The sequence below is a fragment of the Chiloscyllium punctatum genome, chromosome 13 (assembly GCF_047496795.1).
Source record: "Chiloscyllium punctatum isolate Juve2018m chromosome 13, sChiPun1.3, whole genome shotgun sequence".
Taxonomy (NCBI): Eukaryota; Metazoa; Chordata; class Chondrichthyes; order Orectolobiformes; family Hemiscylliidae; genus Chiloscyllium; species Chiloscyllium punctatum.
In genome coordinates, this window is record NC_092751.1 from 42647529 (window position 1) to 42719617 (window position 72089).

At 43.6% G+C, this 72089-nt stretch overlaps 2 non-coding genes across 2 annotated transcripts; one reads left to right on the forward strand and one right to left on the reverse strand.

Annotated features, from left to right (window-relative positions):
• Positions 1–7720: 7720 nt before the first annotated feature.
• trnas-gcu (transfer RNA serine (anticodon GCU)) lies at positions 7721–7802 on the forward strand. The gene has a single exon. It is a non-coding gene; the product is annotated as a tRNA-Ser (tRNA).
• A 40015-nt stretch (positions 7803–47817) lies between these two features.
• On the reverse strand, positions 47818–47899 carry trnas-gcu (transfer RNA serine (anticodon GCU)). Its single transcript has one exon. It is a non-coding gene; the product is annotated as a tRNA-Ser (tRNA).
• Between the last annotated feature and the right edge of the window lie 24190 nt (positions 47900–72089).

The window sequence follows — 72089 nt, forward strand, 5'->3', positions numbered from 1 at the left end:
TTGAAATTACAGCTGCAGCATTTCACACGATGTTAAGTGATGATGGATTGTTCCACGGGAGCAGCAGAGCGCCAACCTGTAACGTGCGCTATTCATACCTCTGGGACCTTCGAGCAACCTGTTCTACTTTTGTTGCAATCCTGAAATTAAAGTTAAGGCAGAGGAGGAGCAACTGACCTGTGACTATTGGAACACCAGGCTCAGGAAGGGGACAGAGAAAAATGTTTTGCAAATTAGACTTGATTGAAGGCTGCATTTCCGTGGGTCACTTCCCTGTTTACAGACAATGTTACATTATCACTGTCACAGGGCTTTGCATTCGGTTGGCTTCAGTTCGGCAGAGAATTTGATTCAAAGACACTTCACTAACTTCCTTCTGAAGTTTATACAGAAAACATGAAACATACTGCACTCATCATCAATCTTCACCATTCTTACATCCGAGGACGTTGCATAGTTTTCATGAATACTAAAAATATAAGAATGTTAAACATAAGTAAATTGTATTTCAGTTTAAATTGTAAAATGATAAGAATGCATAATAAGATACAAAATCACTTAAATTCATGTTTATTAATGTGGCCAGAACTCTAGCCCAGCAATCGGGAAATATGTCCCTGAATCCCCAATATCAAATGGGCAGCACAAAAATGCACTTACTGGAATTCTACTGAGGGAAGAGAGTCCACAGCCCATTTCTGTCTTTCCCACCAGCTCAGCACCTTTCTCTCTCTCTTAAATAAATGATATTTGGAGGAAGTTCACAATCAAAGTTGCTAAGTTCCAGCGGTGCTCTTGCACCTGTCTGTGCCCGTGAGAGGAAGCTTCAGAACATATCCGCACTTACATCCTCTCATAATGCCTGCAAGTGGAGGGAAATGGCTGAATACTCTGCCAATAGAGACAGCTCAGTCCCCAAGGAAGGGATAAACAGCACTGTCCCGCGTGGGGACATTCTGCAGATCAGACACAGTCCACTTTATCATTCAGATCATACCAGAGTGAGAACGCTCGAGAAGGCCAATCGGTCACTCGTACCTGTGTCAACTCGGGAGTTGCAAAAGATTGGTGAAAGTGGAAAGTGGATTTGTTCACGTTTCAAGTGTTTCCGTGAAGCAGGAAGCAGAAGAAGATACACAGTGAAGCGATTGAGATCTGACTAAAGGAGCAGCAAATAAGTTGTACAGCGCAGAGGAGAGCTTTGAAGTATTGAATTCTGGCTAATGGGACGATCATGGTTTTACTAGGCCACGCTGCTACAGAAGAAACTGTGTCAGTGTCTCTCAACATTGTGATGTCACAGGCAGATATCGCCGTTATACTGCAGGAAATTCCTTTTTTCAAACGTGAGAGCAGTCCATATGTAAAGGTGTAGCTTATATATCGAATCCTTTTACATATATAATTCCACTGCACCTCAGTGTGTTGTATTGTCTCCTTTCCACTTTACCTGTCATTGTGCCTGCACTGAAGTTGATTTTCTCTTTCTGCGTGTCTTTTACAGTCTGGGTGATGTGGGACAGTTGTACTGACCCATCTTCTGACAGAATGTTCCACTTCACTTCAGCCCGCCCTAACTTCGCTATCTTATACCATTACCGTTATTTAGACGTTAAGCTCTCGTCTCAGATCCAGCCTGCCCTCACCCAAAATAAATGGAAAACTCAGTCACACTGTGATCACTGCATCGAGGGATATATTCACTCTAAGGTCATTGATAATTCCAAGGATAAAGTTAGGACTGTAGATGCTGGAGATCAGAGTTGGTAGTGTGATGCTGGAAAAGCACAGCAGATCAGGTAGCATCCGAGGAGCAGAAGAATTCAGGTTTCAGGCTTAAGCCCTTCATTTGGAATAAAGCTTGTGAGTCGGGCTGAGAGATAAGTGGAAATGGTGTGGGGTTGAGGGAAAATAGATGGATGAATAGGAGGGAGAAGAAAATAGGTCAGAAATAGCAGTGATGGAATGGGTCGAGAGGGCGTTGGCGAGTTGAAGGCTTGTGCTTGGGGGAGGGGAAATGAGGTAACTGTTCAAATTCACATTTATCCCGTGTGGTGTTAGGGTCCCAAGCCGGAATGTGTGACGTCCCTCCTCCAAGCGTTGAATGCTAATGGTTTGGCAGTGGAAGAGGTCCAAGACCTGTATGTTTTTGTTGGGGTAGGAGGGGGAGTTGAAGTGTTCAACCACGGGATGGTGAAGTTGGTGGGTGCGGGTGTCCCAGAGATGTTCTCTGAAATGATCTGCATGAAGGTTTCCTGTCTCCCTGATGTAGAGGAGACCACACTGGGTGCAACGGATTCAGTAGATGACATTGGTAGCTGTACAGGTGAATTTCTACTGGAGGTGGAATGATCCATTCGGGCCTTGGCTGAGGTGAGGGGAGTGGTATGGGTGCTAGTTTCACCCGTCCTTTGATGGCAGTGAAAGGTGCCAGGAGAGGGTTATGGGCTGGTGGGGGGATGTGTGGACCTGAAGAGGAGGTCATGGAGGGAATGGTCTTTACAGAATGTTGGCAGGGCTGGGCAGCGAACTTTATCTCTGATGGTGGTGTCTGTTTGGAGGTGGCATCAGTGGCAGAATATGATGCGTTTATGTGGAGTTTGATGGGGTATAAGGTGAGCACCAGGTGGTTCTGTCCTTGTTGCGTTGAGAGGCGTGGCTTCAAGGGTGGTGGTATGTGAAATGGATGTGATGAACTCGAGGGCGCTGTCAACCACGTGGGAAAGCAAGTTGTGATCGTGGAAGAAGACCAACTGGCTCTTTCTGAGGTGTAATTGGTCATCCTGGGAACAGATGTGCTGGAGGTGGAGGAATTGGGAATAAGGAATGGCGTTCTTACACGAGATAGGGTTGGAGGAGATGTAGTCTAGATACATGTGGGAGTCGGTGGGCTTGTAGTCTATGTCTGTAAATAGTCAGTCGCCAGAGTCGGTGATGGAGAGGTCCAGGAAGGTGAGGGAAGTTGCCAAGATGATCCGGATAAATTTGAGGTCGAAGTGGAAGATGTTGGTAAAGTTGTTGAGTTATTCAACCACCTCGTTGGAGCACCAAGTGGCCCCAAACATTCATCAACGTAGCGGAGAAACAGGTGGAGGATGGTGCCTGTGTAATTGCGAAAGATGGACAGTTCCGTGTATCTGACAAACAGACAGGCATAGCTAGGTCCTATGCGGGTGCCCATGGCTACCAGTTTTGATGGAGGAAGTAGGGGAATTGGAAAGAGAAGTTGTTGATTGTGAGGGCCAGTTCAGCCAGGTGGATGAGGATGTCGGTGGAAAGGTACTGGTTGGGATGGTGTGAGATTAAGATATGGAAGGCTTGTAGACTTCTGTCATGGCAGATGGATTTGTACAGGGACTGGATGTCAATGGTGAAGATGATGCGTTGAGGGCCGGGAAAACGAAATTCTTGGAGGAGGTGAAGTGCATGGGGGTGTCACGAATGTAAGTGGGCATTTCCTGAACTAGGGAGAGAGGATTGTGGAGAGGTAGGAAGAGATGATTCGGATGGGACAGGCTCAGGATGAGACAATAGGTCGACTGGGGCAGTCAGGTTTGTGAATCTTAGGAAGGAGGTAGAATCGGGGAGTGCGCGGTTCACGGACAATGAGGTTGAAGGTTGTGGATGGGAGATGCCCAGAGGTGATGAGATTGTGGATGGTCTGGGAGATGATGGTGTGGTGAGGGGAGGAGAGTTTGTGATCGTGGTCTGTAGGAGGAGGTGCCTGCGAGTTGGCACCTGGCTTCAGCTTTGTTCCTCTGCCCGACTCACAAGCCTAATTCCTGATGAATGGCTTATGCCTAAATCGTCCATTCTCCTGCTCCTCAGATGTTGCCTAACCTGCTGTCCTTTTCCAGTACAACACTCTGCACTCATTCATTATTACTGTCTCATTTCACACTCCCAGGTCCATGCTGTCTGTTTGATTCTAATGAGCACTGTTCTCATGAACTGCGACAAAATCTGCCAATCTAAAACAAAAACAGAAATCTCTGTAAATTCACAGGTGTGCTGGCAGCATCTGTGCAGATGAATCACAGTTAACGTTTCACATCCATTGGGTCCGTCTGTCCACAGATGCTGCCAGACGTCCTGAAATATTCCAGAAACGACTGTTTTTGTTTGATTTTCTACATCAGCATTTTTTTCATTTTTGTTTTCTTATTTACTGCAAGTATTATTTGGCTAAAGATTACGTTAAATGTTTTAAATATGACTGTGATGGAACGGCCAGATTCCACCAGCCGGCTCCTTTTATGTGGTTCACGTGACCAATGCCTTTCCACTTGGTCACCGCGCCCTTCAGCTGCACTGCATATAAATTGACAACCTTGTGGCATTGGTAATCAGGAGCGAGATTGATTGAAATTATTGACAACTTAGGATAAACAGATAAAATACGGGATATAAAACGGGAAACTAAAAGGGAAAGAGAGAACAGCGCATGATAATTTCTTGACAAAACTGAAATATAATTGCTCAAGATAAAGAAAGTGCCTTCATCTGCAAACATACCATAATATGAAATGTAATTTTTGGGACAACCAATTCCAACAGATTGCAAAATCTTAGTTTTAAAGTCTTGCTGCAACTGTTTTGGTTTTAATGAATGCACACATGAGACTCAGTGCTGTAATGGTCTCCTAAAATGGAAAAGGAAATCCTTGCCTTCGAGGATACGTGGGGAATGTTCACTGATTCATCCCAGTAATGGCAGGACTGTCCTCAGGAAGCGTATGAGTAAAATCTTTCAATGTTCCATGGAGTTTCGAATGAGTGGTGAAGGGAATGTCTCCATTCACAAATTAATCATTCAGTAGAATTCATTACAGGGGCCCATGAAATGATGAACAAATTGAACAAGAACACGGACATACGACACACAATAGCTACGACCATTACTCTGTGAAAACTGTTGATTTCAGATCCACGGTGGCCTTTGGTGATGGCATTTCCTGTCCTGAACCAGTCTGCACAGGAATGACGGGAGGCACACTATGAAGTATTTGAACTTCAGTCGCCTTTAGAAATAGCTGAGACTGACTCCGGACACGGGGATTTAGAGATGTTGGCCTTACAAACCTTTCAGACATTCCGTGGAAGAATAAAGGAAGTGATAGAAAATTTTCGTCTCCATGGAGACGATGTTCATGAACTGGATGTTTAGTAATTTACCTTATTGGAGTTTATAAATAGAGGCGTCATATTTAAAAAGCAAAGAGTTCATAGTGTAACTGCAAAATCTTTTGGTCATACTCAGTGGGAACATTGTGTGCAATCCTTGTCCTCATTATCCACCAAAAACATGTCAAGAAGTTAGAAAGGGCACAGACACTGTTTCCTGGATGGCAAGATATTACAAAGCTAAGTGACGTTGTTTTCTGAGACATAAAATTATCAGAAAGGATATAAACGGGCTTAAAGAAAAAATGAAGGAGTTTATTCACGAGATTTGGAAATGCTGGAGCAGAAACACGCAAGTTTGATGTAAACAAATGAGATTTTCACATAAATTGGGGACATTCCCTCTTTCCAGTGAATCAATAACTTTCGTTAGAGCTTGAAAACCATTAGTGAATGATTGAGAAAAGTTTGGATGAGAGTTTCTTCCACTCAATAGAGTTATTTAAATCGTGAACGACTTTCCAGAAGTAAAACGTAGAAGCTGACTTCAGAGTGTTTTAAAAGATACACGAACAAACGAACAAGGAGAGAATTTATCATTGAGTGAAAGTCAGTGTGATTGCGTAGCAATTTCGAATTTGTTCACTTCAGATACAAAGACATTTGATGAACACGTACAACTGAATAAAGCTGAGTATAACAAGTTCATGGATTGGTAAGGTGTGGCGTATTATTCAATGTGAAACTCTGTAAATGGAGCTGATGTTGTAAAATAACTGCAGACAGAAGTGATATCCTAATGAGTAGGAATTGAATCGTCACTTGGAGACGCAACACCTACTTTAAAGATTTGACCACATTCACATGATGTTATGTATATTTGGTACATTCTAAACTCCACCCAAGAAATCCACCAAGAAGACTCTGTCCTTTTGTATTGTTAACCCTCTGTACTTCTCTGCAACACGCCATTTAAGATGAAATATGCTCAGATCAAAATTCAGTTCAATACAATATTCAAACGGTCCTATGTGATTTCTGTTTTTATTATTGCAATAACCTTTGTGAGTTTGCAAAAAAACTGTGTAACATGAAACCAGTTCAACATCTATTTTTTCCGGAATTTAACGCAGCGCACTTGGGAAACGTTATCCATCTGCTGAAAAATCACCTTCGGCTCTCTCTCCACACATGTCTGTTCACGTTTTAGGTACTTGCAGGATGTTTGTTGATCAAAAAGTCATTATCCAGAAAAGGTCGTTTCTTAATCCACAAATACGGGTTTTTTCCCATAAACTTGGATTTGCTCAATATCACCTTCTGTCTGTATCCCTCAACCCGACGATAAATTGAAGTTGCTCCATTTGAGGCTCAAAATTACAACTTCGGCACAGCACACCCCACTATACTGGAACAGAGTTACCGTTCATTGGTCACTTTCAGCACAGGAGCAACACATTAATGCTTACCTCCACATTCCTGGTTTTACCTTAACGTTTGGGAAACCGAGTTTCTCTGATTCCATGGCTAGCAACGGGGATTATATGATCATCTTCACCAGTGGTTCTGTCCCCGTGTGAGGAAAGTGGTGAGGTCCTCATTGTAAAGATGGGTAGATTGATGAAATGTACAATTTCATCTTTTGCATTAACTAACCCATGAGCTTTTTATATTGTTTTGCATCTGTAGAAATCTTAAAATCTTCATCTTGAACAGACTCAATGACAGATCTCCATTGTGTCTCTGGCATCGAATTTCATAGTGTAAACTCCCTCTGAATTCTTCCACCGCATTCCGCTGTTTGGGAAGTGTTCATGTTGTGGGATATGCACTTCCCCGTGTGTCACCTGCTGCTCCCATCATGCGCTCTGACACTGCACTCATTTTCCTTCTGACACTTGCTCACTGTGTTGCTGTGATCATACAGTGACTTGGTGTCGCACGGCCCAGGAAAATGATACAGATCAAGGTTTTTGCATTGTTGAGTTCAATTGTCAGTTTAGCCTTATTTTGGATTTTGAAATTGTCTGTCCTGTACACAAGTGCGTGTCAAAAACATCTGAGCGGAAGTTAGGTGTTCCGAATAATGACATTGGGCACTATGCACTCCTCCAGTCTGGAAAACAATTCCTCACAGGCAATTTAATAAACAATAGACAGCAGGTGCAGGAGTAGGCGATTCTGCCCTTCGAGCCAGCACCACCATTCATTATTATCATGGCTGAACATCCTCAATCTGTATCCTATTCCTGCCTTAGTCCTATAACCCTTGACTCCACGATCCTTCAGAGTTCTATTCAACTCTTTATTGAAAGAAAACCTCCTGCTGTCTCGGGTTCTTCATTCCGTTGACTTCAAATCTTCACAGAATTCAACAGACCTTGTTACATATTCATTTCCTCACATTTGTTCAGATCATTATGTGCATAGTGTGACAGTGGGAGTGCACTTGCCCCACAACCCAGGGGTCAGACCATAGTCTTGGAACCGTACTGTTTTATTTCTCAATTCACCAACACCAGGGAGAAATATCTGCTGCTCTGCATGATTAACGAAATTCAATTATTCATAAGGTCATAGCTTTGCGTGCATCTGTGACGAGGTGGCCGATAGGTTAAGGCGATGGACTGCTAATCCATTGTGCTCTGTACGCGTGGGTTCGAATCCCACTCTAGTCGCTGTCATCAACGGCTTTCAATGGTGTTGTTTTCAGATGATCACGGCTGTCGTATGGAAACTGGGATTCTAATAGTTTTATTTTTATCTGCATTGACGCTATGACAAAAATCTCAAAGAATAGTTTGAGCCTGTTGAATAAACTACATTGCAATGTCGGTTGCATTGGGATAATGAAAAGGAGCGCGATTTTCTTTTTCAAGTCAAGTTGCTGTGAACATTTTTTCGTATGAAAGACATCCAGGAAAATCAAATACTGAGAGCTGCGAAGTGCATGTCATGCAAAGGGATCTTAATGAATGTTTTGTCAGATGAAATCTGGAGGAGGTTGAGTAGAAGTAATTCATCCTGGTGAGAAGAGCACAGCGAGACAGCACAAAATAATGGAGATATTTCAAAATGGGCATGGCGTGTGTTTAGGGGCACTGAGAACTGGCTGTAAATGCACAGTGGAGAATTGCCGCTGTGGGTGCCGTGCATGGGCACGGAGAGACTTACACATTGGTCTCGCCCTCGCCCCTTGCTCTCGCCGTTAATGAAGGCTGGACATAAGGCACAGATAAACAAAAGTGTGAGAAGCAATCTCCCTCACGTTATACACACACTGGATGCATTACATTGAACTATGAACAACTGGAGAAATCAGCATGTTACCTTTCAGGAGTGAAACTAAACTGTGGATCAATAACCGCAGATTCATGCAACATAAACATGAAAAATGATTTAAAATGTAGGGTGTAGGTTTGCTCGCTGAGCTGTAGCTTTGATATCCAGACGTTTCTTTACTTGGCTAGGTAACATCATCATCAGTGGCGACCTCCAAGTGAAGCGAAGCTGTCGTCTCCGGCTTTCTATTTATATCTTTCTCCTCGATGGGGTTCCTGGGGTTTGTGGTGATGTCATTTCCTGTTCGTCTTCTGAGGGGTTGATAGATGGCATCTAGATCTAAGCGTTTGTTTGTGGCATTGTGGTTGGAGTGCCAGGCCTCTAGGAATCCTCTGGCGTGTCTTTGCTTAGCCTGTTCCAGGATAGATCTGTTGTCCCAGTCGAAATAGTGATATTTTTAATCCGTATGTAGGACTACGAAGGAGAGAAGGTCCTGTCTTTTTGTGGCTAGCTGGTGTTCGTGTATCCTGGTGGCTAACTTTCTTCCTGTTTGTCTTACGTAGTGTTGGTGGCAGTCCTTGCATGGAACTTTGTAGATGACGTTGTTTTTGTCCACGGGTTGAACTGTGTCTTTTAAGTTTGTTAGTTTTTGTTTGAGAGTGTTGATGGGTTTGTGTACTACTTGGATTCCGAGGGGTCTTAGTAGTCTGGCTGTCATTTCTGAAACTTCTTTGATGTATGGTAAGGTGGTTAGGGTTTCTGACTGTGTTTGGTCTGCTTGTCGTGGTTTGTTCTTGAGGAATCTGCGGACTGTATTTTTTGAGTATCTGTTCTTCTCGATTACGTTGTAGAGGTGGTTCTCCTCTGTTTTCCGAAATTCGTCTGTGCTGCACTGTGTGGTGGCTCGTTGGAATAGTGTTCTGACACAGCTTTGTTTGTATGTGTTGGGGTGGTTGCTGATGTAGTTAAGTATTTGGTCAGTGTTTGTCAGTTTTCTGTATACGCAGGTTTGTCGTTCTCCATTGTCCTTTCTTTCTACTGTGATGTCGAAGAATGCGAGGTTGTTTCCGGTTTCTTCCTCCTTGGTGAACTTTATGCCTGTGAGGGTGTTGTTGATGATGTTAAATGTCTTTACTATCTTGTTTTGTTTTGTGATGACAAAGGTCATCTACATAGCAGACCCAGATTTTTGGTTTGATTGTTGGTAGGGCTGTTTGTTCTCGTCTTTGCATTACCGCCTCTGCTATGAATCCTGATACCGGAGATCTAATGGGTGTGCCGTTGGTTCGTTTGTAGATATGTTGTTGAAAGTGAAGTCGGTGGTGAGGTACAGGTCCACGAGCTTCATTATGTTTTCGTTGGTAATGTGATTGATGGCTGTTGGTGTGTCTGTGATGGTCTCTTTAAAAGTGTGGTAAGTGTTTCGTTTGCCAGGCCGATGTTGATGGAGGTGAACAGTGCTGTTATGTCGAATGAGATCATTGCTTCTTCTTCCTGTATTTTGGTTTTTTTGATGATTTTTAGGAATTCCTGGGTGGAGTGGATGGAGTGCTGTGACTCTTCTATGAGGCATTTCAGTCTTGTGTATAGTTCTTTGGCCCGTCTGTAAGTTGGTGTTCTGGGTAAAGAGACTATGGGTCTGAGGGGGGCTCCTCGTTTATGGATTTTTGGTAGTCCGGTTCGACTTGGGCAACGCATTGATCCTGGGACAGTCTAAGCAAAGACATGCCAGAGAATTCCCAGAGGCCTGGCACTCCAACCACAACGCCATAAACAAACACATGGATCTAAATGCCATCAACCCCGCAGAAAACGAAAAGGAAATGACATCACCACAAACCTCAGGAACCCCATCCAGGAGAAAGATACAAATAGAAAGCAAGAGACAACAGCTTCGCTTCACTTGGAGGTCGCCACTGATGATGTTACGGAGCCAGATAATGAAACGTCTGGATATCAAACCTACAGCTCAGCGAGCAAACCTACACCCTAAACCTCAACCTGAGCTACAAATCTTCACAAATCTTGCGATTTAAAGTGTCTTTATACGCATATCATTAATAGACTTTTCGTTATAATAACCGTCTGGTTGAAAGAAGAAGACACCACATTTCAAGATGGATGACAACGTTACCAATTTTGTTTTGAAATTGAGATCTATTTGATCATTTTAAACAGTGAACAAGTTCATTTTAAATAATGCAAACCACATTCTCTCACCTGGAATAAAAGTGTGATTTCAATATAAACATTGTCCTTGCTAAGTCGCAGTTACTCAACATGAAAAATAGGATGTAATTTTTATTCAGCTTACATCAATTAGCACCATTATCTTACTTTGGCTTGACTGCAGTATGCACATGCTAAATAAGGTTTAAGAAAGAATGACTTTTCGAAATAATGATTCGGTGGTGACTAAAAATAATATTAGGTTCTCATGATCCGGATATTCCACCAATGGCTCCAGTCGTGGAAATGTTCAGTGGGCAGTATTTCTATGATGGTATAGAAGTATGTGAGCTGCCAGGGATGTGAGCTCCCACTTCATCTGGAGCAGCGTCTTTTGACGTGGACCAGGGAGCATTGTGACATCCGTCTGTGCGTTCCAACCACACCTGGAGCAGCTTCTGTTGACATGGAGCAGCATGGATCATTGGCACATCCGAATGCAAGATCCATCCTCATTTGGAGCAGCTTCAGTTAGCATGGAGCAGGGAGCTTTGCAAGAACCATATGTGAACTCCACTCTCACCTGGATCAGCTTTTAATGACATGTAGCATCAGGGAGCATTGGGACATCAGAGTGATAGATCCAACCTCAACTGGACTTCTTCTATTGACATGGAGGAGGGAACATTGGGATATCAGACTGGGAGCTCCAAGCTCACAAGGACCAGCGTTTAATGACATGTAGCAGCTGGGAGCATTGGGACATCAGAGTGGGAGCTCCAAATTCAAGTGGAGCCGCTTCTATTGACATGGAGCAGCAAGGAGCATTGGAACGTCAGGTTGGGAGCTCCAACATCACCTGGCAAAGCTTGTATTGACATGGAAGAGGAGGGAGGATTAGGACATTAGGCTGGGGGAAAAGTTATTCAACTGTTTTAATCTGAAGTAAAATATGTTTCAACACCTCAGATGTTAATTGATTTATGAAGATTCTTTCCCGGGAAAATAATTAATTCTTTAGATAGTAAAGACAAGTCCTGAAAATATTCAACTCAGGAAAACGCATTGGTACAGAGAGAAATGGGAGTGATGTTTCATGTCTTTGTCTTTTCTTTTCTGGCCGACTCTGCACTCGAATACATTACCGGAAGGACATTTTCACTCATTTCCTTCAAAATACGGACAGGTCATTAACGTCATCTAAAGCTAAAAATTAATGGGAATATGCGCTGTTATGATTAGGCTGGAGTTTACCTCAAATTATGGTGAAAACGCTTCAAAGTCACTTGCAATTTCCAAGATCAGCAGTGACCTCATTGATTGGCTGATCAGATTGTGAATGGTCGTTGTTTTGAGGACAATTTGAAGTGAATCAATGATGGTGATTATCTTTGTTCTTTGTTCACCTTGGGACTGTTCCTGCTATTGCTCATGTCCTTGTTAACACCACAGATCTGCAGCGTGTAAAATCTCAGCTGTGAATCTGGCCAGTGGTACAACCATTCGTATAGCTGGCTACGGATCAGGCAGTTGTAAGTTCGAATTTTACTTTGCGCAAGCGCATTGTGGAGATTCATCACAAATCCAACCTAATCACTTTTGTAATGCTGAGGTTGATAATATTTGAAATTTTCATCTTCACGAGCGAAAATTCTTTCACTGTCTTCGATCAGTTAAACATTACCAAATGCTATCAGAGTAAAAATCACACAGCACCAGATGGTATCGAACAGACATATTTGGAAGCACTAGTGTTCCATTCACTGCTTCTTCATCAGGTATTTGTCAACTGTTGGAATCTAAAATGGCTTTGTGTGATTATTAAATGTATCCACCCCAGTCCAACACCAACACCTCCAAATCATGGGTACCGTCGACACCACGAACGGATCGGTTAAAGTCCAGATGATCTTCCAAAAGATCGTGCATATTGACACATTCACCAAGTTTCTGCAGAAAAACACCCACTTGATGAAGGAGCGGCTCTCCGAAATCTAGTGCTTCCACATAAACTCGCTGGACTCTGCCCTGATATTGTGTAATTTTTAACTTTGTCTACTCAACTCAAACACTGGCACTTCCACATCATAGACAACATCAGTCATGTCCCACTGTTGTCAGAGAAGGCAATCCTGGAATAGCCCAATACATTGCTCATGGGTACGTTTCGTTTTCAGAAACCAACACGCTCAATCGCTGCAGCTCCTGTGTATGAAAAGCACAGAAAAGAAATAGCTGAGACTCAGTTTTGACAATATTTTGAAACTCTTTGGGAAGTGGAATCAAAGGAGAATGAAGGATTAACTGTCCGACTGTGGAGAGAGAGGGAAGGCACTATTCCCTTCTTTGAAGAGCTGGGGTATTGACTGATCTAAGGCATGAAACAGGTTCCTGGTAGAGCTGCGCACTCTGCATCAGGAACAAGAAGTCCTGATTTTCTGAACGGTAATGAAACCCAGGCCACTCAGTTAAAGCGCTGAATACGAACCACTAGACCACCAGGGATGAGGGCAGAAGCCGTTGCACCGTTTCTTCATAACACATTTTTGGAATAATGTCACTGCAGATATGTTTCCCCTCAAAAATGATTGAATTATCGCGTGTTTACAGCACAGATCTGGGTCCCTTCATCTCGTTTCCCAACACTTGGTCTGTAACCTTGTATGCTCTGACGTTTCACCTGAGGGCCAATTTCTCTGGAACGTTTTAATCTCGTAAAACACAATAAGTGGGATTAAAGTTTGAGATGGGAACTGAACCCCATTTTTACCCATAGACTGAAGCACGCAGACACATTTCCCCAAGTGTGTCACAGGCCTCGGGAGAAAACAAGCAGAATTTAAGATTTCACCGACTTGTCTGATGTTGTCCCATTTCAGAGTTCAACACCAATGTCTGGTTACAGCAAAGAAAGGAAGCATTCATCCCCTCCCGTCTCAGTGTTCTTTGCCCATTGTTTCCCCATGACTCTGTAGTTTATACTGCCTCACCTCGTTCTTGCTGCCAAACTTGATCACTGCTCACGCCCGCTATTTCCTGTCCTGCCAAACGGTTTGCCTCAAGTTCTTGGAATGAAAAACAGGAATGGCCTATTTCAAGCACTTTTCTACTTTACAAGGACAGTTTTATCACCACTGAGCAAGCACATTGCCAGCTCAGAGAGAAGGTCTCATCCTTTAGAAACTGAAATGCAAAGATGATTGGACAGCCTCAGTATTGTAAACCAACCAACAAGACCGGAATAGGGCCGAGGAGATCACGCACAGAAGGATGGGAGAATAGAATGGCGAATCTCATGGTGTCCAGGGTGATGTTAACAGAAATCTTCCCTGGTAGTATAGTGATGAGGATTCAGTGATTTCACTGTCATGGCTTGTTAAATGTTAACGTTTACAGTAATCAATATGAAATACTGCCTGATATTTCGAAGCAGAATGATGTTGTGCAGCAGACAGAATCGTTTCCCTGCATGACCTAATAAGAGAGCTCAGAAGAGCCAGGAGGAGACATGAGAGCCAGGAGGAGACATTAGAGATTGTTGGCGGATAGGATCAGGGTTAACCCTAAGGCTTTCCATAGGTATGTCAGGAATAAAAGAATGACGAGAGTTAAATTAGGCCAATCAAGAATAATAGTGGGAAGTTGTGTTTGGAGTCAGAGGAGACATGGGAAACACTAAATAAATATTTTTCGACAGTGTTCATTATATAAAATGAAAATGTTGGCGAGGAAGATACAGAGATACTTGCATCTCGACTCGAAGAGATTGAGGTTCACAAGGAAGAGGTATAAGAAATACTGTAGAGTGTGAAAATAGACAAGTCCTCTGGGCCAGATGGGATCTATCCTAGAATCCTCTAGGAAGCAAATAAAGAGATTGCCGAGCCAGTGCCATTGATCCAGAAATCATCATTATCTACAGGAATAGTGCCTGAGGACTGGAGGATTGCAAATGTGGTTTCCTTGTTCAAGAAGGGTAGTAGAGACAACCCTGGTAATTACAGACCAGTGAGTCTCACTTCAGTTGTTGGTAAAGCGTTGGAAATGATTATAAGAGATAGGATTTATAATCATCTAGAAAAGAATAATCTGGTCAGGTACAGTCAGCATGGTTTTGTAAAGGTCGTGCCTCACGAATCTTATGAGTTTTTTGACAAAGTGACCAAACAGGTAGATGAGAGTAAGCAGGTTGATGTTCTGTATATGGATTTCAGCAAGGTGTTCGAAAAGATTCCCACAGTAGGCTATTATACAAAATGTGGAGGAATGGGATTGTGGGAGACATAGCAGTTTGAATCAGTAATTGGCTCGCTCAAAGAAAACAGAGTATTGTAGTTGATGCAACATGTTCATCTTGGTGTCCACTTACGAGCGGGATTCCGCAAGGGTCGATGTTGGGTCCAGGGTATTCGTCATTTTTATAAATGACCTGGATGAGGGCTTAGAAGGGTGGGTTAGTAAATTTGCGGGCAACACTATGGTCGGTGGAGTTGTGGATAGTGACGAAGGATGTAGTAGGTTGCAGAGAGACATAGATAGGATGCAGAGCTGGGCTGAGAGGTGGCAAATTGAGTTTAATGTGGACAAGTGTGAGGTGATACACTTTGGACGGAGTAATCAGAATGCAAAGTACTGGGCTAATGGTAAGATTCTTGGGAGTGCAGATGAGCAGAGAGATCTCGGTGTCCATGTACACACATCCCTGAAAGTTGCCACCCAGATTGACAGTGTTGTTAAGAAGGAAAACAGTGTTTTGGCTTTTATTAATAGAGGGATTGAGTTCTGGAATCAGAAGGTTATGCTGCAGCTGTACAAAGATCTGGTACTGCCACATTTGAAGTATTGTCAACAGTTCTGGTCCCGCATTATAAGAAGGATGTTGACGCTTTGGAAAGACTGCAGAAGGGATTTTCTAGCATGTTGCCTGGTATGGAAGGAATGTATTATGAGGAAAGACTGAGGGCCTTGAGGCTATCCTCGTTGAAGAGAAGATTGAGAGGTGACTTAATAGAGTCATACAAGATAATCAGTGGTTTAGATAGGGTGGACAGGGAGAGTCTTTTTCCAAGTTTGGGGACGGCAAACACGAGGGTCACAACTTTAAAATGAGGGGAGAAAGGTATAAGACAGATAGAACATAGAACATAGAACATAGAACAATACAGCACAGAACAGGCCCTTCGGCCCACGATGTTGTGCCGCACTTCTATCCTAGATTAAGCGCCCATCCATGTACCTATCCAAATGCTACTTAAAGGTCGCCAATGAATCTGACTCTACCACTCCCTCGGGCAGCGCATTCCATGCCCCCACCACTCTCTGGGTAAAGAACCCACCCCTGACATCTCCCCTATACCTTCCACCCTTCACCTTAAATTTATGTCCCCTTGTAACACTCTGTTGTACCCGGGGAAAAAGTTTCTGACTGTCTACTCTATCTATTCCTCTGATCATCTTATAAACCTCTATCAAGTCACCCCTCATCCTTCGCCGTTCCAACGAGAAAAGGCCGAGAACTCTCAACCTATCCTCGTACGACCTACTCTCCATTCCAGGCAACATCCTGGTAAATCTTCTCTGCACCCTCTCCAAAGCTTCCACATCTTTCCTAAAGTGAGGCGACCAGAACTGCACACAGTACTCCAAATGTGGCCTAACCAAAGTCCTGTACAGCTGCAACATCACCTCACGACTCTTGAATTCCATCCCTCTGCTAATGAACGATAATACTCCATAGGCCTTCTTACAAACTCTATCCACCTGAGTGGCAACCTTCAAAGATCTATGTACATAGACCCCAAGATCCCTCTGTTCCTCCACCTGACCAAGAACCCTACCATTAACCCTGTATTCCGCATTCTTATTTGTTCTTCCAAAATGGATTACCTCACACTTGGCAGGGTTGAACTCCATCTGCCACTCCTCAGCCCAGCTCTGCATCATATCTAAGTCCCTCTGCAGCCGACAACAGCCCTCCTCACTGTCCACAACTCCACCTATCTTTGTATCATCTGCAAATTTACTGACCCACCCTTCGATTCCCTCCTCTAAGTCATTAATAAAAATTACAAACAGCAGAGGACCCAGAACTGATCCCTGCGGAACTCCACTTGTAACTGGACTCCATGCTGAATATTTACCATCTACCACCACTCTCTGACTTCGACCGGTTAGCCAGTTTTCTATCCAATTGGCCAAATTTCCCTCTATCCCATGCCTCCTGACTTTCCGCATAAGCCTACCATGGGGAACCTTATCAAATGCCTTACTAAAATCCATGTACACTACATCCACTGCTCTACCCTCATCCATATGCTTGGTCACCTCCTCGAAGAATTCAATCAGACTTGTAAGGCAAGACCTACCCTTCACAAATCCGTGCTGGCTGTCCCTAATCAAGCAGTGTCTTTCCAGATACTCGTAAATCCTATCCCTCAGTACCCTTTCCATTACTTTGCCTACCATAGAAGTAAGACTAACTGGCCTGTAATTCCCGGGGTTATCCCTATTCCCTTTTTTGAACAGGGGCACAACATTCGCTACTCTCCAGTCCCCTGGTACCACCCCCGTTGCCAGTGAAGACGAGAAGATCATTGCCGACGGTACTGCAATTTCCTCTCTTGCTTCCCACATAATCCTAGGATATATCCCGTCAGGCCCGGGGGACTTGTCTATCCTCAAGTTGTTCAAAATGTCCAACACATCTTCCTTCCTAACAGGTATCTATCTAGCTTATCAGTCCGTTTCACACTCTCCTCTTCAACAATACGGTCCCTCTCGTTCGTAAATACTGAAGAGAAGTACTTGTTCAAGACCTCTCCTATCTCTTCCGACTCAATACACAGTCTCCCACCACTGTCCTTGATCGGACCTACCCTCGTTCTCGTCATTCTCAGGTTTCTCACATACGCACAGAATGCCTTGGGGTTATCCTTGATCCTATCCGTCAAGGATTTTTCATGCCCTCTCTTAGCTCTCCTAATCCCTTTCTTCAGGTCCCTTCTGGCTATCCTGTATCCCTCCACTGCTCTGTCTGAACCTTGTTTCCTCAACCTTATGTAAGCCTCCTTCTTCCTCTTTACTAGACATTCAACCTCCCTCGTCAACCAAGGCTTCCTCACACGACCATTTCTTTCCTGCCTGATCAGTACATACTTATCAAGGACACGTCGTATCTGCTCCTTGAAAAAGTCCCACATTTCCACCACATCCTTCCCTGACAGCCTATGCTCCCAACGTATGCTCCTCAAATCCTGTCTTACAGCATCGTAATTTCCCTTCCCCCAATTGTAAAAACTTCCTTGTTGTGCGCACCTATCTCTCTCCATAACCAAGGTGAAAGTCACAGAATTGTGGTCGCCATCACCAAAATGTTCACCCACTAACAAGCCCACCACTTGTCCCGGTTCGTTACCGAGTACCAAATCCAATATGGCCTCCCCTCTGGTTGGACAATCTACATACTGCGTAAGAAAAGCTTCCTGGACACACTGCACAAACAATGCCCCATCCAATCTACTTGATCTAAAGAGCTTCCAATCAATATTTGGGCAGTTGAAGTCGCCCATGACTACGACCCTGTGGCTTCTGCACCTTTCCAAAATCTGTTTCCCAATCTGTTTCTCCACATCTCTGCTGCTATTGGGGGGCCTATAATAAACACCCAACAAGGTGACTGCACCTTTCCTATTTCTGACTTCAGCCCATACTACCTCCAGAGGCAGATCCCCCTCAAACTTCCTTTCTGCAGCCGTTATACCATTTCTAATTAGCAATGCCACCCCCCCCCCCCTCAGAGGTAGTTTCTTTACTCAGAGAGTAGTTATGACATGGAATGCTTTGCCTGTAACGGTGGTAGATTCGCCAAGATTAAGTGCATTTAAGTCATCATTGGAGAGGCATATGGCTGTACATGGAAGAGTGTAGATGGGATGGGCTTCAGATTAGTATGACAGGGCTGCGCAACATCGATGGCCAAAGGGCCTGTACTGCACTCTCATGTTCTATGTTCTATATGCTACAGTTCCACATCAGCAATGTCATCGGCAATTGCCTGACGTTCAATCAGTTTAAAACAAGAACGGAGGGGTCGTCAGGAAAACGGAAGGGGAATAGTGGTTTGTGAGAGTTAACTACATGCCTCGTGGAGCCAGGTTCAATGTAGATACTGAATATCGGTTTTCCTGTTTACCTTGGTATACTGATCACTTCGGATCAATTGCCCAATATTGTCTGCCCTTTGTGTGCTGTTCTTTGAACATTTCACCTCGGTTCAGTGCTCTGGGGGACCACGCTTTTTTAAAATTTGGCACGTTTTACTCAGGTCTCTTTTGCAGCTTCATATTAAGGCCAACAATTTTAGGAACAAATAGTCACCATTCAGACCACCAAGTCTGTTCCACTATTGAATGGTTTCATATCTGATCTGATAACCTTGAACAGCACTTTCTTGCCTTTCACCATAATGCTTGATGTCTTTGCTGTTTGAAGATCTACCGATCTCAGCCTCATTACACCTAATGACACTTCCTCAACAGGCTTCTGCTCCAAGAAAGTCCACTGATACGGAACTGTCTGAGAGAATAAATGCTTCTTCGTCTCTATTTTAATTGTGAGATCCGCATTCTAATACGAAGTTAAAAATCGCACAACACCAACAGATTTAATGGAAGCAATAGCGTTTGGAGAGCTGCCCCTTCATCAGTTGGCTGTGGAGTACACAGTGGTAAGGTACAGAATTCATAGCGAAAGGTTACAGTGTAATGTCACTGAAATTGTACATTGGAAAAATACCTTGATTGCTTGTTAAGTCTTCCATCTGTTAGAATGACTATGTTAGGTTCATTTCTTTCCTATGTAAATCGAAAAACTTTCTTTTGACAGTTACATTCTCAGGTGGACTTTACCAATTAGTGTCAGCACAGATAATGTGTTGAAGGTGTGAGTCCCTGTGTGCTGCGTCCATGCCATAATGTTTAGACTGACGCTCATCTAAACAAAAACCAACACGCTGCAGGCAAGAATGCCTTAAGACATGGTACATTGGTGAACCTGAGCAGAGGCTACAACAAGGGAATGGGCGCTGCACATCAATCAACAGACAGGTGTACCCCTTCCCAGTTGGAGACCACTTCAGTGATCCAGGACATTCGACCTCGGATCTTCGGGTGACAATCCTCCAAGGCGGGCTTCGGAACAGGCAGCAGCTAAAAGTGCACCCACAGAGACTGACAGCTAAATTCGGTACCCATGGTCATTGGGTTCATGTCGCAGTACAGGTGATCTCATTGCCCTATCTACAAACAGAGACCCTCCTACACACACACACACACATACACACACACACACACACACACACACACACACACACACACACACACACACACACACACACACACACACTTACGTCTGTGGGGTGAATTTGTACTTGCAGAGTTATATTGTACTTTGCTAAAAAAACTGCATGAATCCATGTAAGACTCTGGTAACTCATTTTTATAAATTAGAATCAGTCGAAACATTATGGAACAGACAGCAGCACATGGGGGCAGACACCAGTTGTTGAACTTCACCTGAGAATGAAACTTTCAAATAAAAAAGTTTTGCACTTTACATATGAAAGAAGTGAAGCTAACATGGACATTCTAACAGATCGGAGACTTAGCAAACAATCAAGGTATTTTTCAATGTACAATTTCAGTTACATCACACTGTAAACATATACTATAAATTCTGTGACTTACAACTGTGGACTCCACAATCACCTGATGAATGAGCAGTGGTCCGAAAGCTAGTACTTCCAATTAAACCTGTTGAACTATAACCTGGGGTTGTATGATAATGAAATTTGCATACCCCAGTCCAAACCCGGCATCTCCAAGTCATTCGATACGAGGTGCTCTAGTCACAGAACCAAACTTTCTGCATCCAATTAATTAAATCCTTGAAAATACCTCTATGTTTCCATAAGGATCATTTTGTAGTACTGAGTCTCAGCAGGCAAAGGCAACTGATTTCAGCGTTTCTTCCCATTTGATTTCATCTCCGATATGAAATTCTCACTGACTCTGACAGAACTGCTACTTTTGTTGTTCTGTGATGTCAGGAACTCATGTTCAATTTAAGATTTCCATAAGGAACAACAATATTTTTTTTTGCCCTGACTGGAAATCAACATTGGGAAATAGCAGTGAGACAGCTGCATTTCAGCACGTTCGCACCAAGGACGACATATGCAATGTTGGAACTTTTCTTGATGACTTTGTTTTTGCCTATTTTGTTCAGTTGAAAAATGACAAAAGTTTTTGAGTTTTTAAAAGCATGGCCAATGGTCCTTCAGCCTATTGCATCATCACCAGTTATCAAACATCTGGCTTGTAAACACAGTTTCCAGACGTGACTCATCGCCTGGTGTGTTCTTACATTTCAAGTCTTCGTTAAATTGTTATTCAATTTCTTAAGGGCTTGAGTGGAACAAAAACCATCTCTGTGAACTAACAGTTCGGAAAGACAAACTCTTTCTCGGAGCAATTTGTCAGTTTTCCTCATGATGCTGTGGTAAATGTTTATGCGCTGACATCTGAATTGGTTTACCCTGTTTCTTCCTCAGCTTCCTGGTAATGTTAAAGTTCGATGAATAAAACCTGGAATGAAAGCCTGATCTCAGGAACAGTGGACATGTCTTTAATTTCCTGCAATCCCATTCTTGCATGTCGCTTATACAGGGGATGCTACCATCTTTACCCAATCCTGCCTACTTGTGTCTCCAGGACCTGAACAAAATAGCTGACCCTTTATCCGAGAATGACGACCGTATGGGAAAGCAGGCCATTCGACCCTTCCAGTCGACACCATCCCTCTGAAGCACATCCTATCAGACCCACACTCCATACCTATTCCGTTCCCCTTCATTTCCCATGGCTGATCCCAGTCACCTGCACACCTTCAGACTGTGGGAGGAAACTCAAACAAGCAAAGAGAGACTGTGCAAACTGCACACAGTCACACAAGACTGGGATCGAATCCATGTCTCTCGTGCAGCAAGGCAGCAGCGAATCAGGAAGAACAACAAATGCTGTCCTGACAAGCGACATCCACACCCTGTGGGTATATCAGGAAGAATAAAAACATATTCACAACATGGACAACGGAACTTGCGTCTGCATGGACATGATTTGAACCAATCGTTCATCCTGGGTAGATACAAGGACACCGATATCACAGAGAAACCAGGGCAATGCGGGATTCAATTACATGCTGAAGTGGAAACTCATCTCCTCAGTCAAACTGGGGACAGACTATTCAACAATCCCGTGTGTGGGAAGGGATCAATGAGCAGAAGAACCTCTAGAGTAACCAGCAAGATGAAATATACTTGAAGGAGATCAATTAAACTGTCAATGCTGCTGTTAATCCCAACCAGCTGCCAGTTTCATAGCGTCAAAGTCATAGACTCAAACAGCATGAAAACAGGCCTTTCACTCCTACCAGCTCATACTGAACATAATGACAAACTAAACGAGTCGCATCTGACGGCTCTTGTAACTGCTGAGGGTTAATAATGCCCTTGTGATATTATTACTGCATTGTTAATATGAATGTCCAGATATAATTCTGTGGACACGGGTTCAAACCCTGGCATGGCAGATGCTGGAATTTTATTTAAATAAATACCTAGAGTCTAATGATGATGTTTAATCAGTAGATCTGATTCATTAATGCCTGATAGGGAAGGAAACTGCCATACCTATCTGGTCTGGCTGCTATGTGACTCCAGATCCATAATATCGTGGTTGATTCTGATCTTCGCTCTGGGCAATAAAGTATGTACCAGACATGAATTAATAGCTTTTGTTAATTCCACTGATACTTTCCAATTCATTTATCGATCCAAATATCCTGTAAATATTGTAAATGTACTTTCATTCATCACTGCCTCAGGAAGTGAATGGCACACATAAACCATCCTCTGTTCAAAAAAAGCCTCTCATGTCTTATTTTAAATCCCTCTTTTCACTTTAAACATTTGCCCTCTCGTCTTGAAGTGCCCCTCCTTGGAGAAAAGACAGTTACAGTTAACTCTAGCCGAACTCTCAATAATTTATAAATTTCTATCAGGTCGCCTTTCAAACTCCAGTGCTCGAGTGAAAATATTCTCAGCCTATCCAGCCTTTCGTTATAACACAAACCTTCCCCACTGGCCATACGCTGGTATCCCTGTTCTAAACCTACTCTAGCTGAATAATTTCCTTGCTATTACTGGGCGGCAAGAACTGGACGCAGTTTTCCAGAAGACGCATCACCCAATGTCCTATTCAACTTCAACATAACGTACCAACTCCTACGCTCAAAGGACTGAACAACGAAAGCAAGATGACATTTTTTTAACCATTCTGTCGATATATGAAGCAAACTGGAATGAATTATGTACTTGCATTCCTGGCCTCCGTGTTCCACAACACGATGCAACGCCCGTTCATTAATTGTATAAGCATACTAATATTTGATGTAGCAAAATGCAATACCTTCCATTTATCCAGATTAAACTTCATGTGACATTTTTCAGCCAAAAGACGCAATGGATTAAGATCCTTCTGGAATCTTAGATCACCTTCTTTACAGTCTCCAACTCTGCTGTGCTCTGCAAGCTTAAGAACCATGGCTTCTATGAGTTCTATTGTTTTCTCATATAGGTCAATGATTTATATTTATTTGTCGTGGCCATCATTTAGCAGCTTACAAATCAGGTAACAATTAGTCATGCCGTTAACCATGAGGAAGAAAGCCATAGACTGCAGGGAGATTGGAAACAATTTCCAAGAAAATGTGCTGAAAGGAATTCAATCCAGTGAAGTGGGTGATAAAGAATTTGAGGACGCACAATGAGTAAAGTGTGAATACCGAGTGGTTTAAAGTAATAAAAGAGAAATTGGAGTAGACATTCACGAATGTTTGAAGGTGATTGGACAAGGGATCAAGTGGTCTCGAGGGGTTGGAGATACTTTCTGGTCTTGACCGTAGTTGGGAATATAAGAGCAGGGAAATGATGCTGGAACTTCACCAACGGCCTATTCAAGATCAATGGACAGGGGAATCGGATGGACGGAACTACGTACTGCAGGTGCTGGAAATCAGAATCAAGATTAGAGTGGTGCTGAAGAAGCACAGCAGGTCAGGCAGCATCCGAGTTGCAGAAAAAAATAACGTTTCGGGCAATTGCCCTTCATCAGCAATAAAGCTGGGAGCCTCGTGGGTGGAGAGATAAACGGGAGTACTGGGTCTGGGAAGAATTTAGCTGAGAGTGCAAGAGGTGGATAGAGATGGGGTTAAAGGTGATAGGTCGGAGAAGAGGGTGGAGCGGACAGGTGGAAAGGAAGATACACAGGTGGGACAGGTCAGTAGGCTGGTGCCAAGTTAGAAAGTTGGAACTCGGATAAGGTGGCCGTGGGGAGATGAGGAAACTGGTGAAGACCACGTTAATGCCCTGGGGTTGAGGGTCCCGAGGTGGAAGGTCTGGCGTCTGATGGTGAGGGAATGGGGGTGGAGGAGACCCAGGAACTGCATGTCCTTGGGAGAGTCGGAAGGGGAGGGTGAGCTAATTGATGTTTTTGGTCATGGGGCGTTGGAGTTGAATGTTGTGGGTGCCCTGGAAATGTTCTCTGAAGCGCTCTCCGAGAATCTGTCTGTTGGCCCCAATGTAGAGGAGACCGCATCGCGAGCAACAGATGCAATAAATGACATGTGTGGAAGTGCACATGCACATTTAATGGATGTGGAAGGCTCATTGGAGCCTTGGAAGGATGTGAGAGGGAAGATGTGGGTGCAGGTTTTGCATTTCCTGTGGTGGCAGGGGAAGGTGCCGTGAGGGGAGGGTGGGTCTTTGGAGGGCGTGGAATTGACGAGGTAGTCGTGGTGGAAACAGTCTTTGTGAAAAGTGGATAGGGGTGGGGAGGGAAATATAAATTTCCCTGTCACTGCAGGAATTGCAAAACCTGCACACACATCTACCTCCTCACCTCTGTCCAAGGCTCTAATGGATGCTTCCACATCCATCAAAGTTTCTCCTGCACTTCCACACATGTAATTTCTTGTATACGTTCCTCCCGATGTCGTCTCCTCTCAGTTGGAGAGAGGAGATGTGTTCTCACACAGCATTTCAGAGAATATCTCCAGGATACGTACAAGAATCGACCCCAGTGCCCCATGGCCAAACATTTCAACTCCCCCTCCCACTCTCCCGAGGACATGCAGGTCCTGGGCCTCCTGTATCGCCACTGCCTCACGACCCGATGCCTGGAGGAAGAAAGCCTCATCATCTGGCTCGGGACCCTTCAACCCCATGGCATCAATTTGGACTTCACCCGTTGCCTCATTTCCCCTCCCCCTACCTTACACCAGTTCCCACCTCCCAGCTCAACACCGTCCGCCTGACTTGTCCCACCTGTGCATCTTCATTCCCACCTATCCACTCCACCTACTTCTCTCACATTTCATGTTCACCCCCCGCCTGTATCCACTTACAGCACTCTCAGCTACCTTCTCCCCAGCCCCACCCCCTTCCCATTTATCTCTCCATCCCATGTGCTCCCAGTCTCATTCCTGATGAATGGCTTTTGCCTGAAACGTCCATTTTTCGTGCTCCTCAGATGGTGCCGGACCTGCTGTGCTTCTCCAACACCACTCTAATCTGAAAGGGAGTCTGTTGATTGAGTGGGTTTCTGGATATTTTCCATTGTTGACCACAGGCTGTGGATGATAGCAGAACTTTAGCAACCACCAGTTTAGGGAACAGCTAAAGTACTGAGCACAAGTCTGGTCATGGCATAAATCAACATTATTCTTAAAATTGTCAGATAAAAGATGGAAGGCTGTAGTATGCACCTTTACCCATCAAGACCGTTTCACCAATGAGTTTCTCACTGATTCCTTTCCAAGTCAGGGTGCTATGGGCCTTGGAGGGTAACTTGAAAATGGTGGCGTTTCGTTGCATCTTCCAACCTTGTCCTTATAGTCAGTACAGCTGTTGAGCTTTGAAGGTTGTCAAAAATGCCCGAATTACTTACTCCAGTGCATCTTATAGTTGGTGCACTCTGCTGCAATTGTGCCTTAGTGGTGAAGGGAATGAATATTGCAGGTATTGAAGAGGGTACATTCAAGTGACTGCATTGTCCTGGACGGTGTCCAGTTCCTTAAGTGTTATTGAAGTTTCACCCATCCAGGCAAATGGAGAGAGTTATATTCCACGTCTCATTTGTGCCTTGCAAACGATGTAGGATTCACAGAACAATGAGTTGAGTTTATAAGCAAAAAATGTCTCAAGAACATGTTATTGTTGTCAAAGTGTTTATGTAGCCAGTTTCTATAAGTTTTTTCCCCGAAATAATAGCTCTGTGGACAATTACACGGGGTAATTTGTTTACAGTAAAGTTATTGAATATCAATGAGATATGATTAGATTCTCATTTGTCATAGTGATCATTACTCTATTTCGTCCTTGTGTGGACCAATCTGATTCCAGTCGCTGTCTGATTTCAAGATCCAATTCCCGTCTGTGCTTGAAATTTCAACCGTTTCTTCGCATAAATGTCTCCACCTGCCTTAATAATATATAAGGACGCTAGAGGGGACAGAAGAGATTAATGAACATGTTGTCAACACTGGAGAAAATGGAGCTTCTTGGAATGATTGATTAGGCTGGGACTATTCTTCTTGAAACAAAGGAGAGGGAGGGGAGCTCTATAATCACATAATAACATTTATAAACGCTCAATATTCATGGGATCTTGACAGGGTAGTTACGGGCAGGTGGTTCACCCTCTGGTATGAGGAGAGCACCAGAGGACATGAACTCAGAATTAGATATTGCCTATTTAATTAAGAACTGAGGAGTAATTTCTTTGCTCATGGGCCACTAGATCGGTGGAACTTCATGCCAAAATTGTTGCTGAGGCTGCGTTGTTGCGTATTTTTAAACTGTGCCAGACAGATATTTAAGCAGAAAGACGATGAAGCTTTGTCGAGGCAATGCTGGAGAATGGAGTTGAGGATTATCAGATCAGCCATGAGTTCGTTCAATGGTGGAGCAGACTCGATGGGCTGAATGGCCGACTTCCATTCCAACATCATTTGGTCTAACGCCTTATTTTATTGATACCTTTAGAATTCTGAGGGGATGGAATGAAGTAATAGAAACGGTTTCTCAAACTGATCAGACAGATCAGGAACTAAGCTCATTAGTTCATGAACAGGAAATGTGCTGTGGCCTGGATACAACAAATGGCACTGGGCACACCGAGGATGGGTATGTGCAGATGTTGTGATTGCTAAAGAAAATTGTTAGATCTAATATTGTTGCCAACTTGGTGATCACGCTGGGTGATGGATCGCGGTATGATTCACACAGCAAAAGGTTGTGAAAGAATGAAAGATTCGTTTCATTGGAAAAGTTTTCTGCGGTTCCAATTCAATTGACTGTTAAAAATACTGATCAGAACTTTGTGTGGAGTGTTACATTAAAATTCACAATCCCACTGGATAAACTATTGCACCCGATCTCTCCTTATTTGTTCACCTTTCATTCGATGTAAATTCATAGAAAGTAAAGATGTAATGAAAGGAGAAAAGAAACGTTTGCACTCCTTTTCATTATCCCAATGTAACTTAGAACAGAATCAAATTGCTTTACTTCGACTTTGATGAGGTATCGATTTATCACAAATCTCCGGTGCAATGAAGGGCAAGAGCAAGATTCTCCACGTTAAATGTTGCATTCAATTTTGCTCCGAATTTATTTCAGCTTAAAGAAAATACTGATGAGAAAAACAGAAGGTTGTACTACAAAACAAGATGGCAGTTTTGATGCTCAGTTACTTTGGCAGATTTCAATGGGTATCAAATGAATCCAACATCATGGCGACCGTCCTCCCATGTTTATGGCATGGGATTAAAACAGGAAATCAATCTCCAAGAGACGGGTCACTTCCTATTCATTATGGAATAGCTGTCCTTGACAATAGACAAAATCTGCTCAGATCCATTTATAATGCTTCATGTGGAATATTAATAGAAATCTTTCAAAACTATGAGTTTTTGTTGCTGAATCTTACTCAGCTGCAGACGTTTCCGGTATTTCTTTGCATCTGAAGTCGTCCAAATTAGATATTGTTTCCTCGCACCTTCTACCCCCACACCCTCCTTAACACTTTTACCTGGCCACAGGCTATCTCTCTCCTGGTGAAACTCACTGTTTCTGTGTCTCTAAATGTGCCTTTCAAAATATTTTGGAAACGGATTGTCTGAGTGAAAGAAATTCTGTTCCCATTATTTCTTTGTCCCAAATCGATGGTTTTGAAATCTTGACTTTCAGAAATTTATGATCTTGAAAGAGTGAATTTGCCACATATTTACTCTCTCCAAACCTCAAAAACTCTGGAAAACTTCCATTCGGTTTTTCTTGGTTTAGTTTCAAATTTTCCAAAACACAAATAAATAAAACTCCATCTCCACTAAATGCCGTCAGCATCGTCTCCAATGTCTTAGCAGCCCAGTAAATGTGGCAGTGTCCTCTCTGATAGAATCTCCGATTCCCTCCAATTCAGAAAGTACAGTTCAGTCAATCAGGTCTGTCGGGAGACTCTGAACACCATCTCAACCAGACCTAGCTCCCGTCTCTACCTCCACAGGCCTCTGGCTTGTGATATCAAATAAACCTGCTGGAATAAAACCTGGCATCGTGTGACTGCTGACCTTATCACTGCGTTACCCATGGCTCATTCACTCAACTTACTGAATTCACTCCCTGGACATATCAGCGCAATTTAACATGGCAAATCCACCTAACCTATACACTTAAGAGCAGTGCGAACAACTGAACAAATGTACCATCACATTGAACACTATCTGTATCATTTACACACTGGCAACTCCGCCTAGTGAAAGCAAGCTGCGCCCACCAACCCGAATTCAATGCATCAAAACGCGGTTCTACGCTGTACAACCTCAGTAGTTCTGCTGGAAATGTCTCTGTGCTCAGATCTGAATGGGTTTATTCTGTTTTCTTCCTCAGATTCCTGCTTTAAATAAACATATCAGTCAGGACCAACTCTATATAATGGTTTTCATTGCTACACAAACACAATGTGCAGTTTGCTGAAGTTACGTGTTTGCACTTTCACTTACACTTTGTCTTCCCAGGAGCTGCAGTCCTTCCCCAGCTGATTCAGACAGCACTGTCCTTCCTGTGACATGTCCCATCGAGAATGGAATGCCAACCATGAATAACCTTCACTGGGGAACAGAGCGGCAGGTTTAAAACATTTGCGATGCCCCCAGCGGAGAATTGAACCCTGTTACAGGGGGGGACACTAACCACGATACTGTCGAGGACAACAACATCGAAGGAGGCCCTTCAGCCTGTTGTGGCCGCACTTGTCAAACACAACTGCTTAACGATCTGAATCAAGTTCCATCGTTTAGCCCAAAATCTTACAGGTTTTGGCATCGCAAATTAACATCTCAATTTTTTTTAAGGTTAGAGTGATTTCCGCTTCTCTGACCCTTTCCTCAAATCTACTCTAACCTTTCTGCCTTTTCCCGAAATCTCTTGGTCCCAGCGTCCCATCCCTCCATCAATAACAAAGGCTTCTTTCAGTCTATCCTATCCATATCCCTCAGCATTTAGTACATCTCAGTCATGTCTTCTCCAATCTCCTCTGCTCGGCGACAAACAACCCCAGTCTGTCCAATCTCTCCTCACAACTGAATCTCTTCAGCCCAGACAATATACCAGTGAATCTCTACTGCACCGTTCCCAGTGCGATCACATCCATGCAGTACTCTGAATTGCAGAACTGCACACAGTAATCTAGCTAGGGCCAAATGAAGATTTTTTTTCCTATTCTGTTACAGTATGAGGGCGTCGCTGGCTCGGCAGTATTGATTGCTATCCATAATTGCACATAATCTAAAAGAGAAATGGGGGGATGGGATCGCAGGAGGGAAGAAGTCTCTGAGAACGCGAGGGGGGGACACGCACACACACAGCGAGGGAGGGACACGCTCACAGACAGCGAGGGAGTGCATTTGGTGCTCTGCCTAACATTCCTTATGACACTGTACTTATTCTGCGAATTTGCTGTGTTCGTCTGTGGCTTGCTGTGATCGTATAGTGGTTAGTACTTTGAATTGTGGCCGCTGCAACCTCGGTTCGAATCCCACTCACGGCAGCAATTGCTCTGTGTGTCCCAGACTTTCATGAAACACAAAGGAATCAGTTGTTTTGATTTTCTCCAAGGTGATGTTTTTTTCCTTCAAGCTCTGCTCGCTCACATCTCTGTGTTTCATCTGTCAGAGTTCAAATCCACCCGTTCTCAGAGATTTCTTCCCTCCTACGATCACTAACCGAACTTTCCATCCCATACACCCATTTCATTAATTTGGAGATGCCGGTGTTGAACTATGGAGTACAAAGTTAAAAATGACCCAACACCAGGTTATGATCTTACAGGTTTAATTGAAGCACTAGCTTTCGGAGCGCTGCTCTTTCATCATGTGTTTGCGGAGTCATTTCCTACTTCACTAAGGCATTGCAGAATCTAATACAGACTCTCCCATTGATACCGATCAGTCTGTGTGGCTGGGGTCACTGTTGCTGGGTGAACGTGCCCCAACCCCACCATCGGGACCTGCAGACCATTTGATCCATTTGGTTACCACTGTTGTGAGATCAATCCTCATGTAGCAGCTTTTACTGATATGGACCAGATATTATTGGTGGTGGGGGGGGGGGGGGGGGGGCGGGCGGTCAGGGTCGGGAAAATGGCACTGGACAGTATCGGGGAAAAGCGACTTCATTGGATAAGATCAGATTCACTGATTTTGTGCAATGCCCGAGCACGATTACCAGAGAACACTGGTCTGTTTATTCAGACACCACGGACTGGGGTTTGACTCAGACCATGCTCGGTGGTAGAATTGGGATTCAATAAATATCTGGAATTACGAATCTAATAACTCCTATAAATCCACGCCCAATTGTTGAAAATACCAAAACCATCTGACGTCATTTAAGGAATGTAACTGCCATTCTTACCTGCTCCGGCCTCCATGTGACTCCACACTCACTACAAATGGTTGAGTTTGAAATGCCCGCTCTGCAATTAGGGATACCAATCAATACTGCCGAGCCAGCGACGCCCTCATACTGTAACAGAATAGAAAAAAAGTTCATTCGCCCTAGCTAGATTACTGTGTGCAGTTCTCCAATTCAGAGTACTGCATGGATGTGATCGCACTGGGAACGTTGCAGGAGAGATTCACTGGGATATTGTCTGGGCTGAAGAGTTTCAGTTGTGAGGAGAGATTGGACAGACTGGGGATGTTTGTCACCGAGCAGAGGAGATTGAAGAAGACATGACTGAGATGTACTAAATACTGAGGGATATGGACAGGATAGACTGAAAGAAGCGTTTTTTATTGATGGAGAGATTGAACACTGGGGCCAGGAGATTTCGGGAAAAGGCAGAAAGGTTTGAGCAGATTTGAGGAAAGGGTCAGAGAGGCGGAAATTATTCTAACCTTAAAACAAAATTGAGATGTTAATTTGTGATGCCAAAACATGTAAGATTATGGACTAAACGATGGAATACTTGATTCAGCTCGTTAAGCAGTTGTGTTTGACAAGTGCAGCCACAACAGGCTGAAGGGCGTCCTTCGATGTTGTTGTCCTCCACAGTATCGTGGTTAGTGGCCCCTCCTGTCACAGGGCTCAATTGTCCGCTGGGGGCATCGTAAAGGTTTTAAACCTGTCGCTCTCTTCCCCAGTGAAGGTTTTTAATGCCTGGCCTTGCATTCTCGATGGGACATGACTCAGGAAGGACAGTGCTGTCTGAATCAGCGTGGGGAAGGTCTGCAGCTCCTGGGGAGAGAGAGTGTCAGTGACAGTGCAAACACGTAACTTCAGCAAACTGCACATTGTGTTTGTGTTGCAATGAAAATCATTATATAGAGTTGTTCCTGATTGATATGTTTATTTAAAGCAGGAATCTGAGGAAGAAAAGAGCAAACCCATTCAGACCTGAGTGCAGAATCGTTTCTAGTAGAACTACTGAGGTTGTCCAGCGCAGGACCGCGCTTGTATGCATTGAATTCGGGTTGATGGGCGCAGCTTGCTTTCACTCGCTGAGTTACCAGTGTGTAAATGATACAGATTGTGTTCAATGTGATGGTTCATTTGCTCATTGGTTTGAACTGCTGTTAAGTCTGTAGGTTTGGTAGATTGGTCATGTTAAATTGCGCTGATGTGTCCGGGGAATGAATTCAGTAAGTTAAGTGAATTAGCCATGGGTAACGCAGTGATAAGGTCAGCAGTCACACGTTGCTAGGTTTTATTCCAACAGGTTTATTTGAAATCACAAGCCAGAGGCCTGCGGGGATAGAGACGGGAGCTAGGTCTGGTTGAGATGCTGTTCAGAGTCTCCCGACAGACTCGATTGGCTGAATTGCACTTTCTGCATTGTAGGGGGAATCTGTGATTCTATCAGAGAGGACACTGTCAGCGTTTACTGGCCCGTTAAGACATTAGAGACGATGCTGACGGCATTTAGTGGGGATGGAAATTTAATTTTTTTTTGGAAAACTTGACACTGAACCAAGGAAAACCGAATGGAAGATTTCCAGAGTATTTGAGGTTTGGAGTGAGTAAAGATGTGGTAAATTCACTCTTTCAATTTCGTATATTTCTGAACGTCAGGCTTTCAAAACTATCGATGTAGCACAAATAAATGATGGGAGCAGAATTTCTGTCACTCAGAGAATCCGTTTCCAAAATATTTGGAAAGGCACATTTAGAGACACACAAGCAGTGAGTTTCACCAGGAGAGAGACAGCCTGTGGCCAGGTAAAAGAGTAAAAGTGGGGTGTGGGGGGGAGAAGATGTGAGGAAACAATATCTAATTTGGACGACTTCAGATGCAAAGAAATATCGGAAACGTCTGCAGCTGAGTAAGATTCAGCAAAAAAAACCTCAAAGTTTTGAAAGATTGCTATTAATTTTCCACATGAAGCATTATAAATGGAACTGAGCAGATTTGGTATATTGTCAAGGAAAGCTATTCCATATTGAATAGGAATTGACCCGTCTCTTAGAGATCGATTTCCTGCTTTAATCGCATGCCTTAAAGGTGGGAGGACAATCACCATGATGTTGGGTTCATTTGACACCCACTAAAATCTGCCAAAGTAACTGAGCATTCAAAACTGGCACCTTGTTTTGTAGTTTAACCATCTGTTTTTCTCATCAGTATTTTCTTTAAGCTGAAATAAATTCGGAGCAAAATTGAATGCAACATTTTACGTTTCAATCACATAAATCCAATTCACTTCCGATCATTGGAATGGACAGAGTGAAGTTGCAGCAAAATTAATAAAATGAAACGAACAACACTGCATTTCCGGGAATTTTACCCAGTTCAGGTTCAGCCATATGAGGAAGACCATCGAGCTAAAACATCACCTTCACTTCTCTCTCCATATATACTTCTTCACGAGAGAGAGAAACTGTCTGAAGAAATTATGCGTCAAGACGAAATGTGCATGTGAATATTACGGGAACTTCATGTTTGCTGGGTCATTCTGAGAGAGTTCCGACTCGAAATAAATCAAGGACAAGGTATTCCTTCCAAGGACGAGGTCAATCCCTTGGATTTTGCTGGTATTATTATTCTGCTGAAAGCAGAAACATAATGGTGTGGAATCGATTCCGCTCAGGGAATTTCTTATCCGCTTGGTGCACCATATGTGATCTTGACGGGGTTATATGTGAACCCCTTTGCATTGGGCTGAAGTCTACCAGGGTTTCAGGTGACGGTTTGCTCTTCCATTGTGCTGGTGTGGATTTGAATCCTACTCTGGCTGTTACTTCTATGAAACGCAGCTGTGGTTTCCCTTTGTGCCTCGCATCTTTAGGATACTTTGGACGGAGAATCTTCCTCTTGCCCTTCATTGCACCGGAGAATTGTGATAAATCGATACCTCATCAAAGTCGAAGTAGAGCAATTTGGTTATGTTGTAAGTTACATTGGGATAATGAAAAGCAGGGCAAACGTTTCTATTCTCCTTTCATTCCATCTTGACTTTCTATGAATTTTCATTGAATGAAAGGGGAACAAATAAGGAGAGATCGGGTGCAATAGTTTGTCCAGTGGGATTGTGAATTTTAATGTAATACTCCACACAAAGTTCTGATCAGTATTTTAAACAGTCAATTGAATTGGAACCGCAGAAAGGTTTTCCAATGAAACGAATCTTTCATTCTTTCACAACCTTTTGCTGTGTGAATCATACCACGATCCATCATCCAGCGTGATCACCAAGTTGGCAACAATATTAGATCTAACAATTTACTTTCGCAATCACAACATCTGCACATACCCATCTGCAGTGTGCCCAGTGCCACTTGTTGTATCCAGGCCACAGCACCTTTCTTATTCATGAACTTATGAGCTTAGTTCCTGATCTGTCTGATCAGTTTGAGAAACCTTTACTATCACTTCATCCCATCCTTTCAGAATTCTAAAGATATCAATAAAATAAGGCGTTAGACCAAATGATGTAGGATTGGAAGTCGGCCATTCAGCCCATCGAGTCTGCTCCACCATTCAACGAACTAATGGCTGCTCTGATAATCCTCAACTCCATTCTCCAGCATTGCCTCGACAAAGCTTCATCGCCTTTCTGGTTAAATATCTGTCTTGCTCAGTTTGACAATACAAAACAACTCAGCCTCAACAACAATTTCGGCAAGGAGTTCTACCGATTCATTAGCCCCTGAGCAAAGAAATTCCCCCTCATTTCTGAATTAAATCGGCAATATCTAATTCTGAGTTCATGTTCTCTGGTGCTCTCCTCATACCAGAGGGTGAAACACCAGCCCGTAACTACCCTGTCAATGAATATTGAACGTTTATAAATGTTATTATGTGATTGTAGAGCTCCCCTCCCTCCCCTTTGTTTCAAGGAGAATAATCCCAGCCTAACCAATCATTCCAAGAAGCTACATTTTCTCCAGTGTTGGCAACATGTCCGTAACTTTCTGCTGTCCCCTCTAGCGTCCTTACATATTATTATGGCAGGTGGAGATATTTATGCGAAGAAACGGTTGAAATTTCAAGCACAGACGGGAATTGGATCTTGAAATCAGACAGCGACTGGAATCAGATTGGTCCACACAAGGACGAAATAGAGTAATGATCACTCTGACAAATGAGAATCTAATCATATCTCATTGACATTCAATAACTTTACTGTAAACAAATTACCCCGTGTAATTGTCCACAGAGCTATTATTTCGGGGGGAAAACTTATAGAAACTGGCTACATAAACACTTTGACAACAACAACATGTTCTTGAGACATTTTTTATTATAAACTCAACTCATTCTTCCGTGGATCCTACATCGTTTGCAAGGCACAAATGAGACGTGAAATATAACTCTCTCCATTTGCCTGGATGGGTGTAACTTCAATAACACTTAAGGAACTGGACACCGTCCACGACAATGCAGTCACTTGAGTGTACCCTCTTCAACACCTGCAATATTCATTCCCTTCACCGCTAAGGCACAATTGCAGAAAGGTGCACCAACGATAAGATGCACAGGAGTAAGTAATTCGGGCATTTTTGACAGCGTTCAAAGCTCAACAGCTGTACTGACTATAAAGACAAGGTTGGAAGATGCAACGAAACGCCACCATTTTCAAGTTTCCCTCCAAGGCCCATAGCACCCTGACTTGGAAAGAAATCAGTGAAAAACTCATTAGTGATACGGCCTTGATGGGCAAAGTTGCATATTTCAGCCTTCCATCTTTTATCTTACACTTTTAAGAAAAATGTTGATTTATGCCGTGACCAGACTTGTGCCCAGTCCTTTCGCGGTTCCTAAACTGGTGGTTGCTAAAGTTCTACTATCATCCACAGCCTGTGGTCAACAATAGAAAAAATCTTAAAATCCTCTCAATCAACTGACTCCCCTCAAGATTAGAGTGGCGTTAGAGAAGTACAGCAGGTCCGGCAGCATCTGAGCAGGAGGAAAAATGGACGTTTCAGACAAAAGCCCTTCATCAGGAATGAGACTGGGAGCACATGTGATGGAGAGAGAAATGGGAAGCGGGTGGGGCTGCGGAAAAGGTAGCTGAGAGTGCTGTATGTGGATACAGGCAGGGGGTGAACATGATATGTGAGAGAAGTAGGTGGAGTGGATAGGTGGGAATGAAGATGCACAGGTGGGACAAGTCAGGCGGACGGTGTTGAGCTGGAAGTTGGGAACTGGGGTAAGGTAGGGGGAGGGGAAATGAGGCAATGGGTGAAGTCCAAATTGATGCCATGGGGTTGAAGGGTCCCGAGGCAGATGATGAGGCTTTCTTCCTCCAGGCATCGGGTCGTGACGCAGTGGCGATACAGGAGGCCCAGGACCTTCATGTTCTCGGGAGAATGGGAGGAGGAGTTGAAATGTTTGGCCATGGGGCACTGGGGTTGATTCTTGCAGGTATCCTGGAGATATTCTCTGAAGTGTTGTATCAGAACACATCTCCTCTCTCCAACTTAGAGAAGACCGTATCGGGCGGAAGGTATACAAGAAATGGCATGTGTGGAAGTGCAGGAGAAACTTTGATGGACGTGGAAGCCTCCATTAGAGCCTTGGACAGAGGTGAGGAGGTGGATGTGGGTGCAGGTTTTGCAATTCCTGCAGTGACAGGGAAATTTATATTTCCGTCCCCACCCGGATCCACTTTTCACAAAGACTCTTTCCTCCACGACTACCTAGTCAAGTCCACGCCCTCCAAAAACCCACCCTCCCCTCACGGCACCTTCCAATGCCACCACAGGAATTGCAAAACCTGCACCCACATCTTCCCTCTCACATCCTTCCAAGGCTCCAATGAGCCTTCCAAATCCATCAAATGTCCCTGTGCACTTCCACACATGTCATTTATTGCATCTGTTGCTCGCGATGCTGTCTCTTCTACATTGGCGCTAACAGACACATTCTCAGAGACCGCTTCAGAGAACATTTCCAGGGAACCCGCAACATTCAACTCCAACGCCCCATGACCAAAAACATCAATTACCACGTCCACCGACTCAACCAAGGACATGCAGTTCCTGGGTCTCCTCCACTGCCATATTCTCACCACCAGACGCTAGATCTTCCACCTCGGGACCCTCAACCCCAGGGCATTAACGTGGTCTTCACCAGTATCCTCATCTCTCCATGGCCACCTTATCCGAGTTCCAACTTTCTAACTTGCCACCATCCTACTGACCTGTCCCACTTGTCCATCTTCCTTTCCACCGATCCGCTCCACCCTCTTCTCCGATCTAACACCTTTAACCACATCTCTATCCACCTCTTGCACTCTCAGCAAAATTCTTCCCAGACCCAGTCCTCCCGTTTATCGCTCCACCCACGAGGCTCCCAGCTTTTTTTCCTGATGAAGGGCGTTTGCCGAAACGTTATTTTTTTCTGCAACTCGGATGCTGCCTGACCTGCTGTGCTTCTTCAGCACCACTCTCATCTTGATTCTGATTTCCAGCACCTGCAGTACGCACTTCCGTCCATCCGATTCCCCTGTCTATTGATCTTGAATAGGCCGTTGCTGAAGTTCCAGCATCATTTCCCTGCTCTTATATTCCCACCTGCGGTCAAGACCAGAAAGTATCTCCAACCCATCGAGACCACTTGATCCCTTGTCCAATCACCTTCAAACATTCGTGAATGCCTACTCCAATTTCTCTTTTGACCTGTTAACAGTCACACTTTTATCATTGTTCCTCCCCAAATTCATTATCACCCACTTCACTGGATTGAATTCCTTTCAGCACGTTTTCTTGCAAATTGTTTCCATTCTCCCTGCAGTCTATGGCTTTCTTCCTCATGGTTAACGACATGAGTAATTGCCACATGATTTGCAAACTGCTAAATGATGGCCACGACAAATAATTAAAAATCGTTGACTAATATGAGAAAACAATAGAACTCACAGAAGCCATGGTTCATAAGCTTGCAGAGGACAGCAGAATTGGAGACTGTAAAGAAGGTGATCTAAGATTCCAGAAGGATCTTAATCCATTGCGTCTTTGGGCTGAAGAATGTCACATGAAGTTCAATCTGGATAAATGGAAGGTATTGCATTTTGCTACATCAAATTTTAGTAGGGCTTATACAATTAATGATCGGGCATTGCATCGTGTTGTGGAACACGGAAGCCAGGAATGCAAGTACATAATTCATTTTAGTTTGCTTCATATATCGACAGAATGGTTTAAAAAAAGTCATCTTGCCTTCGTTGTTCAGTCCTTTGAGGGTAGGAGTTCGTACGTTATGTTGAAGTTGAATAGGACATTGGGTGATGAGTCTTCTGGAATACTGTGTCCTGTTCTTGCCGCCCAGTTCTTGCCGCCCAGTAATAGCAAGGAAATTATTCAGCTGGAGTAGGTTTAGAACAGGTACACCAGCATATGGCTAGTGGGGAAGGTTTGTGTTATAACGAAAGGCTGGATAGGCTGAGACTACTTTCACTCGAGCACTGGAGTTTGAAAGGCGACCTGATAGAAATTTATAAATAATTGAGAGTTCGGCTAGAGTTAACTGTAACTGTCTTTTCTCCAAGGAGGGGCACTTCAAGACGAGAGGGCAAATGTTTAAAGTGAAAAGAGGGATTTAAAATAAGACATGAGAGGCTTTTTTTGAACAGAGGATGGTTTATGTGTGCAATTCACTTCCTGAGGCAGTGATGAATGAAAGTACATTTACAATATTTACAGGATATTTGGATTGATAAATGAATTGGATAAAAGCTATTCATTCATACCTAGTACATAATTTATTGCCCAGAGAGAAGTTCAGAATCAATCACGATATTATGGATCTGGAGTCAAATACCAGCCAGACCAGATAGGTATGGCAGTTTCCTTCCCTATCAGGCATTAGTGAATCAGATCTACTGATTCAACATCAACATTAGACTCTAGGTATTTATTTAAATAAAATTCCAGCATCTGCCATGCCAGGGTTTGAACCTGTGTCCACAGAATTATATCTGAACATTCATATTAACAATGCAGTAATAATATCACAAAGGCATTACTAGCCCTCAGTAATTACAGGAGCAGTCAGATGCCACTCGTTTAGTTTGACATTATGTACAGTATGAGCTGGTAGGAGTGAAAGGCCTGTTTTCATGCTGCGTGAGTCTTTGAATTTGACGCTATGAAACCGGAAGCTGGTTGGGATTAACAGCAGCATTGACAGTTTAATTGATCTCCTTCTGGGATATGTAATCTTTCTGGTTACTCTGGAGTTTTTATTGCTCATTGAGCCCTCCCAACACACGGGACTGTTGAATAGTCTGTCCCCAGTTTGGCTGAGTAAATGTGTTTCAACTGCAGCAGGTAATTGAATCCCGCATTGCCCTGGTTTCTGTGATATCGGTGTCTTTGTATCTACCCAGGATAAACGATTGGTTCAAATCATGTCCACGCAGAAGCAAGTCCCGTTGTCTATATTGTGAATATGTTTGTATTCTTCCCGATATACCCACAGGGTGTGGATGTCGCTGGTCAGGACAGCATTTGTTGTTCATCCTGATTCGCTGCTGTCTCGCTGCACGAGAGACATGGATTCTATCCCAGTCTGGTATGACTGTGTGCAGTTTGCATATTCCCTCTTTGCTTGTGTGAGTTTCCTCCTGCAGTCTGAAGGTGTGCATGTCTGGGATCAGCCATGGGAAATGAAGGGGAAGGGAATAGGTATGCAGTGGAGGTCTGATAAGATGTGCTTCATGGGATGGTGTCGACTGGAAGGGCCGAATGACCTGCTTTCCCACACGGTCTTCATTCTCAGATAAGGGACAGCTATTTTGTTCAGGTCCTGGAGACACAAGTAGGCAGGATTGGGTAAAGATGGTAGCATCCCCTGTATAAGTGACATGCATGAATGGGATTGCAGGAAATTAAAGGCATGTTCTCTGTTCCTGAGATCAGGCTTCCATTCCAGGTTTTATTCATCGAACTTTAACATTACCAGTTCCGTGTCTGAGTCCCCAAGGATGACGAATTTATTATATAACCACAACACCACATTCTCCAGGTTGCAGTATTTATTGGGTACAAGAAGCTGATTCTGAGCTGATGCGAACAAAAGCAGATGCCAATGTCAAAACCACTGATCCAAACAGGAAAGTGAAATTTCGAACCTTGCCACCCCAAAGGTAAAGTCTCCACACGCTTTAGATGCGCCAATCGGCTGTCTCAGCAACATGTACTGTTTATGGTCAAAATATTATAAATGGGGGCAAGTATTCCCTTCCGCCCCGCTTTTGACCAGAAGCTGTCCCCAACCTCGGAAATACATGCTCCTCTCTCCTGTCATTCCATCCCAGTTTCCAATTGGATCTTCGTGCATGCTTCACACAGTTTCTCTGATTCCGGTTCTGGAACTGAGATTATGTGTGATTGCATGCAGCAGTTGGTCCCGCCTTGTGTGGGCAAAGTGATGAAGTAGCCGATGTTCAACTATAATGCTATTGAAGCATACGTTTCAACAATATTCTGCACTCTCCCAAACTCTTTGGAGAGTTTCATTAATCCCATTCTCCTGTACTCTCATTCATGGAATCTCCACAGTCTCTGGGGACGCTAAAGTTAAAGATTCGGTTCATTCTGCGTTCCCACATGCCTGTCGCTAAGTCCTGATATTGTACATTCTTCCTGACATTTCCTCTGCTACCATCCTGGTTGCAGTTTACAAGTGTGGTCTATGGAGTGCTGTAACCGTTTAGTAGTTCGTATTCTGCGTTGTGATTGCAGCGACCTCTGCTCGAATCCACATCATTGCGGTCAGTTCTCTCAAAGTTTTAATTTTGGTAAAACACGGACAGAAATTAAACGTTTTTACAAAATAATATTCTCCGAGGTGATGATTTGTTTTCCATCGAATTTTGTTCTCTGATATTTCTGCGTTTCATGTATCAGGATTTAAACCCAAAAGTTCTCGAAGATGTCTCTCCCTCGCACTCTCCCTAACTCTCTTTTCCGTCCGTCGTCCCATTTGACTGAGACATTGCACAATCTAACATACACTTGCACGTTGATGCCATCCGGTCTGTGCCATTGCACTCACTGTTGCCCCAATCTCTTCATTGGCATCTTCAAATCATTCGATCCATTTGGATATCGTGGCTGTGAGATCAATTCTCTTTTAGCAGCTTTTACTGACATGGACCAGAGATTATTGGAGCGTGAGGCTCAATAAAAGGGATAGGGAATAACCGGGGAAAAGAAACTCTATTGCTAAAGATCCCCCTTGAGGGCTTTCTGCGATAGCCTAGTGGTAGAATCACTGGATTTTTAACACATCAAAGCCAGGTAATGTTCTGTGGAGACGCGTTGGATTCCCACCACACCACGACGATGATAGTATATGAATGCAATAATTGCCTAGAATTAAGAATACGTTGTCTGAAAAACCCATCTGTTTCACTGACGTCAATGAGGGAAGGAAACTAGCGTCTTTATCTGGTCTGGCGTCCACGTGACTCCATTCCGGAAGGCAATAAAAGCTCAGAGCCACTCCCGATGCTGTTACAGAATGGAAATATGTTCATTCGGCTCAGTGCTAGAATTGTCCAGGGATGAGATCGCACTGGGAAAGTTGCAGGAGAGATTGACTCGGATAGTGTCTAGGCTGAAGAGTTTCAGTCATGAAGGGAGACAGGACAATCTGGGATTGTTTGTCACCGTGCAGAGGAGTTTGTGAGGGGTATAGATAAGGTAGACTGAAAGAAGCGTTTCCCATCGATGAAAAGAACGATCACAGGGGACCAGAAATTTAATGAGAAAGACAGAAACGTTTAAGTATCTGTAGAAAAGCGGTATAGGCCAGAAATTGTACATTGACAAAACCTTGATTGTTTGCTAAGTCTCCGATCTGTTAGAATGACCATGTTAGCATCACTTCTTTCATATGTAAAGTGCAAAACTTTTTTTAATTTAAAGTTTCATTCTCAGGTGAAGTTTAACAACTGGTGTCTGCCCCCCTGTGCTGCTGTCTGTTCCATAATGTTTAGACTGATTCTAATTTATGAAAATGAGTTACCAGAGACTGACATGAATTCATCCAGTTTTTGAGCAAAGTACAATGTAACTCTGCAAGTACAAATTCACCCCACAGACGTATATGTGTGTGTGTGTATGTGTCTGCGTGTCTGTGTGTGTGCGTGTGTGTGTGTGTGTGTGTGTGTGTGTGTGTGCGTGTGTGTGTGTGTGTGTGTGTGTGTGTGTGTGTGTAGGAGGGTCTCTGTTTGTAGATAGGGCAATGGGATCACCTGTACTGTGACATGAACCCAATGATCATGGGTACGGAATTTAGTTATCAGTCTCTGCGGGGGCACTTTTAGCTGCTGCCTGTTCCGAAGAACGCCTTGGAGGATTGTCACCCGAAGATCAAAGGTCGAATGTCCTGGATCACTGAAGTGCTCTCCAACTGGGAAGAGGCACACCTGTCTGTTGATTGATGTGCAGCGCCCATTCCGTTGTTGTCGCCTCTGCTCAGCTTCACCAATGTACCATGTCTTAAGGCATCGTTGCCTGCAGCGTGTTGTTTTTTTTTAGATTAGCGTCAGTCTAAACATTATGGCATGGACGCAGCACACAGGGTCTCACACCTTCAACATATTACCTGTGCTAACACTAATTGGTAAAGTCCACCTGAGAATGTTACTGTCAAAAGAAATTTTTTCGATTTACATAAGAAAGAAATGAACCTAACATAGTCATTCTAACAGATGGAAGACTTAACAAGCAATCAAGGTATTTTTCCAATGTATAATTTCAGTGACATTACACTGTAACCTTTAGCTATAAATTCTGTACCTTACCACTGTGTACTCCACAGCCACCTGATGAAGGAGCAGCTCTCCAAACGCTATTGCTTCCATTAAACCAGTTGGACTATGACCTGGTGTTGTGCGATTTTTAACTTCGTATTAGAATGCGGATCTCACAATTAAAATAGAGACGAAGAAGCATTTATTCTCTCAGACAGTTCTGTTTCAGTGGACTTTCTTGTAGCAGACCGCTGTTGAGGAAGTGTCATTAGGTGTAATGAGGCTGAGATCGGCAGATCTTCAAACAGCAAAGACATCAAGCATTATGGCGAAAGCCAAGAAAGTGCAGTTCAAGGTTATCAGATCAGATATGAAACCATTCAATAGTGGAACAGACTTGATGGTCTGAATGGTGTTTATCTGTTCCTAAAATTGTTGGCCTTAATATGAAGCTGCAAAACCGACCTGAGTAAAATGTTTAAAATTTAAAAAAGCGTGTTCCCCCGGAGCACTGAACCGAGGTGAAATATACAAAGAACAGCACACAAAGAGCAGACAATATTGGGTCATTGATCCGTAGTGATCAGTATACCAAGGTAAACAGGAAAAGCGATATTCATTATCTACATTGAACCTGGCTCCACGAGGCATGTAGTTAACTCTCACAAACCACTATTCCCCTTCCGTTTTCCTGACGCCCCGTCCGTTCTTGTTTTAAACTGATTGAACGTCAGGCAATTGCAGATGACATTGCTGATGTGGATCTGCAGCATATAGAACATTAGAGCGTAGTACAGGCCCTTCGGCCCTCGATGTTGTGCCGCCCTGTCATACTAATCTGAAGCCCATCCCATCTACACTATTCCATGTACGTCCATATGCCTCTCCAATGACGACTTAAATGCACTTAATCTTGGCGAATCTACCACCGTTACAGGCAAAGCATTCCATGCCCTAACTACTCTCTGAGTAAAGAAACTACCTCTGACTTCTGTCTTGTACCTACCTCCCCTCACTTTAAAGATATGACCCTCGTGTTTGCCGTCCCCATACTTGGAAAATGACTCTCCCTGTTCACCCTATCTTAACCTCTGATTATCTTGTATGCCTCTTTTTAGTCACCTTTCAGTCTTCTCTCAAACGAGGACAGCCTCAAGGCCCTCAGTCTTTCCTCGTAATACGTTCCTTCGATATCAGGCAACATGCTAGAAAATTCCCTCTGCACCCTTTCCAAAGCATCAACATCCTTCTTATAATGCGGTGACCAGAACTGTTGACAACACTTCAAATGTGGCCGTACCAGATCTTTGTACAGCTGCAGCATAACCTTCTGATTCCAGAACTCAATCCCTCTATTAATAAAGGCCAAATCACTGTTTTCCTTCTTAACAACCCTGTCAATCTGGGTGGCAACTTTCAGGGATCTGTGTACATGGACACCGAGATCTCTCTGCTCATCTGCACTACCAATAATCTTACCATTAGCCCAGTACTTTGCATTCCGATTACTCCGTCCAAAGTATATCACCTCACACCTGTCCACATTCAACTCCATTTGCCACCACTCAGCCCAGCTCTGCATCCTATCTATGTCTCTCTGCAACCTACGACATCCTTCGTCACTGTGCACAACTCCACCGACCGTAATGTTGTCCGCAAATTTACTAACCCACCCTTCTAAGCCCTCATCCAGGTCATTTATAAAAATGACGAATAGCCCTGGACCCCACAGCGATCCTTGCGGAATCCCGCTAGTAACTGGACACCAAGATGAACATATTGCATCAACTACAACACTCTGTTTTCTTTCAGCAAGTCAATTACTGATCCAACCTGCTATGTCTCCCACAATTCCATTCCTCCGTATTTTGTATAATAGCCGACTGTGGGGAACCTTATCGAAAACCTTGCTGAAATCCATGTGCAGCACATCAACCTGCTTACTCTCATCCACCTGCTTGGTCACTTTGTCAAAAAACCCATAAGATTCGTTAGGCACGACCTTCCCTTTACAAAGCCGTGTTGACTGTCCCTGATCAGAATATTCTTTTCTAGATGATTATAAATCCTATCTCTTAGAACCTTTTCCAACGCTTTACCAACAACTGAAGTGAGACTCACTGGTCTGTAATTACCAGGGTTGTCTCCACTACCCTTCTTGACAAGGGAACCACATTTGCTATCCTCCAGTCCTCAGGCACTATTCCTGTAGACAATAATGATTCCTAGATCAATGGCACAGGCTCGGCAATCTCTTCCTTTGCTTCCCAGAGGATCCTAGAATAGATCCCATCCGGCCCACAGGACTTGTCTATTTTCACACTCTGCAGTATTTCTAATACCTCTTCCTTGTGAACCTCAATCTCTTCGAGTCTAGATGCAAGTATCTCTATATCTTCCTCGCCAACATTTTTATTTTCGATAGTGAACACTGTCGACAAATATTTATTTAGTGTTTCCCATGTGTCCTCTGACTCCACACACAACTTCCCACTATTATTCTTGATTGGCCCTAATTTAACTCTCGCCATTCTTTTATTCCTGACATACCTATGGAAAGCCTTAGGGTTAACCCTGATCCTATCCGCCAACAATCTCTAATGTCTCCTCCTGGCTCTCATGTCTCCTCCTGGCTCTTCTGAGCTCTCTTATTAGGTCATGCAGGGAAACGATTCTGTCTGCTGCACAACATCATTCTGCTTCAAAATATCAGGCAGTATTTCATATTGATTACTGTAAACGTTAACCTTTAACAAGCCATGACAGTGAAATCACTGAATCCTCATCACTATTCTACCAGGGAAGATTTCTGTTAAAATCACCCTGGACACCATGAGATTCGCCATTCTATTCTCCCATCCTTCTGTGCGTGATCCCCTCGGCCCTATTCCGGTCTTGTTGGTTGGTTTACAATACTGAGGATATCCAATCATCTTTGTATTTCAGTTTCTAAAGGATGAGACCTTCTCTCTGAGCTGGCAATGTGCTTGCTCAGTGGTGATATCAATGTCCGTGAAAACTAGAAAAGTGCTTGAAATAGGCCATTCCTGTTTTTCATTCCAAGAACTTGAGGCAAACCGTTCGGCTGGACAGGAAATAGCGGGTGTGAGGAGTGATCAAGTTTGGCAGCAAGAACGAGGTGAGGCAGTATAAACTACAGAGTCATGGGGAAACAATGGGCAAAGAACACTGGGATGGGAGGGGCTGAATGCTTCCTTTCTTTGCTGTAACCAGACATTGGTGTTGAACTCTGAAATGGGACAACATCAGACCAGTCGGTGAAATCTTACTTTCTGCTTGTTTTCACGCGAGGCCTGTGTCACACTTGGGGAAATGTGTCTGCGTGCTTCAGTCTATGGGTAAAAATGGGGTTCAGTTCCCATATCAAACTTAAATCCCACTTATTATGTTTTACGAGATTAAAACTTTCCAGAGAAATTAGCATTCAGGTGAAACGTCAGACCTTACAGTTTTACAGACCAAGTGCTGGGAAATGAGATGAAGGGACCCATTTCCGTGCTCTAAACACACGGTAATTCACTCATTTTTGAGGGGAAACATATCTGCAGTGACATAATTCCAATATGTCAATATGCGCGATCTTTTGGAAGATCATCTGAACTTTAACCGACCGTTCGTGGTGTCGACGGTACCCAAAACGAAACAAGGTAATAAGACATTTTACATCATCAACAACACCCTCACAGGTATAAAGTTCACCAAGGAGGAAGAAACCGACAACAAACTCGCATCCCTGAACGTCACAGTAGAAAGAAAGGACAACGGAGAACTACAAACCTGCGTATACAGAAAACCGACAAACACTGAGCAAATACTTAACTACACCAGCAACCATCCCAACACACACAAACGAAGCTGTATAAGAACACTATTCCAACGAGCCACCACACACTGCAGCACAGACGAACTTCTGAAGACACAGGCGAACCACCTATACAACATATTCGAGAAGAACAGATACTCAAAAAATACAGTGCGCAGATTCCTCAAGAACAAACCACGACAAGCAGACCAAACACAGCCAGAAACCCTAACCACCTTACCATACATCAAAGAAGTTTCAGAAATGACAGCCAGACTACTAAGACCCCTCGGAATCTCAGTAGCACACAAACCGACCAAGACTCTCAAACAAAAACTAACAAACTTAAAAGACCCAGTACAACCCATGGACAAAAACAACGTCATCTACAAAATTCCATGCAAGGACTGCCACAAACACTATGTAAGACAAACAGGAAGAAATTTAGCCACCAGGATATACGAACACCAGCTGGCCACAAAAAGACACGGCCTTCTCTCCCTCGTAGCCCTACACACGGATTAAAAATACCAGCATTTCGACTGGGACAACACATCTATCCTGGGACAGGCTAAGCAAAGACACCCCATAGAATTCCTAGAGGCCTGGCACTCCAACCACAATGCCATAAATAAATACATAGATCTACATGCCATCTGTCAACCCCTCAGAAGACGAACAGGAAATGACATCACCACAAACCCCAGGAACCCCATCGAGGAGAAAGATATAAATAGAAAGCAGGAGACGACAGCTTCACTTCACTTGGAGGTCGCCACTGATCTTGATGTTATCTAGCCAAGTAATGAAACGTCTGAATATCAAAGCTACAGCTCAGCGAGCAAACCTACACCCGACATTTTAAATCATTTTTCATGTTTATGTTGCATGAATCTGCGGTTATTGATCCACGGTTTAGTTTCACTCCCTACAGGTAACATGCTGATTTCTCCAGTTGTTCATGGTTCAATGTGATGCATCCAGTGTGTGCATAACGAGAGGGAGCTTGTTTCCCACATCTTGTGTTTATCTGTGCCTTATTTCCAGCATTCATCAATGGCGAGAGCAAGGGGCGAGGGCGAGACCAATGTGTAAATCTTTCCGTGCCCATGCACGGCACCCACATTGGCAATTCTCCACTGTGCGTTTACAGCTAGTTCTCAGTGCCCCTAAACCCACGCCTTGCCCCTTTTGAAATATCTCCATTATTTTGTGCTGTCTCGCTGTGCTCTTCTCACCAGGATGCATTACTTCTACTCAACCTCCTCCAGATTTCATCTGACAAAACATTCATTAAGATCCCTTTGCATGACATGCACTTCGCAGCTCTCAGTATTTGATTTTCCTGGATGTCTTTCATACGAAAAAACGTTCTCAGCACTGACTATCCCAAAGCAACCTCCATTTCAATGCAGTTTAGTTAAAAGGCACCAACTATTCGTTGAGGTTTTGAAATCGCGTCAATACATACAAACTGACAATTGGACTTCCAGTTTCAATCATCTGAAAACAGCACCATTGAAAGCCATTGATAGCAGCGACGAGAGTGGGATTCGAACCCACGCGTGCAAAGCACAATGGATTAGCAGTCCATCGCCTTAACCTCTCGGCCACCTCGTCACAGACATAGTGTAGGCTATGACCTTATCAATAATTGAAATGCATAAATTATGCAGAGCAGCAGACATTTCTCCCTGGTGTTGGTGAAATGAGAAATAACACAGTACGGTTCCAAGATGATGGTCTGACCCCTGGGTTGTGGGCCAAGTGCACTCCCACTGCCACACTATGCACACAGTGATCTGAACAAAAATGAGGAAATGAATATGTAACAGACTGGAGGAGAGTGCATAGTGCCCAATGTCATTATTCGGATGACCTAATTTCCGCTCAGATGTTTTTGACACCCACTTGTGTACAGAACAGACAATTTCAAAATCCAAAATATGGCTAAACTGACAACTGAATTCAACAATGCAAAAACCTTGATCTGTATCAATTTCCTGAGCCGTGCGACACCAAGTCACTGTATGATCACAGCAACACAGTGAGCAAGTGTCAGAAGGAAAATGAGTGTAGTGCCACAGCGCATGATGGGAGCAGCACGTGACGCACGGGGAAGTGCATTTCCCACAACAGGAACACTTCCCAAACAGCGGACTGCGGTGGAAGGATTCAGAGGGGGTTTACACTTTGAAAATTGATGCCAGAGACACAATGGAGATCTGTCATTGAGTCCGTTCAAGATGAAGATTTTAAGATTTCTACAGATGCAAACCAAAATAAAAAGCTCATGAGTTCGTGAAGGCAAAAGATGGAATTGTATATTTCATCAATTGACATCTTTACAATGCGTACCACACCACTTTCCTCACTCGGGGACAGAACCACTGGTGAAGATGATCATATAATCCCCGTTACTAGCCATGGAATCAGAGAAACTCGGTTTCCCAAACGTTAAGGTAAAACCAGGATTGTTGAGGTCAGCATTAATGTGTTGCTCCTGTGCTGAAGGTGACCAGTGCACAGTATCTCTGTTTCAGTATAGTGGGCTGTGCTGTGCCGAAGTTTGAATTTTGACCCTCACATGGAGCAGCTTCAATTTGTCGTTGTGTTGAGGAGTACGGACAGAAGGTGATATTGAGCAAAGCTAAGTTTATGAGAAAATACCCGTGTTTGTGGATTGAGAAACAACCTTTTCTGGATAATGACTCCTTGATCTACAAACATACTGAAAATATCTAAAACGTGAAGAGACGTATGTGGAGAGAGAGCCGAAGGTGATTTTTTAGCAGATGGATAACGTTTCCCATGTGCACTGCGTTAAATTCCGGGAAAATAGATGTTGAACTGGTTTCATGTTACACAGTTTTTTTGCAAACTCACAAAGGTTATTGCAATAATAAAAACAGAAATCACATAGGACCGTTTGAATTTTGTATTGAACTGAATTTTGGTCTGAGCATATTTTATCTTCAGTGGCATGCTGCAGAGAAGTACAGAGGGTTAACAATACAAAAGGACAGAGTCTTCTTGGTGGATTTCTTGGGTGGAGTTAAGAATGTACGAAATGTACATAACATCATGTGAATGTGGTCAAGTCTTTAACGTAGGTGTTGCGTCTCCAAGTGACGATTCAATTTCTACTCATTAGGATATCACTTCCGTCTGCCATTATTTTATGACATCAGCTCCATTTACAGAGGTTCACCTTGAATAATACGCCACAACTTACCAATCCATGAACATGTTACACTGAGTCTTATTCAGTTGTACGGGTTCATGAAATGTCTTTGTGTCTGAAGTCAACCAAATTCGAAATTGCTACGCAACCACCCTGACTTTCACTCAATGATAAATTCTCTCCTTGTACGTTTGTTCGTGTATCTTTTAAAACACTCTGAAGTCAGCTTCTACGTTTTATTTTTGGAAAGTCGTTCACGATTTAAATAACTCTATTGAGTGGAAGAAACTCTCATCCAAACTTTTCTTAATCATTCCCTAATGGTTTTCAAGCTCAAAGGACAGTTATTGCTTCACTCGAAAGAGGGAATTTCCCCAATTTACTCATTCAAACCTCGCGTTATGTGAAAATCTCATTTGTTTACATCGAACTTGCGTGTTTCTGCTCCAGCATTTCCAAATCTCGTGAATAAACCCCTTCATTCTTTCTATCATCCCGCTTGTATCCTTTCTGATATTTTTATGTCTCAGTGAACAACGTCACTTGGCTTTCTACTATCTTGCTATCCAGGAAACAGTGTCTGTGCTCTTTCTAACTTCTTCACATGTTTTTGGTGGAGAATGAGGACAAGGATTACACACAATGTTCCCACTGAGTGTATCCAAACGATTTTACCGTTACACTATGAAATTTTTGCTTTTTAAATATGACGCCTCTATTTATAAACTCCAATAAGGTAAATTACTATCTATCCAGTTCATGAACATCGTCTCCATGGAGACGAAAATTATCTATCACTTCCTTTATTCTTCCACGGAATGTCTGAAAGGTTTGTAAGGACAACATCTCTAAATCCCCGTGTCCTGAGTCAGTCCCAGCTATTTCTAAAAGGCGACTGAAGTTCAAATCCTTCATAGTGTGTCTCCCGTCATTCCTGTGCAGACTGGTTCTGGACAGGAAATGCCATCACCAAAGGCCACCGTGGATCTGAAATCAACAGTTTTCATATAGTAATGGTCGTACCTATTGTGTATCGTATTCCGTGTTCTTGTTCAATTTGTTCATAATTTCATGGGTCCCTGTATTGAATTCTATTGAATGATTGATTTGTGAATGGAGACATTCCCTTCACCACTCATTCGAAACTCCCTGGAACATTGAAAGATTCTACTCATACGCTTCCAGAGGACAGTCCTGCCATTACTGGGATGAATCAGTGAACATTCCCCACATATCCTCGAAGGCAAGGATTTCCTTTTCCATTTTAGGAGATCATTACAGCACTGAAACCCATGTGTGCGTTCATTATAACCAACACAGTTGCAGCAAGACTTGAAAACGAAGATTTTGCAATCTGCTTGCATTCATTGTCCCAAACATTCCATTCCATATTGTGGTATGTCTGTGGATGGAAGCACTTTCTGAATCTTGAGCCATTACATTTCAGTTTTGTGAAAAAATTATCATGCGCTGTTCTCTCTTTCCCTTTCAGTTTCCCGTTTTATATCCCGTATTTTATCAGTTTATCTTAAGTTTTCAAAAATTTCAATCAATCTCGCTCCTGATTACCAATCCGAGAGAATGCCACAATTTTGTCAATTTATGTGCAGTGCAGCTGTAGGGCGCGGTGACCGAGTGGAAAGGCATTGGTCACGTGAACCAAATAAAAGGAGCCGGCTGGTGGAACCTGGCCATTCCATCAGTCATATTTAAAACATTTAACGTAATCTTTAGCCAAATCATATTGGCAGAAAATAAGAAAACAAAAATGAAAAAATTGCTGATGTTGAAAATCAAACAAAAACAGTCGTTTCTGAAATATTTCAGGACGTCTGGCAGCATCTGTGGAGAGACTGACCCAATGGATGTGAAACGTTAATTGTGATTCATCTGCAGAGATGCTGCCAGCACACCTGTGATTTTCCAGCAATTTCTGTTTTTGTTTCAGATTGGCAGATTTTGTCGCAGTCCATGAGAACAGTGCTCATTAGAATCAAACAGACAGCATGGACCTGGTAGTGTGAAATGAGACAGTAATAATGAATGAGTGGAGAGTGTTGTACTGGAAAAGGACAGCAGGTCAGGCAACATCTGAGGAGCAGGAGAATGGACGATTTAGGCATAAGCCATTCATTAGGAATTAGGCTTGTGAGTCGGGCAGAGGAACAAAGCTGAAGCCAGGTGCCAACTCGCAGACACCTCCTCCTACAGACCACGATCACAAACTCTCCTCCCCTCACCAAACCATCATTTTCCCAGACCATCCACAATCTCATCACCTTTGGGCATCTCCCATCCACAACCTTCAACCTCATTGTCCGTGAACCGCGCACTCCCCGATACTACCTTCTTCCTAAGATTCACAAACCTGACTGCCCCAGTCGACCTATTGTCTCATCCTGAGCCTGTCCCATCCGAATCATCTCTTCCTACCTCTCCACAATCCTCTCTCCCTAGTTCAGGAAATGCCCACTTCCATTCGTGACACACCTATGCACTTCACCTCCTCCAAGGATTTCGTTTCCCTGGCCCACAACGCGTCACCTTCACCATGGACATCCAGTCCCTATACAAATCCATATGTCATGTCAGAATTCTGGAAGCCTTCCTTTTCTTATTCTCACACCATCCCAACCAGTACCTTTCCACCGACATCCCCATCCCCCTGGCTGAACTGGTCCTCACAATCAACAACTTCTCTTTCCAATTCTCCCACTCCCTCCATCGAATCTGGTAGCCATGGGCACCCGCATAGGACCTAGCTATGCCTGTCTGTTTGTCAGATACACGGAACTGTCCATCTTTCGCGATTACACAGGTACCATCCTCCACCTGTTCCTCAGCTACATTGATGAATGTTTGGGGCCACTAAGTGCTCCAACGAGGAGGTTGAATAGCTCACCAACTTTGCCAACACCTTCCACTCCGACCTCAAATTTATCCAGATCATCTTGGCTACTTCCCTCACCTTCCTGGATCTCTCCATCACCGACTCTGGCGACTGACTAATTACAGACATGTACTACAAGCCCACCGACTCCCACAGGTATCTAGACTACATCTCCTCCAACCCTATCTCGTGTAAGAACGCCATTCTTTATTCCCAATTCCTCCACCTCCAGCGCATCTGTTCCTAGGATGACCAATTACACCTCAGAAAGAGCCAGTTGGTCTCCTTCTTCCACGATCACAAATTGCTTTCCCACGTGGTTGACAGCGTCCTCGAGTTCATCACCTCCATTTCACACAACACCACCCTTGAAGCCACCCCTCTCAACGCAACAAAGACAGAAGCACCTGATGCTCAACTTACACCCCATCAAACTCCGCATAAACGCATCATATTTTGCCACTGATGCCACCTCCAATCAGACTCCATCACCAGAGATATATTTCGCTGCCCAGCACTGCCAACATTCTGTAAAGACCATTCCCTCCATGACCTCCTCTTCAGGTCCACACATCCCCCCACCAGCCCATAACCCTCTCCTGGCACCTTTCACTGCCACCAAAGGAAGGGTGAAACAAGCACCCACACCACTCCCCTCACCTCAGCCAAGGCCCAAATTGATCATTCCACATCCATTAGAAATTCACCTGTACAGCTACCAATGTCATCTACTGAATCCGTTGCGCCTAGTGTGGTCTCCTCTACATCAGGGAGACAGGACATCTTCTTGCAGGTCATTTCAGAGAATATCTCTGGGATACCCGCACCCACTAACTTCACCGTCCCGTGGCTGACCACTTCAACTCCCCCTCCTACCCCATCAAAGACATACAGGTCCTGGACCTCCTTCACTGCCAAACCGTTACCACACAACGCCTGGAGGAGGGATGCCACCCATTCCAGCTTGGGACCCTAACACCACACGGGATAAATGTGAATTTGAAGAGTTACCTCATTTCCCCTCCCCCAAGCACAAGCCTTCAACTCGCCACCGCCCTCTCGACCCATTCAATCACTGCCATTTCTGACCTATTTTCTTCTCCCTCCTATTCATCCATTTATTACTTTCCAGCTATTTCCCCTTAACCCCACACCATTTCCATTTATCTCTCAGCCCCGACTCACAAGCTTTATTCCTGATGAAGGGCTTAGGCCTGAAACCTGAATTCTCCTGCTCCTCGAATGCTGACTGATCTGCTGTGCTTTTCCAATATCACTCTACCATCTTCAGCATCTGCAGTCCGAAATGTATCCTTGGAATTATCAATGATCTTAGAGTGAATACATCCCTCGATTGCAGTGATCACAGTGTGACTGAGTTTTCCATTTATTTTGGGTGAGGGCAGGCTGGATCTGAGACGAGCGATTAACATCTAAACAATGAGAATGGTATCAGATAGCGAAGTTAGGGCGGGCTGAAGTGAAGTAGAAAATTCTGTCAGAAGATGGGTCAGTACAACTGCCGCACCTCACCCAGACTGTAAAAGACTCGCAGCAGGAGAAAATCAACTTCAGTGCAGGCACAATGACAGGTAAAGTGGAAAAGAGACAGTACAACACACTGAGGTGCAGTGGAATTAGAAATGTGAATTTATTCGATTTATAAGCTAAACCTTTACAAATGGACTGCCCTCACATTGGAAAAAGGAATTTGCTGCAGTCTAACGGCGATTTTGCCTGTGACATCACAATGTTGAGAGACACTGACATAGTTTCTTCTGTAGCAGCGTGGCCTAGTGAAAGCATGATCATCCTATCAACCAGAATTCAATACTTCAAAGCTCTCCTCTGCGCTGTACAACTTCTTTGCTGCTCCTGTAGTCAGATGTCAATCGCTTCACTGTGTATCTTCTTCTGCTTCCTGCTTCACGGAAACACTTGAAACGTGAACAAATCCACTTTCCACTTTCACCAATCTTTTGCAACTTCCGAGTTGGCACAGGTACGAGTGACCGATTGGCCTTCTCGAGCGCTCTCACTCTGGTATGATCTGAATGATAAAGTGGACTGTGTCTGATCTGCAGAATGTCCCCACGCGGGACGGTGCTGTTTATCCCATCCTCGGGGACTGAGCTGTCTCTATTGGCAGAGTATTCAGCCATTTCCCTCCACTTTCAGGCATTATGAGATGATGTAAGTCCGGATATGCTCGGAAGCTTCCTCTCACGGGCACAGCCAGCTACACGAGCGCCGCTGGAAATTAGCAACTTCAGTAAAGTTCAAATCAGTGCATTTTTGTGCTGCCCATTTGATGTTCAGAATCAATCTTCACAGAACAATCCAGCGGAAAGGCTTTTGTTTCAGAGGCGTCGGTTTCTTTGCTGCAATCGGGCATCAGTTAACATCTGAGTCCCAACTGTCCCAGATGAAGCTACTCCGAATGAAACCCTCACTCACTGAGAAACATCCACACAGCCAGGAACTGCGGGGCTGCAGGCAGTCCAAAGCGGAAGGGAGGATTAAAAATGAGCCATTATTTCACCCTCAGCGCCTCTGTCACAGAGACAGGGAGAGGGACGGCTGAGACGTGTGACGTCATTCACGTACCGACAGAAGCCGTTCAGCCCATCGAGTCCACGGCAAATCTCTATCGCTTGCTTCTCTCTGAGGTTATTCATCATCGGTGCTGCTTGTCCTAATAATAAGGAACTGTATCTGACTCGAAATGCTGTCTCCGACAGACTGAACCACATGTCATTCACGGCTGTTCATTTCACCAGAGCACCCTGCTGTGTGACACAGCGTGGGGAATAACTGCAAGGAGTCAGGGGCACGGTCCACACCACAACTGATTTCTCTCAACTTCGCCAGTGTATTCCCAACTCAGTCAAGTGACTTTGTGAATCAGGTTATAACAGACCGACAGAGAACAGCAAAAAAATCTTCCATAACTTCAAACGTGTGTTTCCTCAAATGTATAAATGTGGCGGGTGTATCTCTTTCAGATGCCATTGAGTGACAGGACGCATATGTCTCATCAATATGTAATGCGAAGAATGGAGCACTGTTATAGCGAAACACTGGCGGTGGTAGTACACACACTGAAAGCTGGAATAGTCATCGAGCAGAGGATGCTTTTCATTCATTAATTTCTGGATTATGCGCCCACCACGATCCCTCTCTCCGCTCTGTTATCGCTGACCACAGCGGTTTCCCGTAGTCTTCAGGTTTTTGTAGCATGTACCTACGAGGATGACGTTAAAATATCTTCACTGTTATTGTGTGATACACTGTGGCACAGATGTGTCCCGGCTGTGTCAATATAACCACCGTGTAACTTGCCCAATTCTGCTGTTTTATCTGCAATTTCAATCAGAATCACAAAATGTGCCACACTGCAGACTGAGGACATGCAGCCCACCTTCGCTCTGCTGGCTCCACGCAATGAGGAAATGACTGTGTTTTGATTGATTGATTGTCACATGGACCTAAGTACAGTGGAAAGCGTTGTTTGCGATGGTAAAGTCGGATCATAGTCATCAAGGACATGCAGATCACAGCGTGAGGAAACCATAATTTGGCCAGACTTAGGAATTCAGGTTACTCCGTATCGGACGTGCGCTCAGCAAAATCCACATTGGCAAGATCAGCATTATTTCAAGTTCGACAATCCATTTCTCAGAGCAGCAACGGCCGAGAAGAAGCGGTTCTTGAACTTGCTTGTGTATGTTTTCAAGCTTTGGAATCTTTATTTGAAACCGATCTCATCGAAATCATATCTTCACAGTCAAAAATGAAGTAGTGTGCAAAATTCCAAGGGTCATCCGCAATGTGAACGCGAGAGCTCTCGCACATATGTCACCTGTCTGAAGCAATGTCACAACCGAGACAAACGAGCCAGAACGGCGCCAGATGTGGTACCCAGAAATCAGGTGAGTTTGTTGGTTAACTAAGGCTATTTCTGCTGTTTCGGAGTGAAAGAAGCACAGAGTTTTAATAACAGCTCCTTTCCATTCTGACTCGCTTCTCCCAGGAAGCTGTGCTAGCTGCTTTCCTGGAACAGGGCGGTCTTCATTGAGAACTGGACGAACTCATCCTCCATTGTCACGCAGTATTAGTGTCGAGCAGCTTGAACGCGGTCTTCAGCTCCCTATCAAACACGGGTTTGTGTAGCGGGGTAGGGGTCTGGCGGGAGTGGGAAGTATGGGAATTCTGGAAAGGTGTAGAAAAGGGAGATCGTGCATGCACAAGAAATCATCTTCTTTTTGGAACCATTGTCCAAATAATGCCACCTGAGAGAGCGAGAAAATGCCGAACTGCGAGGAAAGAGTGAATCTCTCCCCATTATTCAGGAACAGTGTCTGTACTTCTCGAAGTCACAGGGAGGCTTCTGCTGTCTGAATCAGCATGGGATGTTACTGCAGCGAGTCCCATCGCTCACGCACCTGCTGTGTATACATTTTTCCACGTTGCCTCCATTCAAATCAAAGATTTCACAGCTCACATCATCCTAGAGTGACAGGGAAGAGAAGGAAGCGATTCAGACCATCATCTTGACACAACCTGGGGATAAATTGGATGTGGGAGAGCGGACAGTCTCGACTGGTTCCAGCATTTACACTCTTGGTCCGTGTGGCAACAAAAGCAGAAGCAGGAACTGTTTATCTTGCTTCTTAAAACAGGTGATTAAATTTTGAAGAGCGTAGATATTTCTCCCTGGTGTTCATGAAATGATCAAGAGCAGAATACGGTTCCCTGAGTATGGTCTGACTTCTGGGTTATGGGACCAGGGCACTCCCACTGTGATATTCTGTTCACAAGATCTGATCACATGGAAAGAAATGACACATGACAAGATCGATTGAATAGGATTCCGTGAAAAACAGGAGCTGATGGAATGAAAAGCGCCATGAGAGCGAGAATATAACAATATATGTGAGGAAGCTGTTTTCCAGACTCGAGGAGAGTGCACAGTGCTGTTTCCAGGGGTCAATATCTGGATAAGTAGACTGAATCAGCATCGGCTGTTATCGTACTGCATTTTTTGTACAATGTTGCAAAAGCACGAGCCTTTTCTATAGAGGGGACAACTTCAAAATCCTCAATGATGGAAAACACACAAATGAGGTGAACAACAAAGCAAACGCAGAAACTCGTGTTACGTCATGGGGTAAACACCCCTGCTCAATTTTCGTTCAAATTCGTTCTCTGTCAAATTCCTGAGCTTGAGATTAGAACAGTGAATGGGCTATGTAATCAAAACTGCTCGATTCTCACAACTTCAGTATTTAATACGCCCCTACATGTATGTCTGAAACAGTAATCGATCCCTCACTGTGTTACTTCAGCACACATCGAGAAAAAATAAACATAAGAACAACAGTCACGTATGTGACAGGGATTTGACCCGATGCTGCTGCAACCAATCGATTCAGCTGTAATTAAAATTGTTTCCACCTTCCTGTGACGGTAATAAGATTGCACAGCTTAGTGGTGAGTTTTCATGCGTTGAATTGGACCCAGCATCCTTTCTCAGGATGAAGTTTACTGGGATATAAAGGCATGGTGAAAGACACGGTAGAGTTTACTGGAATATAAAGACGTTAGGAAGGACACGGTCAGAGTTCACTTGATACAAAGTCGATAGAAAGGACAGACATGAAGCTTGCTTTGAGATAACATCACTAGAAAAGGAAAGAGCAGATTTAATGGGACAGTGAGATAGATAAAGAATCTTGCGGGAGAAATCAGGAAAGACTTAGCAGTGTCTGAAGGGAGGTTATCCAGCTAATGTGACGTTGGTAAGAATAAAGCTGAGGGAAATTCCTTCGTTTAGGCGAACTTCAAAATCAACGGGGAATGATGAAGAAGTTTGGAGCAGATTTTTTTTATTCTGAGAATTATTGGAATCGGAGATGAATTTTCAGAAATAAAATCATTTTAGGAGCTGATTCCATTATATTTCAAAGGTCGTGTGCAGACACACAGGGACTGAATTTAACAGCGATAGAGATTCTGGGCTGTCTGGATGGCGAGGCAAAAGGGACACACTCTCGAAGTGGATAACGTTCATCGGAAAAAAATTGCATAATACCTGCATCTGAAAATGCTACGTATAAGAAGAGCTGCTGGTGTTGATAGGTGTTGCAGCTTATTCTACATGAAATATTATATATTGTAAATACACTGAACTGTTTTGGTTTAGCTCTGCATTGGATGGAAGTCGCTTAGCTCAGTCCGCTGACTAACTCGTTTTGAGAAAAGTGAGACCAACAGCATTCTCTCACTGTCTCAGGTTTGCATAAGGATCTTCATCTACCCCGCTCTCCTGATCTGTAATATTATGGTGCCTCTAGTGAGTAAGATTTGGCCTGTAGATGTAAAACATCATTATCATTGCCATCTGTTGCCTTGAACATTTGGTCACAATCACTCGAAAGGAGAATGAGTCCATTTAATACTCACTGATCTCCGCTTGAAAAATCCTGTGACAAAACTCGACCTTATCCCAGTTTGCACCCTCTGCTCCTCCCAACAGCAAGACTATTTGTTATGCCTTTGCCAGATTTACGGTCAACATTCAAACTCCCCAAAGAGATAAATCTAATACTTCCGAAAGCATAATGAGCTGAGCGTGTTTGCAGGAAATGGAATGATATGAAATGAGTTAACCAGACTTTCCTAGAATGCAATCCAGTGCAAGGCGAGCGATTTGAGAAAGGTCATTAAACTTTATTTCACCTCTGTTTCCCTATCCACAGATGGATATTCATCAGGGGAATATTTCCAGCTTTTCAGATAATAATTGACACAAATTTGAAACTGGAGTTTTCAAATAAATGCTACTTTACTCAACATTGATTTCAACTGCGTTTTAGTTTGATGCGCTAATAATCCCTTGTCAATGTCAGTAACAGCATCTTTAGATAAGCATTGAACTTACCACCGTGGCATTTTACGCACCTTTAAGTAGCAGGCGCTAAACAATTACGCGACTGAAGCCGCAGACAGCAAGCTGGTCACATGTCCTACTCATACTTGAGGAATTTTAACTCAACTGCTCTACTTCTGCTGTGGTTCTGAATTTAAACCTAACGCAGACGAGACGAAACTGACATGGACTTGCGATTATTGAAGCATCAGGCTCAGGAAGGGGACATATAAAAATATGCAAATTAGACTTCATTGAAAAATGGGTTTCCTTTGATTCTTGCGTTTTTAACAGAAAATGATACTTTGCTGCTGACGCCAGGATTTTCCTTCGATCGGCTCCAATTCGAATCAATAAAACTTTGCAACTTCCTTCTGAAAGTTCACACTAGTCACATGAAACATACTGCATTTATCAATAATCTTCACCACTCCTACATCCATGAACACGTTGCACGGTTTCCATGAATACTGAAGATGTAAGAATGTGATACAAGAATAAATTCAATTCCAGTTTAAATTATAAAGTAGGAAGAATGCACAGTAAGACTCAAAATGTCAGAAATTCATGTACGTCTTCGTGCCCAGAACTGCAGCAAATCAGAGGGGTAATCTGTCCCCGAATGCCTACGTTTGCTTGCTCCATGTGTCCAGTTGGAAACCTGTGAGAAGGAGCATGCAGTCTGACAGAGCGCTTGGGTGAATCCTCGATTGTCTGAACTAAGGCTGCAATAGGAGCTCTCCATTCTGGCTGTGAGAGCGGTTGGGTAAATGGGAGGACCTTGATACTCCGTGGTGTAGATTCACATTTCAATATGTTATTGTTGAAAACCCTCTGTCAGAAACAGCAGTGACAGAGAGCAACAGGAGGACGCTATTCCAAACACCGGTCCTACGCCGCCATTTGACATTGTCATGACTGACCAAATACATCAATATCTTTCCCCGGTCCATCCACAACAGCCTGTCGCCCAAAGGGAAAAAGACTTTTAAGCAATCGATAATGCCTGTGCAACTATTGGAGGGGAATGCGTTGAGAGACAGTGGGTTTCTGCACGACGTTTGTAGGTTTCCTGGGTTAGCAGTTGATTCTGGTCTGATCATGCTTCAAATGATATGATTCCGTCAAAACTCACCAACAAGGGAGTAAGGAATTTTCTGTGGTAAACAGCAATTTCCAGAACTCCAGACGACGGGAACTAACGATGAATCAGCAGAATACTAATTGATTCAGCTGAAATCTGAACTCCGATTCTGGTGGACGTCAAAACAACAAACATTGTATAACAATGTTAACATTGCTGTAGAAATCTAACGCGCTTTTCATTGCACCACCGAGCCGCGCTAGCCACAATTTTACAGTACCCAAAGTTGTGGTTGTCGTGGAGAAAATATAATAAATCTCCAGGAGATGCGGGGAGTTCTTCAAGGAGTAGATCTTTTATTAGCAGACAAAAAGCCATGACACTCAGAAAGCAAATTCTTGAACGACCCCGAAACTCAGGGTCCGTGGCTCTTTATACCCTTTCTTTAATTATATTTCTATTAGCTTACCAGGATGCCCAACTGTGTTCGTCAGAATTATTTCACTCCAGGTATACAATAAACCATTATCGCTCTACTTCTGCCAACAGGGTTTTTCTATTGTCACGATTATGTATTTTACTGCCAGCTCTGTTGCAATGATCTTACAGCCCAGAATAACATGTTATGATTAGATTTTTAGCTACCCCATCTACCACAATGTTTTCCTGTCCCAAACTGATTAGATATTTGATGTCTTTTTTCTGCCAAAAGGGTTTCAAGCAGGCTAACTCTACTATCAATTAAATATTTAAAGTCAAGCCCTAAATATTTATTGTGACGACTTGTCCCAAACTGCAATGATGATATTTAGCTGGCAAGGCTGACGGTACTAATTGCTATGATCTCAGCCTGTCACAGTAACCGTTCAGCCCCAGTCTGACTCTGCCAATTGGTGGAGGAGCATTCCACTCTGCTTATCCCATCAAGCCACAGTGGCCCCATCCTGCCACAGTGACCTTTTGACTCGTGTAGCATTCCACAGACCCCTTGTAACAGATCGACAGTAGTATCCATGCTTTTACCCTTCCCATGCTTTCATGCTCGGTATTTGCCGGACAGTGTTCGGATCTTTGATCAGATATCTGTTTGTCTTCGCCCCACTTTCCAGGACCTGGTCCTTATCCATGTGTGCTCCAGCTTCTCAAGTATTCGGCTAAATACTCCTGAAGTGTTTTGATTACTCATAGCTTTACCACACGTTCAAACAGTGAGTTCCAAGTATACAAATGAAAATGTTCTTCCTATATCTCCTCTGATTATCCTCCCCCTTGCGTTTAACATAGATCTATGGTTGTAAACACTTGCCATAGAAATTCATTCATATAACACGTATCTATCCCATGACTGTACACCTTCAGTCCTCCCTCACTCACTCTTCTCCGCTCTCAGATAAAAAGCCTGAGCTAAGCTAATTTATCTTCGCCATGACGAGATTGTCGTGCTGGAAAACTACAGCAGGTCAGGCAGCATCCGAGGAGCAGGAGAACCGACGCTTCTGGCATAATTCTTTCATCAGGAATGAGACGTATAGGTGGGGGCAGAGAGATAAACGGGCGGCAGTTGGGGTTGGGGGGAAGGTAGCTGGGAAAGCGATAATTGGATGCAGGCGGGGGAGAAAGTGATAACTCAGAGGGGGAAAAGATTAATCGGTCCGGAGGGTGGTGCTAAGTTGGATGCTTCGGACTGTGATAATGTGGGGGAAGGGGAATTGAAGAAGATTTTTGAAATCCACATTTATCCCGTATGGTTGCAGGGTCCCAAGCAAGAATATGAGGCGTTCCTCTTCCAGGCAGCGGGTGGTAACGGTTTGGCTGTGGCTTCTGCCCGAAACGTCGATTGTCCTGTTCTGCAAATCACATTTCAGGGGAGATGTGAAATACCAAACACTAAAAAACGGACAAAAACTTATAGAATCAGAGTTAATGGAATTAGACACAATGCAGACAGAAACCATTTGGCCAATTGAGTCTGCTCTGTGCCGCCAAAGAGATTTACACTCCCCCACCTGATCTTTCTAACCCCGCATTGTTGATCCACCTACAAAAATAGAAATGAGTTCAAAAGTTCAGCGGTTCAGGCAGCCTCGGTGGAGAGAAATCAGAGTTAACATTGCGAATCAAAAACTGTTCCAAGGAATGTTGACCTCAAATGGTCATTCTGTTTTCCCTGAGCTGCAATTCCTACTTTTGTCTTTGATTTTGTCTTTGATAATACATATTATAACTTTATAATTATTCAGTTTTTGTTTGCCATCTACCTGACGTGTACACCTTTGGACAGTGAGAAAGAACATAGAACATAGAACATAGAACAATACAGCACAGAACAGGCCCTTCGGCCCACGATGTTGTGCCGAACTTCTATCCTAGATTAAGCACCCATCCATGTAACTATCCAAATGCCGCTTAAAGGTCGCCAATGAATCTGACTCTACCACTCCCACGGGCAGCGCATTCCATGCCCCCACCACTCTCTGGGTGAAGAACCCACCCCTGACATCTCCCCTATACCTTCCACCCTTCACCTTAAATTTATGTCCCCTTGTAACACTCTGTTGTACCCGGGGAAAAAGTTTCTGACTGTCTACTCTATCTATTCCTCTGATCATCTTATAAACCTCTATCAAGTCACCCCTCATCCTTCGCCGTTCCAACGAGAAAAGGCCGAGAACTCTCAACCTATCCTCGTACGACCTACTCTCCATTCCAGGCAACATCCTGGTAAATCTTCTCTGCACCCTCTCCAAAGCTTCCACATCTTTCCTAAAGTGAGGCGACCAGAACTGCACACAGTACTCCAAATGTGGCCTAACCAAAGTCCTGTACAGCTGCAACATCACCTCACGACTCTTGAATTCAATCCCTCTGCTAATGAACGATAATACTCCATAGGCCTTCTTACAAACTCTATCCACCTGAGTGGCAACCTTCAAAGATCTATGTACATAGACCCCAAGATCCCTCTGTTCCTCCACCTGACCAAGAACCCTACCATTAACCCTGTATTCCGCATTCTTATTTGTTCTTCCAAAATGGACAACTTCACACTTGGCAGGGTTGAACTCCATCTGCCACTCCTCAGCCCAGCTCTGCATCATATCTAAGTCCCTCTGCAGCCGACAACAGCCCTCCTCACTGTCCACAACTCCACCTATCTTTGTATCATCTGCAAATTTACTGACCCACCCTTCGACTCCCTCATCTAAGTCATTAATAAAAATTACAAACAGCAGAGGACCCAGAACTGATCCCTGCGGAACTCCACTTGTAACTGGACTCCATGCTGAATATTTACCATCTACCACCACTCTCTGACTTCGACCGGTTAGCCAGTTTTCTATCCAATTGGCCAAATTTCCCTCTATCCCATGCCTCCTGACTTTCCGCATAAGCCTACCATGGGGAACCTTATCAAATGCCTTACTAAAATCCATGTACACTACATCCACTGCTCTACCCTCATCCACATGCTTGGTCACCTCCTCGAAGAATTCAATAAGACTTGTAAGGCAAGACCTACCCTTCACAATCCGTGCTGGCTGTCCCTAATCAAGCAGTGCCGTTCCAGATACTCGTAAATCCTATCCCTCAGTACCCTTTCCATTACTTTGCCTGCCACAGAAGTAAGACTAACTGGCCTGTAATTCCCGGGGTTATCCCTATTCCCTTTTTTGAACAGGGGCACAACATTCGCTACTCTCCAGTCCCCTGGTACCACCCCCGTTGCCAGTGAAGACGAGAAGATCATTGCCGACGGTACTGCAATTTCCTCTCTTGCTTCCCACATAATCCTAGGATATATCCCGTCAGGCCCGGGGGACTTGTCTATCCTCAAGTTGTTCAAAATGTCCAACACATCTTCCTTCCTAACAGGTATCTATCTAGCTTATCAGTCCGTTTCACACTCTCCTCTTCAACAATACGGTCCCTCTCGTTCGTAAATACTGAAGAGAAGTACTTGTTCAAGACCTCTCCTATCTCTTCCGACTCAATACACAGTCTCCCACCACTGTCCTTGATCGGACCTACCCTCGTTCTCGTCATTCTCAGGTTTCTCACATACGCATAGAATGCCTTGGGGTTATCCTTGATCCTATCCGCCAGGGATTTTTCATGCCCTCTCTTAGCTCTCCTAATCCCTTTCTTCAGGTCCCTTCTGGCTATCCTGTATCCCTCCACTGCTCTGTCTGAACGTTGTTTCCTCAACCTTATGTAAGCCTCCTTCTTCCTCTTTACTAGACATTCAACCTCCCTCGTCAACCAAGGCTCCCTCACACGACCATTTCTTTCCTGCCTGATAGGTACATACATATCAAGGACACGTCGTATCTGCTCCTTGAAAAAGTCCCACATTTCCACCACATCCTTCCCTGACAGCCTATGCTCCCAACGTATGCTCCTCAAATCCTGTCTTACAGCATCGTAATTTCCCTTCCCCCAATTGTAGAAACTTCCTTGTTGTGTGCACCTATCTCTCTCCATAACCAAGGTGAAAGTCACAGAATTGTGGTCGCCATCACCAAAATGTTCACCCACTAACAAGCCCACCACTTGTCCCGGTTCGTTACCGAGTACCAAATCCAATATGGCCTCCCCTCTGGTTGGACAATCTACATACTGCGTTAGAAAAGCTTCCTGGACACACTGCACAAACACCGCCCCATCCAATCTACTTGATCTAAAGAGCTTCCAATCAATATTTGGGAAGTTGAAGTCGCCCATGACTACGACCCTGTGGCTTCTGCACCTTTCCAAAATCTGTTTCCCAATCTGTTTCTCCACATCTCTGCTGCTATTGGGGGGCCTATAATAAACACCCAACAAAGAATCGGAGTAGCCAGAGGAAACCCACACGGAAGAGAGAGAAAAGGAGCGTGCAAATTCCACACAGTCAGTCACATCAGTCTGGAATCGGATGCGGGTTTTTGGCCTCTTAGCCCTTCCAATCTGTAAGCGCCCGTCCCGGATGTGAATTAAACCCAATCTCACGCGGTGACAGGCAGTGGTATTACCCTCGAGCTCAATGCAAATAAGAAGCCTATGTATTAGTACTGGAAATCAATAATCGATTAACTATCTGAACTCTTTTTTTTAAAATCACTTGACCGACAGCCTTGTATGTCTTGTCATCAAATATTCATATCTGAATACTTCTGAAAGTTATGAGGATTTCTGCCTCTCCAAACTTTGCATGCACTGAATTCCAGATTTCAACCACTCGCCGTTTCAAAACGTTTGTCTGCGCATTCACTCAAATCTTTCCTCCTCTGTTCTTAAATCTATTACCCCGTGAGTAATCTCTCCATTATAGGGAAACCTTTATTTCAGTCTACGCCATCCGTATCACTGATTATTTTGTATATCTCAGTCATGTCTCCTCTCGATCTCTTCTGCTCTAAGTCTATCCAGTCTATCCAATCTCTCTTCATAACAGAAACTCTTCTACCCAGCCAATATCCTGGTAATTCACCCCTGCATCATTTCCAATGCTAATGTGATTGCAGAACTGCACAAAATAATCTAGATAGACCCGAATGAGCAAGTGAAATAAATGATGTGGAAGTCCACAGAAAAAGGTCTTTTGAAAAAAAGTTTCTCTTCCTCAGTGCTGCCCTGTGTTCTTTTCCTGAGCGTGAAGTTCCAATAATATCTGATCTATGTCATTAAAAACTGTTACTTGACCATTGATCTCAAAACCACAGTATCGAAATGGATTGACTGGTCAGAAGGTCGCAATGGAATGATTGTGGCACGTTCACCCAGCAACAGCGAGCGCAACAGCACAGACTGAACAATGTGAAAATGATTGTAAGGGAAATGGGAGGGGGAACTTAAAGGAGGTCAGTGATTGTGGGAGGGAGAGAAGTCTTCAAGAATGGGTGAGTCTGAATTCTGATATTTACCTCACAGAGATGTGTGAGAGAGGGGTTTGATGAAAAATCATAATATATGAGAAAGTTTTCATTTAAAATCAATTAATTCATTTCTGTGTATCATTGGCATGTTCCACAAGGAAATAAAAAGGGGAGAACGTTACATGCCGTAACTCGGATTCTAACGAGGTTACTGCGGCCACAACGCACAACACTGAACATTATACGATCCCTGGGCCATGCAGAGATGCGTGTTTGAAAAGATCAGCAACTAAAGTGACATAGGACATGTTAGGAAGAATGCAGAGACACAACAGGACTATTTGGCGAGCAATAATAGACATGTGGTAACTCAGAATTGGCTGTATATTCAAATTGCATGTTTCAAGAGGCTGAGAAAGTTCCATCGAGTACTGCATATTGAAGACTGAAGGTGATAGATTTTTACAAAACATCAAATTCTCAAGGGATACTGCAGGGTATTGTTAAAATGTATGTTTCAACAGCAATGAGGTTTCACATTTGTTCCCTCACGAGCTTCCCCACTCAAGGAAGTACCCATTTCTGCAGTGGACCACATAATCCCAGTTCCTTCACCCAGAATCAGTGGTGCAGTTGCCAAGATCAAACTGGAAATTGGGATGGAAATGAGCACGTGAAGCTACTCTATCACACCAGTAATGCGATCGGTGAGCACATTGTCCTTCTATGATGGTACAGAGGCGCAGGAAATTCGGAGGCTGGGAGTTCTCCTGGTCAAAAGCGGGGAGGAAGGGCATATTTGTCTCCAGTTATTAGATTATTAGTGTACAACAGTGGCATTAACCCGCACTGCAGATTGGCTCAGTGGAAGCGTGCTGCTGCCTTAAGCGAGAGGTCCATGTATTGCAAGCATTCAGTGCAATTTTCCTTAACAATGCACTGATTTGTTATTTTGAATGTAAGAACTGTTTTTTGATCTCATCATCCTCTTGCTCCCGGCAAACACTCCAGTTCAGCGTACATCAGTTTCATTCCGACACAGCCAAATATCATATTCTCACTCCATCTGAGATGATTGGAATTGCCAATGTCATTCTCTGAGATGGAGCAATGTAGCATTGAGATGGCAGTGTAGTGAACAAACAAGAACAAAGAACACACATTTATTGCCCAGGAACAGGCCCTTTGGGCCTCCAAGCCTGGGCTGAATCAAATCAACTATCTAAACCTATCACCCAATTCCTCAGCATCTGTTTCCACCTGCTCCCCACTTACTCCCGCATGTATCAAGGCGCACCTTGAATGAAACGACCGTGCCTGTCTCTACTACTTCTGCTAGCAACGCGTTCCAGGCACCGACCATTCTCTGTGCAAAATACTTCCTACACCTATCCTCCTTAAATGTTTCACCTCTCAACTTGAAAGCGTGACCTCTTATTATTGAATCCCTGGGAAAAAAGCATATCTCTCTGCACCATTTCTGTATCCTTCAGGATTTTGTAGACCTCAATCAGGACCCCTCAATCTCGCTTTATCTACTGAAAACAATCATAAAAGTCTTCACCTCTCCTTACAACAAGCATCTTCCATACGAGCAACATCCTCGTAAACCTTCTCTGCACCCTCTCCTAAACGTCCACTTCCTTTTGGTCACTTGACGACCAGAACTGTGCACAGTATTCTAAACGTGGCCGAACCAAAATCTTGTACAATTTGACCATGACCTGCCAGCTCTTACACTCAAAGCCCGGTCCTATGACGACAAGCATGCCATATGCTTTCCTGACCGCTCTATCCAACTGTGCCGGCATCGTCATTGTACAAAGGACCTGAACTCCCAGATCTCTCTGCTCATGAAATTGCTCCAAGGCTGTTCCGTTTATAGTGTAGCTGGTTCTAGAATTAGGCTTCCCAAAATGCAACATTTCACATTTGCCTCGATTGTACTCTGTCTGCCACTTCTCCGCTCAACTCTCCTGTCTATCTATATTCTTCTTCACTCTTTGACTGACCCCTATGCTTTCTGCTACTCACCAATCTTCGTGTCAAATGCAAATTTAGTGGCGATACAGTGGGCTAGCAACCCTTGGAGACTGGAACATGACAGATGCTGGTATTTGCATCGATGAATAAAATCTGGAATATTAACCCCGATCAGAGAAACAGAGGCAAAAAGTTTTAATTTGCTGAAAACCCATTCATTCTTGTCCCTTTAAAGGGGAATTTGCCGTCCTTAACGAGACCTGCCAACACATGACTTCAGACTCACAACAGTGCGGTTCACCCATAGAATCACTCTGACTCAGTTCAAGGTGAATAAAGAATAAACAATAAATAATGTTCAGACCATGATGGTCACACTCCGTGGGAGAATAAAGAAGAATAAAAAAAATACACGGATGACGGAGAAAATTGGAAGTCATCTCTGCGTGGACTCAAATTCAACTGATTGTCCAAGCTAAATGGACACATGGATGCACACACCGCCAAGAAGTCAGGCCCATAGGTGGACTTCAGGAAAGGATTCAATTACCCGCTGAAGTGTAAACCTACGTTCCCAGGCACAATGTGGACAGGTCATTCACCACACCCATATGTGAGAAGGGATCACTCAGGAGGCCAACTGGCGGCGTCACCAGCATGTTTACAAATGACATCAGGGGTCCGATTGTGCTGTTATTGCAGGTGTTCATCACATCCAGCAATGAACCATGTTTGGACGCCTGTTTCCAGTGGAGTTCCACTGTTTCCTGATGTAGATCAACGATTCAGACTTAGTTGTAGGAGTCATGATTTAGAAGTTTGCGGAGGATGCAACAATTGGTCATGTATTTGACTATGATGAATAATGTCAGGGCCTGCAGAGATGTATCAATCAGGTGGAAAATATAAACGGCGAATGGAATTGAATCCAGACCAATAAGTGGTAACGAATTTGGGAAGTTGGAACAATAACAGTGAGGAGTCTGAGTGGTGAACAGAACAAACAGCAACAAAGAGATCTTGGACTGGATATTCACTTTTCACTGAAGGTTTTTGGACAGGGAGCTCAGTTGGTCGAGAGTATCTTTGGATATTTTCTGTTGTTGACCTCAGACTGTGGATGATATTTGATCTTTAGCAACTGCCAGTTTAGAGAACAACTATAAGAATGAGCACAAGTCTGGTCAATGCAATAATCAGCATTTTTAAAAATTGTAAGATAAAGAATGGAGGGCTGAAGTATATCACTTTGACCATCAAGACCGCTTCATCACTCAGTGAATTTACCACTGATACATCTCCAAGTCATGCCGGTATGTGCCTTGGAGGTTAACTTGCAAATGGTAGCACTTCAGTGCATCTTCAGCCTTGTCCTTATAGTCGGTTCAGTTTTTGAGCTTTGAATGTTCTGTTAACACAGCCGAGATGACTTTCTCCACCGCATCTTGTAGGTGGTGCACTCTATTGCAACTGTGCCTTAGCGGTGAGGGTAATAAACATTGAGGTATTGAACGTGGTACAGTTAAGTGACTGCGTTGTCGTGGATAAAGAATGGAGGGCTGAAGTATATCACATTGAGGTATTGAACGTGGTACAGTTAAGTGACTGCGTTGTCGTGGAGGATGTCCAGTTCCTTCAGTGGTATGGAAGCTGCACACATCCAGGCAAATGGAGTGAGTTCTGTTACACATCTAATGTGTGCCTTAAAGATGATGCAGGCTTCACGGAGACATGAGTTGTGTTAATAATCAAACGAAGTCGACTGACGGACATTATTTTTGTAGTCAACTTCTTTATATGGGCGGTCAGGTTCCATTTCTCCTAAATATTAGCTATGAGGGCGATTAGACGGAGCACTTCAGTTACAATGAAGCCATTGAATGTCAATAGAAATATGATTAGATTCTCATTTGTCAAAGTTATCATGACTGTATTTGGTCCATGTGTGAACCAATCCGATTCCAATCGCTATCTGATTTCAAGTTCCAGTTCCCGTGCTGTAAGGGACAGCAGATATTTACGAGGATGTTGTCAACTTTGGATAAAATGGAGCTTCGTGGAAAGATTGGTCAGGCTGGGATTATTCTCCTTGAAACAAAACCGTGGGATCTAGACAGGGTAGATACAGGCAGGTGCCTTGCCCTTTGCTCTGAGGAAAGCACCAAAGGACATAATCTCAGAATGAGATATCGCCCATTTAATTCAGAAATGAGGAGTAATTTCCATGCTCAGAGAATCTGTGGTTTTTGTTTGGCAACCGAAGTAGAGGCTAAGTTGTTGGGTATTTTCAAACTGTGTCAGGTAACTAATCAGAAAGATGATGAAGTTTGTCGAGGTAAGTGAGCAGAATGGAATTGAAGATTATCAGATTAACCATGAGTTCATTGTATGGTGGGGCAGTCTTTATGAGCTGAATGGCATATGTCCACTTTGTTTAACATTTGGTCTGACGCCAAATTTATTCATAAGTCGAGAATTGTGAGTGGATGGGATGAAGTGATAGAAAAGGTTTATCAAACAGATCAGGAACGAAGCTCGTAAGCTCATGAAGAAGAAATGTGCTGTGACCTGGGGGCAACAAATGACACTCTACACAGCACAGGTGGCTGTTTACAGAAGCTGTGATTGCTGAAGAAAATTGATCGACATTGTACAGTTAGTACAGTCAGTCATCACGCTGCATGTGAAAGAATAAAAGGTTCGTTTCATTGGAGCAGTTTTCTGCGGTTCCAATTCCGAGTGACTGTTTGAAATACTGACCAAATCATTGTGTGGACTGTTAGATTAAAGTAATCATGTACAATCCCACTGGATAAACTTCTGCTCCCGATCACTTGCACGCTATTTCTCTGTCTGTCGATGTAAATTCATAGAAAGACAAGATGGAATGAGGGGCATAAAGAAAAAATGTGTTCCTTCTCATTACACCAATTTAATTTACAACTGAATAGAACATCTGCTCTCATTCTTTATTTCAATTTTAATGTGGTGTTTATTATTCGTGAATTTCCTGTGCAGTGAAGGGAAAGGACAAAATTCTCGATCCAGTGTATACCAGAGGTGTGAGATGCAAAGTAAAAATGCAGGAGTGGTTTGTGGAATTTGCAACCAAAGCGTGACTCAAACCCGTGAATGCAGAGCACGGTAGTATAATAACCCACCACCGTCATCTCTCAGTCTCCTCAGTATGTTTTGGAAAGGGGTGACATGTGACCTCATCAAGGTTACATGTGGTGAAAGTCGTGGATAAGAAAGGTCTAGAGCTAAATCGAATCCAAACCATTGTGTTTCTGCTTTCACCAGAATTACAATCACAGCAAAATCCAAGAAGTAGCCATGCTCGTCGGAATGAACATCTGTCATTGATTCATTCAGAAACAGAACTGTGTCAAAATGAAACAGCGAACAAGAATTTCCCGTCATATTCACACCCACATCTTGCCTTGACTCATAATTTCTTCACGTGAAGAAGTAGCCATGGAGAGGGATATAAAGGCAATGTTGTGGTTCAATAGCCGTTCTCATATGGCTTAACTGAATTGGGTTAAATCGCAAGAAGCGCTGTTTTGTTCGTTTCATTTTATTAATTAAACTGAAAGTCACACTGTTCATTGTAATAATCGCAAGTGAATTGGATTTATCTCATTGGAACGATTAATGATAGATGCAAATTTGTTCCGAATTTATTTCAGCTGAAAGAAAATACTGCTTAGAAAAAAAGACGATTAAAGTCCAAAAGAAAAACCAACAGTTTTGTTGCTCGTGCTTTAGCAGTTCAATGATCATTAAATGGACCAAACATCATGGTGATCACATCTTTTAGCCACGTGATTAAAGCAGGAAGTCGATCTCCAAGTAACAGATCACTTACTGTTCATTATGT